Here is a 72,089-nt window from a genome sequence, read left to right on the forward strand (position 1 = left end):
CATTTGATTCAAGATCTTCCAAAAAAGTTTTGTTTTAAAAAAAAAAGAACAAATCAGTGCTTCTTCTTTTCGCAATCCGTCTCAGTTTGATTGTCTCTGTATTCATGTGTAAGCTAGAAACCCTAGCTTACACACATGAATAAATCCACAATGAGCTGACACACATGAATAAGTCCTAGATTTCTAAAAACCCTAAAAATGGTTGAAATTTCATAGCAAAAACCAGAATAAAAATTTTCAACCATTTTTATGAGCTTTAAATGGCTGAAAAAGGAAGAAAATGGCCTTGCAAACCACCAAAATCACCCCATTCAGGCTACGAATGCAAAAAAAAATAGCTCCATTGCAAAACCCCTAAAAATGGCTGAAAAATTCATAGCAAAAAACAAGAACAACCATTTTTATGAGCTTTAAATGGTTGAAAAAGGAAGAAAAATGGCCTTGAAAACCACTAAAATCACCCCATTCATCCTTGCAAACCAGTAAAATCACCCCATTCAGGCTACGAATGCAAAAAAATAGCTCCATTGCAAAAACCCCTAAAATGGCTGAAAAATTCATTGCAAAAACCACAACAAAATTTTTTAGCCATTTTTATGAGCTTTAAATGGCTGAAAAAGAAAGAAAAATGGCCTTCCAAACCCCTTAAATCACCCTATTCAGGCATTGAATGCAAAAAAAAAAAAGAGGTGAAGAGATGAAAAAAAACCATACCTTAGAAATCAGAGAAATCCGGCAGAGAGGGAAGAAGGAGTGCTCGGGATGGTCTTTTGAGAGGTCTGGTTCGATTCTCGCCGGTGTGTGTGTGTGTGTGTGTGTGTGTGTGTATGTGTGAGTGTGTGTGTGTGTATGTGTGTGTGTGTGTGTGAGAGAGAGAGAGAGAGAGAGAGAGAGAGCGCGATAGAGAGCGAGAGCGAGAGAGGGTGGAGAGCTTTCCATCGAATGAGGGTTTGGGTTTTTGAAAACCCTAGAAACTTTTTTCCGTCGAACGAGTGTGTCTTTTACGACAGTGGTTTTAAGTTTGTAGGGCTAAGATTAAAGTGTGTTTGATCGAACAGTGTTTTAACAGGGAGGAGTAGACAAGCTACTCTGATACCATGAGAAACAACCAGTTACTCCAAAAGCTTAAGTTGTTGGAGATGGCATTCTTTAATCTTTTATATTTTAACAATATAAGATATAAGAGAGTACCTTCTTAGAAAATTTTGTTCAAGGTACAACGTAAAGAGTAAAAAGAAAATAGAAAATAAAACAAGTGTCGAAATTCACATATCCTAATTGCATTTCATACTACTAGCATTTTGATAGTATTGGAGGGTGTGTATATACAATATCTTTCTAGCCAAAAGAGCATAAGGTCGTCAACTCATCTTTCTAACTAATCTCTCTCAAATAACAAGAAGTGTAAGACCGTTCATCTCTCTCTCTCTCTTCCCACTCTCTCTCTCTCAGCATTAGATGCTAAAAAAAGAAACAAAATTTAAGGGGTGGTGCAATTGCATGAAAAATCAGGTGATAGACTTATTTTCTAATACTTAATATGCTCTAATATTTTATATTAAAGGATGCCACCGGGCATATTAAATATAAGAGCCCCAACTGTAGTAATGCCATAAGAGTAGATTTAACATTAAAAGTGTGGATTTATAACTCAAAAAAAATGCATTTTACACTTCAAGTAATTCATATATGATTTTTTCTTCAATTTGGCACAAGCCGCCTCTTCTCACCGGAGCATCCAAGGGCCAATGTTAGATATGTCCAAACCATCTTAAGCGGTGATCTCTCATCTTCTCCTCAATTGGTGCCACCCCCACCTTTTTACGAATGTCTTCATTTTTAATTCTATCTAACCTTGTGTGGTCGCAGATCCATCTAAGCATTTGCATCTACGCTACACTCATCTTATGCGCATGCTACTTCTTGGTGGCCCTAAAATCCAACTAGATGACTAAAAACTCATCTAAATGACTAAAAAGTCAAACTTGTAAAACTATGTATCCCTAAAACTTGCAACAATACTCAAATCATAAAGTCTCCCTCAGTTGCTCAGAACAAAATCAAAAATGAAAAAAAAAAACCCAAAGATGCTTCTATGGATGGGAGGGATTTGAAATTCCAAGGGTGGGCCCAAACGGCAACCTAAAAGGAGATTAGGTTGATAAAATTAAAATTTACCTTTTGAAAGTTTAACCCAATTATTTAAACTCTCCAATGAAGGATTAAGAGATCAAAAAATAAAACAATTGAAGCAAGTGAGTTAAATCTAAAGTGCAAAGCAAGAAAAGAGCAAGAGACAAGAAAGTGCACCCGAGATTTAAAGTGGTTCGGTCCTCAAAACGCGAGGCCTACTCCGCTCCACCAACCAAACCCGTTGATTGCTTCACTATTTGATCTCCTTAACTTCGGCGAAGATCGGTGCCGATTACAATCGCTTTAACCTTGGTGGCAATCCTCACCACGAAGAGAGGGCTACGCTTCTCCGAACACTCGGCCAAATACAATCAAAGAAAATAGAAAATACAACTTCCCTCTTCAAGGGTAGATAGCTCTCAAGCTCATACAAATATCCACTCTTTGAAATGATGTACAAATTCAAGCCTAGGTCTAATCCCACTAAATATCCCAAATTGAGGCACAAGGGCGATTACCACACTCTAATGTGTTTAGAACATGTTTAAGATTGACAGAGATGTGTTCTAAGGCATAGAGACACACACACACACACATATATATATATAGGGAAAACCCAAATATGACCGTTACAGGGGAATAGTTATAATTCTGGCAAAATCCCAAACGGTCATAATTTTGTTCCCGACACAGTGGCCTCGGAGTTCCGAGAATTTCTCTCGGAGTTCCGGGAATACAAACAGAATTTGGAAGTTTGCTACTGGACCAAATCTCGGAGTTCCGAGAAGCCTAAATCAGCGGATTTTCAAGATATTTTATGCTGATAATTTTTTGGCTTCAAGGGTTTCCAAATTACACATAGATGGGATTGTTATTCAATTAAGGTCAGTTGTTTGGTGACTCCATTATGCCTCAAGGAGGGGTACCTAATAAGGGTTTGATGTACAATCTACCACAAGACTTAAGCCTTCAAATCTTCTACTTTTGAAGCACATCTTCAAGTCTTGAATTCTTGCAAGGATCACCTCCATTTATTTGGCTCTTCAAGATCTCTCCTTGAATGCTCTAAGCCTTCATCATCATTTAGCTTCAAATGGTGTTCAAGGATGTACAAGCCTCGATCCATGCCGTTTTCCTTGATCTAAGTGTTTGAAATGCTTGAATCTTCAATACATGCACTTTAAACATCGAACACGTTAGAAATACAACACAATTCAACTTGTGTTTGGAATCATCAAAACATAGAAGATTGCCAAGGTGAGAACCATTGGGCTTACAATCTCCCCCTTTTCGAGGATGACAACACACAAGGTGAATGCTACATTTAAGCACACTAAACATAAAACTTCTCCCCCTTTGTCATCACAAAAAGAAGGGATGAAAGTTTTAAACATAAGGAAAAAAATATGCAATATGTAGCTCCCCCTTTGTCAAGGAATAAATCAAATCAAAACTCCCCCTTAATAAAAGCAAAATTCAAAACAAGGAGGGATTTGAAAACTCATATGGGGTTTTGAAAGATAACTCATTTTCTAACTCCCCTAAATCAAATGTCCCCTTTTAAACAAAATACAATCATCAATAAATGGGGATCATCCAAATCAAATTCTCAAGATAAAGATATAACAATCTAAGTAAAAGTCTTGGGCATAAAGAACCAAAATTCATAAAGATATTCAAATTAAGCATATGCCCCTAATCTAATGCAAAAGCATAGAAAACTAGGTAGGGGCCTTTGGAACCCACATCCATTTGGTTCCAAATGGCTTAGATTTACCTAAAGTGTTCTTTTCAACCCAAATCATCTTAGTCTTAGGTAAAGATTTAAGCACACATTCATTTTTAAAATGTCCTAATCTACCACAAAAATGATATTTTGTGCAACAAATACATTGACATGTAACATTACAAGAAGATTTAAGATTTTCATCATTTTTCTTCTCTTCTTACAAATTTTGGTTTTCAAAACCAATATCTCATTTTCTTTTGCAAATGATTTACATCTTTGAATCAAGTCTTTGTTTACATTAATCAAATCATTGTTTATTTGATTCAAAGCATGATTCTTGAGCGAGAAATTATCAATTTCCAAGTGCAAGGAATCAATCTCTTTTTGTAGTTTGGAAATTGAGGACTTGAAATCCTTTTTAATATCAAAAGTGTTTAAACAAGGATTCACAACACAATCACGTAAATAAGAAACATTAGAATCTTCTAATGAAAGATGACAAGTATGATTTTTAAAGATTTCTTCAAGTTTAATCCAAATCTCATGTACATCTTTACATGATGAAATTTTTTCAAAAACATGCGGACACAACGAGCAACAAATTGCAATCAAAGCTCTACTATTTAATCTTTGCAATTTTGATCCTATTTTTTCTTTTTTAGAAATACCATTTTCTACAAGATTTAAGATCTCTAAATCCAAAGATCCTAAAAAGAACCTCATACGGGTTTTCCATTGCCCATAGTTGGTTCCATCAAAGGATGGAGGGATAGAGATGTCATGACCAATTTTAAAATCCATGGATTTTGCCAAATAATGATCTTTTAACTCTTACCGGTTATGGCTTTTGACAAGAGCCCTAGCTCTGATACCAAGTGAAATTCCAAGGGTGGGCCCAAACGGCAACCTAAAAGGAGATTTGGTTGATAAAAATAAAATTTACCTTTTGAAAGTTTAACCCAATTATTTAAACTCTCCAATGAAGGATTAAGAGATCAAAAAATAAAACAATTGAAGCAAGTGAGTTAAATCTAAAGTGAAATGCAAGAAAGGAGCAAGAGACAAGAGAGAGTGCACCCGAGATTTAAAGTGGTTCGGTCCTCAAAACGCGAGGCCTACTCCACTCCACCAACCAAACCCGTTGATGGCTTCAGTATTTGATCTCCTTAACTTCGGCGAAGATCGGTGCCGATTACAATCGCTTTAACCTTGGTGGCAATCCTCACCACGGAGAGAGGGCTACGCTTCTCCGAACACTCGCCCAAATACAATCAAAGAAAATAGAAAATACAACTTCCCTCTTCAAGGGTAGATAGCTCTCAAGCTCATACAAAAATCAACTCTTTGAAATGATGTACAAATTCAAGCTTAGGTCTAATCCCTCTAAATATCCCAAATTGAGGCACAAGGGTGATTACCACTCTCTAATGTGTTTAGAACATGTTTACGAATGAGAGAGATGTGTTCTAAGGCATAGAGAACACATATATATATATATATATATATAGGGAAAACCCAAATATGACCGTTACAGGGGCATAGTCATAATTCTGACAAAATCCCAAACGGTCATAATTTTGTTCCCGACACAGTGGTCTCAGAGTTCCGAGAGATTTTCTTGTAGTTCCGAGAATTTCTCGGAGTTTCGAGAATTTCTCTCGAAGTTCCGGGAATACAAACAGAATTTGGAAGTTTGCTACTGGACCAAATCTCGGAGCTCCGAGAACTTTCTCGGAGTTCCGAGAAGCCTAAATCAGCGGATTTTCAAGATATTTTATGTTGATAATTTTTGGGCTTCAAGGGTTTCCAAATTACACATAGATGGGATTGTTATTCAATTAAGGTCAGTTGTTTGGTGACTCCATTATGCCTCAAGGAGGGTTACCTAATAGGGGTTAGATGTACAATATACCACAAGACTTAAGCCTTCAAATCTTCTTCTTTTGAAGCACATCTTCAAGTCTTGAATTCTTGCAAGGATCACCTCCATTTATTTGGCTCGTCAAGATCTCTCCTTGAATGCTCTAAGCCTTCATCATCCTTTGGCTTCAAATGGTGTTCAAGGATGTACAAGCCTCGATCCATGCCGTTTTCCTTGATCTAAGTGTTTGAAATGCTTGAATATTCAATACATGCACTTTAAACATCAAACACGTTAGAAATACAACACAATTCAACTTGTGTTTCGAATCATCAAAACATAGAAGATTGCCAAGGTGAGAACCATTGGGCTTACAATCTCCCCCTTTTTGAGGATGACAACACACAAGGTGAATGCTACATTTAAGCACACTAAACATAAAACTTCTCCCCCTTTGTCATCACAAAAAGAAGGGATGAAAGTTTTAAACATAAGGAAAAAAATATGCAATATGTAGCTCCCCCTTTGTCAAGGAATAAATCAAATCAAAACTCCCCCTTAATAAAAGCAAAATTCAAAACAAGGAGGGATTTGAAAACTCATATGGGCTTTTGAAAGCTAACTCATTTTCTAGGTCCCCTAAATCAAATGTCCCCTTTTAAACAAAATACAATCATCAATAAATGGGGATCATCCAAATCAAATTCCCAAGATAAAGATATAACAATCTAAGTAAAAGTCTTGGGCGTAAAGAACCAAAATTCATGAAGATATTCAAATTAAGCATATGCCCCTAATCTAATGCAAAAGCATAGAAAACTAAGTAGGGGCCTTTGGAACCCACATCCATTTGGTTCCAAATGGCTTAGATTTACCTAAAGTGTTCTTTTCAACCCAAATCATCTTAGTCTTAGGTAAAGATTTAAGCACACATTCATTTTTAAAATGTCCTAATCTACCACAAAAATGACATTTTGTGCAACAAATAGATGGACATGTAACATTACAAGAAGATTTAAGATTTTCATCATTTTTCTTCTCTTCTTGCAAATTTTGGTTTTCAAAAACCAATATCTCATTTTCTTTTGCAAATGATTTGCATCTTTGAATCAAGTCTTTGTTTACATTAATCAAATCATTGTTTATTTGATTCAAAGCATCATTCTTGAGCGAGAAATTATCAATTTCCAAGTGCAAAGAATCAATCTCTTTTTGTAGTTTGGAAATTGAGGAGTTGAAATTCTTTTTAATTTCAAAAGTGTTTAAACAAGGATTCACAACACAATCATGTAAATGAGAAACATTAGAATCTTCTAATGAAAGATGACAAGTATGATTTTTAAAGATTTCTTCAAATTTAATCCAAATCTCATGTACATCTTTACATGATGAAATTTTCTCAAAAACATGGGGAGACAACGAGCAACAAATTGCAATCAAAGCTCTACTATTTAATGTTTGCAATTTGGATCCTATTTTTCCTTTTTTAGAAATACCATTTTCTACAAGATTTAAGATCTCTAAATCCAAAGATCCTAAAAAGAACCTCATACGGGTTTTCCATTCCCCATAGTTGGTTCCATCAAAGGATGGAGGGATAGAGATGTCATGACCAATTTTAAAATCCATGGATTTTGCCAAATAATGATCTTTTAACTCTTACCGGTTAAGGCTTTTGACAAGAGCCCTAGCTCTGATACCAAGTAAAATTCCAAGGGTGGGCCCAAACGGCAACCTAAAAGGAGATTAGGTTGATAAAAATAAAATTTACCTTTTGAAAGTTTAACTCAATTATTTAAACTCTCCAATGAAGGATTAAGAGATCAAAAAATAAAACAATTAAAGCAGGTGAGTTAAATCTAAAGTGCAATGCAAGAAAGGAGCAAGAGACAAGAGAGAGTGCACCCGAGATTTAAAGTGGTTCGGTCCTCAAAACGCGAGGCCTACTCTACTCCACCAACCAAACCCGTTGATGGCTTCAGTATTTGATCTCCTTAACTTCGGCGAAGATCGGTGCCGATTACAATCGCTTTAACCTTGGTGGCAATCCTCACCACGAAGAGAGGGCTACACTTCTCCGAACACTCGCCCAAATACAATCAAAGAAAATAGAAAATACAACTTCCCTCTTCAAGGGTAGATAGCTCTCAAGCTCATACAAAAATCCACTCTTTGAAATGATGTACAAATTCAAGCCTAGGTCTAATCCCTCTAAATATCCCAAATTGAGGCACAAGGGTGATTACCACTCTCTAATGTGTTTAGAACATGTTTAGGAATGAAAGAGATGTGTTCTAAGGCATAGAGAACACATATATATAGGGAAAACCCAAATATGACCGTTACAGGGGCATAGTCGTAATTCTGGCAAAATTCCAAACGGTCATAATTTTGTTCCCGACACAGTGGTCTCGGAGTTCCGAGAGATTTTCTCAGAGTTCCGAGAATTTCTCTCGGAGTTCCGGGAATACAAACAGAATTTGGAAGTTTGCTACTGGACCAAATCTCGCAGCTCCGAGAACTTTCTGGGAGTTCCGAGAAGCCTAAATCAGCGGATTTTCAAGATATTTTATGCTGATAATTTTTTGGCTTCAAGGGTTTCCAAATTACACATAGATGGGATTGTTATTCAATTAAGGTCAGTTGTTTGGTGACTCCATTATGCCTCAAGGAGGGGTACCTAATAAGGGTTTGATGTACAATCTACCACAAGACTTAAGCCTTCAAATCTTCTACTTTTGAAGCACATCTTCAAGTCTTGAATTCTTGCAAGGATCACCTCCATTTATTTGGCTCTTCAAGATCTCTCCTTGAATGCTCTAAGCCTTCATCATCATTTAGCTTCAAATGGTGTTCAAGGATGTACAAGCCTCGATCCATGCCGTTTTCCTTGATCTAAGTGTTTGAAATGCTTGAATCTTCAATACATGCACTTTAAACATCGAACACGTTAGAAATACAACACAATTCAACTTGTGTTTGGAATCATCAAAACATAGAAGATTGCCAAGGTGAGAACCATTGGGCTTACAATCTCCCCCTTTTCGAGGATGACAACACACAAGGTGAATGCTACATTTAAGCACACTAAACATAAAACTTCTCCCCCTTTGTCATCACAAAAAGAAGGGATGAAAGTTTTAAACATAAGGAAAAAAATATGCAATATGTAGCTCCCCCTTTGTCAAGGAATAAATCAAATCAAAACTCCCCCTTAATAAAAGCAAAATTCAAAACAAGGAGGGATTTGAAAACTCATATGGGGTTTTGAAAGATAACTCATTTTCTAACTCCCCTAAATCAAATGTCCCCTTTTAAACAAAATACAATCATCAATAAATGGGGATCATCCAAATCAAATTCTCAAGATAAAGATATAACAATCTAAGTAAAAGTCTTGGGCATAAAGAACCAAAATTCATAAAGATATTCAAATTAAGCATATGCCCCTAATCTAATGCAAAAGCATAGAAAACTAGGTAGGGGCCTTTGGAACCCACATCCATTTGGTTCCAAATGGCTTAGATTTACCTAAAGTGTTCTTTTCAACCCGAATCATCTTAGTCTTAGGTAAAGATTTAAGCACACATTCATTTTTAAAATGTCCTAATCTACCACAAAAATGACATTTTCTGCAACAAATAGATGGACATGTAACATTACAAGAAGATTTAAGATTTTCATCATTTTTCTTCTCTTCTTTCAAATTTTGGTTTTCAAAAACCAATATCTCATTTTCTTTTGCAAATGATTTACATCTTTGAATCAAGTCTTTGTTTACATTAATCAAATCATTGTTTATTTGATTCAAAGCATGATTCTTGAGCGAGAAATTATCAATTTCCAAGTGCAAGGAATCAATCTCTTTTTGTAGTTTGGAAATTGAGGAGTTGAAATCGTTTTTAATATCAAAAGTGTTTAAACAAGGATTCACAACACTATCATGTAAATGAGAAACATTAGAATCTTCTAATGAAATATGACAAGTATGATTTTTAAAGATTTCTTCAAGTTTAATCCAAATCTCATGTACATCTTTACATGATGAAATTTTCTCAAAAACATGGGGAGACAACGAGCAACAAATTGCAATCAAAGCTCTACTATTTAATGTTTGCAATTTGGATCCTATTTTTCTTTTTTTAGAAATACCATTTTCTACAAGATTTAAGATCTCTAAATCCAAAGATCCTAAAAAGAACCTCATACGGGTTTTCCATTCCCCATAGTTGGTTCCATCAAAGGATGGAGGGATAGAGATGTCATGACCAATTTTAAAATCCATAGATTTTGCCAAATAATGATCTTTTAACTCTTACCGGTTAAGGCTTTTGACAAGAGCCCTAGCTCTGATACCAAGTGAAATTCCAAGGGTGGGCCAAAACGGCAACCTAAAAGGAGATGAGGTTGATAAAAAAAAAATTTACGTTTTGAAAGTTTAACCCAATTATTTAAACTCTCCAATGAAGGATTAAGAGATCAAAAAATAAAACAATTGAAGCAAGTGAGTTAAATCTAAAGTGCAATGCAAGAAAGGAGAAGGAGACAAGAGAGAGTGCACCCGAGATTTAAAGTGGTTCGGTCTTCAAAACGCGAGGTCTACTCCACTCCACCAACCAAACCCGTTGATGGCTTCAGTATTTGATCTCCTTAACTTCGGCGAAGATCGGTGCCGATTACAATCGCTTTAACCTTGGTGGCAATCCTCACCACGGAGAGAGGGCTACGCTTCTCCGAACACTCGCCCAAATACAATCAAAGAAAATAGAAAATACAACTTCCCTCTTCAAGGGTAGATAGCTCTCAAGCTCATACAAAAATCCATTCTTTGAAATGATGTACAAATTCAAGCATAGGTCTAATCCCTCTAAATATCCTAAATTGAGGCACAAGGGTGATTACCACTCTCTAATGTGTTTAGAACATGTTTAGGAATGAGAGAGATGTGTTCTAAGGCATAGAGAACACATATATAGGAAAAACCCAAATATGACCGTTACCGGGGCATAGTCGTAATTCTGGTAAAATCCCAAACGGTCATAATTTTGTTCCCGACACAGTGGTCTCGGAGTTCCGAGAGATTTTCTCGGAGTTCCGAGAATTTCTCTCGGAGTTCCGAGAATTTCTCTCGGAGTTCCGGGAATACAAATAGAATTTGGAAGTTTGCTACTGGACCAAATCTCGGAGCTCCGAGAACTTTCTCGTAGTTCCGAGCTCGGAGCTCCGAGAATATTCTCGGAGTTCTGAGAAGCCTAAATTAGCGGATTTTTAAGATATTTTATGCTGATAATTTTTGGGCTTCAAGGGTTTCCAAATTACACATAGATGGGATTGTTATTCAATTAAGGTCAGTTGTTTGGTGACTCCATTATGCGTCAAGGAGGGGTACCTAATAGGGGTTAGATGTACAATCTACCACAAGACTTAAGCCTTCAAATCTTCTTCTTTTGAAGCACATCTTCAAGTCTTGAATTCTTGCAAGGATCACCTCCATTTATTTGGCTCTTCAAGATCTCTCCTTGAATGCTCTAAGCCTTTATCATCCTTTGGCTTCAAATGGTGTTCAAGGATGTACAAGCCTCGATCCATGCCGTTTTCCTTTATCTAAGTGTTTGAAATGCTTGAATCTTCAATACATGCACTTTAAACATCAAACACGTTAGAAATACAACACAATTCAACTTGTGTTTGGAATCATCAAAACATAAAAGATTGCCAAGGTGAGAACCATTGGGCTTACAGGATTGAATCATCCTACGGAGATGATTTATGGGTTCTCACCGGAGCATCCAAAGGCCAATGTTGGATATGTTCAAATCATCTTAAGCGGTGATCTCTCATCTTCTCCTCAATTGGTGCCACCCCCACCTTTTTACGAATGTCTTCATCTTTAATTCTATTTAACCTTGTGTGGCCGCAGACCCATCTAAGTATTCGCATCTCCGCTACACTCATCTTATGCGCATGCTGCTTCTTGGTGGCCCTAAATCCAACTAGATGACTAAAAACTCATCTAAATGACTAAAAAGTCAAAATTATAAAATTATGTTTCCTAAAACTTGCAACAGTACTCAAATCATAAAATCTCCTTCACTTGCTCAGAACAAAAACAAAAACGGAGAAAAAAAAAACCCAAAGAAGCTTCTATGGATGGGAGGGATTGGATCATCGTACGGAGATGATTTATGGGTTACAACCTATTTACGTTAAATGAACGGTTTGTATCATCCTATGAGGCGTGCCTCAATATACTTTTTTGAAAAATATTGGACTTCACACATGCACAAAATATTAAATGTCTGAAAAAATAAATTTAAAATCAGGCGTTTTTTATATCATCTGGGGATAGCAAGGGACTTCACTTGATCAATAGGAAGAAACTCTAAAATACAAAGGAATGAGGAGGGATGCGCTTTAGAAGAGAGCATGATATGAACTTTATATTCACTGCCAAACTTGGATGGCGAGTATTAAGGATTAACAAACCAACCATACTTCCCTTTTGGTGAGCCTCGCAAGAAGCAAATGCCTCAAGGTTGTAGCCTTCTTGAAATTCAACAAAATCAACATGAATCTTGTGCCTGAAAGACAATCCCAAAATTAAACAGATCCTAGACAAAGGTGATCTGATGGCAGATTAGGCAACAAGATGGGACCCAGCCTAGTATGGGCTGGGAGAGGTTTAAAGGCCTAGCCTAATGTGTTCCATCAACTCTAGGGCTCTTGGTGTATTGTCAAGTAGGTGTCAAAGCAGCCAAACACATCGTATGTGACTAACATAATGGCCTAATGGGTGACTTGTGGATATATATGACTACTTGGTAAAAAGCCAAAGGGAAAGTCATAGGAGTGAAGTCGCATAGAGCGGGCTGCCATAGAAGGGATGACCTATGAAAAGTTCTACCTTGAAAAAAGCCAGAGCGAAAGTACCACAGATGCAGAAGCATGGTGGAATATTATGGTCCTGAGTGAGGGCCGGTCTAGGTATGTGACTAGGTGGGACCCAACCTGTTTTGGAACAGGTTTAAAGGGCCTAGCCTAACGCATCCCATGGCTTGGTTTTGCCTTATTGGTTAGATACCTAATAGACCTGGCAAACGGGTAACCCACGCGGGTACGGGTACGACCCGTGCGGGTACGGACCTAGCGGGTATGGGTAAAAAATACCCGCAATTTTGCGGGTGGCCATTTCATGTACCCAAACCCCACTGGGCGGGTACTGGTAAACCCGCGGGTAACCCGACAAATTTATCGGAGCTGTAGAAAAGCTACCATTGCAGCCAGTAGAGAAGATGATGACTCGAAATACTTTTCCACTAGTTCAACCCATTTGATCTCTTCGTCTTCTCCAACTGAATCGAGAGAACTGGATTGTGTTAAAGAGAGATGGGGATATGAGACAACGGTTATAACCAGAAAAATGGAGATTGGATGGGTTTGGTGGTAGTTATTATTAGCTGGATTTAAAGGAACTGGGAAAGATTTGATAGAAATTAGAAATTAAGGAAAATGGAGGTAGAAGATGATGGTGGGTTTGATAGAAATGGAAATGGAATTAAAGGGGGTTGAGGATCAAGAGGAGAATCGGATATGTTGGGTAAAAGATGAGTGGAAATGATGTTGAGCTGCTGATAGTGGGGAGGGTGGCTGTTAGCTAATTGTGGTTGTGAAGAGAGATGAAGTGGGTTTGGGTATATGGGTTGAAGATGGGCTTTAGGTTGAAGAACACAAGGTTTGGTGGTGATGGGGAGATGAGGTGATAGAGATGGGTAGAGGAGAAGATGGGATTGGGATCGTATCCAAGCGGTGGTGATTGCCGGTAGGACAAATGGTCGGGGAAGATGAAGATGGGAGTCAGGCCTTTAGGTTTAGGGTCCTGTTCTCAAACCCATGGCACGTGAGTTTTGTCTTTGCTTGAAAAACCCCTTTACGGGAAAAGCCCTTCAGCTCAAAACTTAAAAGTCCGATTTTTTGTTTTTTTGCTTTCTAGATTTTACGGGCACCCGCGAGCACCAACGCTCGACCCAAGCCCACCCGCGGGTCACGGGTACGGGTTGGGTGCGGTTTTTTTTTTTTTTCCGGGTGATGAAATTGGTACCCGTACCCCTGCGGGCCGGGTGTACCCGCGGGTACGGGTCCCATTTTGCCAGGTCTAATACCTAACACAAATTTCTACAACAATATGGTCCAATACAAAATGACAAAACAAACGGGTTTATCTATCAAAAAGAAAGGGGATGGTAAAACCAACCAACCTTATTTCCTCGTTGGTGGGCGCAATTTATTAAGGAGTCGAAAATGGGGTTCTGTTCGTCGTTTTATTCTTCTCCATTTGTCTCTCATTTCCCAAAACCACTCAATTCCAATCGATCTCACCTCCTTTCTGTCAAACCACGTTTCAGAGCATCCGCAGATATCCCCGATTTTCTCTCCGCAGATTGGTATCTCTTTTTTCTTCTTTTTTTCGGGTTCTCAAATTCGCTTGGAAATTTTGGGGATATATTGGTTCTTGTTTTGACCTATTTAGGAGGATTAGGATTGTTTTTTGCAGTGTTTGATTGAATTTATATATATCTGGATTAGGGTTTCTTTCCAGTCTTCTTGGTTTTCTATTTGAAGCTTAGAAGCCGAAGAAAATGGAATTGGGTTTTATTTTCTAAAAAATATTCTGTTCTTTGCGTGTTCTGTTTGTACATAATTTTGGATAGAATTTGAATTTTTTTGGATATTTTAGTTGTTTAGTGCAGTGAATTTGAATTTTAACACACAATTATCTGATGCTTTCATTAAGTTAATTCTCCTTTCACCAAAGTTGCACCAATTATATGTGTGAAACTATAATACGTTGATTTTTTGTCCCCTTATCTGCTGTGACTTTTGCACCAATATTCCTTCTGTGGAATCTGCATATAGTTTTTAATGGGCCTGATTTATACCCTTCTACCCAAAATGTGTGGTCGACTATAAAAATATCATCTAGCCCCATAGTGATGAAATGCAAAGATCAAAAGAGATACCAGAGCACAATAAAATATTTAAAAAGTAGTCACTCAGCAAGAAAAAGGGGTCTAAGTTGATCGCGCTGATGGCATCCTAATGTCATATTTGGGGCCTACAGGTCCCAGATTGAAAAATAAACAAGTCCCCAAGTGAAATCCCATTATTGATAAATTTGTTGACGAATATTCAAAAGTCTAACTATGCTTTAGTTCTGAAACTTCTCTAGGAAATAAGAGATGGAATTGTGAATTTCGAATTTCTTTAGTGAGCAGCAGAATTTTGAGTGGTTTTGATTCCATTCCTTTTCTCTTTGATCCTGCTTGTTCAATTATTTTTGGCTAGATTTTTCTTGTTTCTATTGTTTTGATCTATTTTCTGCAGTAAGTTTCTTATCATAGAAAGTTTCGTTATCTGAAATTTATGTTTCATCAACCATCTCTGGTAGAAACATGAATAAAATCCTGCCGATACAGAGTCAACCACACTGGAATGACCTATTTCTTGATATTGTCCAGCAAGTGAGTAGACTTGCTTGCAATAATTACCCGTCTGGCATAGGGTACCAGCTTGTAATAGTGCTACACCAGTTCAAATCCACTGAAGTGAGCACATAAGTGGCTAATAAGTTGTAATGGGAATAAAAACATAGCAGCTCTAGAAACTAAATAGAAGCAACATATTATAGGGACTCATGATGAAGATGCGGAACAAGAGAAACAACCTAATATAGAGACCCCAGAATCTCACAATCAATCATCTTCATCGTATACATAGGATCATAGTCAGTCACTGCACTTTATGTCTTGAAGATGTGGAATTAATGTATCATCTTCTCATCCATTGTATCTTTTTGTGTTGGTTTTTTATTCTTGGTCTGTTTGGGGTTAATTGGGTCTTTTGTGGTCGTGTAGAAGATGTATTTGAGTCTTGGGCCTTTGCACCTTGGCCGAAGAGAGGTCCTATTCTCTGGATCATCTTTTTTGCTGGTTCTTTTTGGATAGTGTGAAAGAAACGGAATAAGAGAGTTTTCAATAAACTTTCTAGCAGTGTGTCTCGCATTCAGAGACTTATCTTTGTAGTGGTGATTTAGTATGCATCCAGCTTCCCCAGCGTCAAAGAAATTTTGGTGACTTGTTTCTACTGCTCTTGGGAAGCTATTTGATTGAGCGGATCTAGGGTGGAGCATCCCTTTCCCAGACAAGGTTTTAAATTTCGGTTTCGGTAGGAATTTTTGGTGGAAATTCTGTAAAATAAAGGAAACATATGAAAACATATGCAAATGATAGAATTTAAAGATGAAACTTTAAGAAAGGATAGAATAAGCACAAATACACACTAGAAATCATCATATAAGCAAGACAACCATCCATAATGGTTTGAAGACATCAAACACCTGATGAGATGCACTCTCGCATATGTCAAACTATTTAGTACCTGCCAAATTTCACATGTAATTCATATAAATATTTATAAATAATGTATGCACCACGTTTTGCATTCACTTCGGATAAATATAATTATATGATACATACTAATATAGTATACAACTATTACACTTAAGATTTGAGTTTATGCATTTCGGTCATTTCGGTTTTGGTTTCGATGGGGATAGAAACAGAAACATTTCGGTCATTTCGTGTCGGTTTCGGTGGAAATTCAAAACCATGTTCCCAGATGGAACCACCCCTTCTGGTATTTGAAGTTGAACTTCAATGGTTCAAGTCCGACTGGAATAGGGGTTGACAGGGATAAGATGATGCTTTTTTATTTTCTGCCTCCTTGAAGCTGGTAGCATGGTGGTTTTTTGTTGGGGAAAGGGCGGTGTGTATATTCCTTCCCTCATTGTGCTGCTCTTTTCTCTTTCTTTGCTGTTTGTATTTCTTTTTTCGTTTTCTTTGTTTCTATTCTAGTCCAGACCATGTTGGTCTTGGGCTTGTTTCTTTGTTTGGTTTTAATGCCTTTACGATTCAAAAAAAACAAAAAATTGAGTAGTGTGTGTCAACAGTATTACAAACTGGTATTCATGAAGTATCTGGTATGAGCATTAGTATTTTATCATGTTGGACACTGTATCTTGGGCTTCTACATGTATTCGGGTAGACCATTAATAATAATTTATTATATTTCACTAATTTTAATTTTTCTCCCACTTCTTTTTTGTTTTTTTTTTCTTTAAATAATATTAATAACATGATAGCTGCATTATTTGGATCTAGATCGATGCATCCATCGTGTTGATTAGTAGATCATTACTCACTAGAAGATCATCAAACCATGCTAAATAGCATGTTTTGTGTTATTCTCATATTTGCTACTTTTTCTATTTTTTGGTAAATTTATTCATTTTTAAAATTTTCTGTATTTGCTTGGAGAATGACCCATGAATGATTTTTGCCCAAAGTAGAGTTTTATCTGAAGCAGAACATTTATCTTTAAACAACCCCTCTCAGGGACTCATTAGTGATACCATATGATCAATACCTGTGCTTCTGCTTGTTTATTACTTGCAAGCATGATGGACTAAAGGCCCATGCTTTTCCATTGCAGGCTTGAATCCCGCAGGAAAAAACCTTTTGGCCCAAGACTAGATGTAACTTTCTAACAAAGGAAACAGTTATTGACTATTTTTATTATTTAATACACTATATATATCTACTGTAATCTTGTACTCTAGTTTACTGCAGAAGAAGCAGTCCAGTGTCAGCTTGATGCGTTAAAATACAATGACCAGCCTCGTCAAGATTATGGGGTGGAGGTCATGTACAGAGTAATTTCTGAATCCATAATCCATTACACTTTGAATGGGGTTTTTTTAAGCTGTCTGATACAAAATTAAGAATGGCCATCTAATAACTGATATTTAAATCTGACAGTTTGCTGGTTTTGATCCTTTCGAGAGGTCTACATATTTTGGGCCCTTCTTTGATTTGGGACAGGTTGGTAAGCCTCCAAAAGATTTCGTCTGATGATGATTGGATTAAGCTTAGAATTGCTAATACTTCTTTTTTGGGGACGCCCCACATATGCAGTTTGAGAGGTTCAGGCGAATATTCCACCATTCAACTTACAGAGTTCTGCTCTGTCACAAGGACAAGAAGATCCTAAGCAGTTTGTGGGTGAAGGAGGTATGCTGATACTGGAATTTATGTCAGTCACCTATTATTTGAGTTTTTAATCTCAGTACTTTAAAATGAACCCTAGCTAAACATTGACTGTGTGGTTTATAATTCACAAACACATTGCTGGTCTTCAAATTAATTTGTAGTCATCTTTAACATCTGTTGCTATCTGTGAGGTTGGGAACAGAACCGATTCAAGCAGAGGATTTGGATAAGAGGATCCCGTCCTGAGGAAGAAGAAATATTCCAATTTACAATGGTTCAGGTTGGTTAACTGTTAACGTACTTTCACTCATGATAGTCTGTCATTTTTTAACTCATGGCAGTATGTTTACAGAGGATGGGGGGTTCTTGGGATGGCTACTGGCTAACGGAGAGCTTACTACACGACGGTGATGGATTTTCTGGAGGTGTTGCTTATTGACAGGCCGATGCTGCTGCCTCATGCCAAATATCAGAAAAGTGCACTGTGAATTACCAATGAGGATTGATACAAGGTGTGATGTTCCTCAACTTGTTGATGTACATATAATTTCAAATGCTGCAGTTTATAGGATAAAAATGTTGCCCAAATGCTCTGTAAATGGAAACTTGTATATGCAATGATAGAAGTCCTCAGCCTACAAATGATTTGGTTGCCACCACCTGTCTAGAAGGATGTGATGGATGTTTGTAGTTGTTGTCCTTTCCTTTCCCATGTTGGTGTTGAGGGTTCTTTGGCTTTGCCCAAGGTGAGGTTCGTTCCAACCTCTATTGTGGCCACCATTCAGTTGAAATGTTTTGGTGGGGAAATTCTGGCATGGAACCCATAACCTGTGGTTGTCAAACACAGTCCCATGAGACGTGGTTGCGGAGGCCAACCTGAGAGCTTTAGCTGTGTAAAATCTCTGATATTGGTGTTGAGTTAATGTTTTAGCTTCTGCGCTGACTTTCTGCTGTTCTCTGTTCATTGTATATGCTTTAATGGAAATTTGTAAATTTCATACCCCCCTCTATTTGAGTTTTCCATACAAGTTCGTAGGTGCTTCTGGCCTTGATAACATACCACTTTACTGTGCAAATTTTGGTTGCTGCTCTTTCATGAATCCTTCTGACATGAAGTACATCAGCCCTCTTCAGTCATTGATACACTAGTCATTGATACACTGCTGCTGGGTGTCCCAAGTAATCAAAAGGGACAGATATATTACTTCCCTATCTTTTTGGTGGGATATTGGTTTTAGGGGTGTTAATGGACCCAGATGGTCCATTGGATCCAAACACCTGAATCTAAACTGTGTCTATTGGATCCATATTTAAGGTCCGAGATTATATCTAATTGTGACCCATATGTTTTCTGAAATTATTTCTAATGGTTTTAGGGGTGTTAATGTATCCAGCCTATTTCCATTGTGGCCCAAAATGAACGGTTTGGATCATCCTGTGAATTGGGCTCCACTTTACTTTTTGAAAAATCTTGTGACTTGACGCCCAGTCGCCCACAATTAGAGCTGGCAAGAAACCCGGACCAGTGGACCCGGCCCGCCCGTATTTTCCGGAGTACGGGTCACTCCTTTGTGACCCGTTTGAGAATGACCCGTGGGTCCACCCAACCCATGAAAACTAGGCCGGGCCGAGTGGACCTGCCGGTGCCCATAGAGGGGGTTTTATTTTGGTCTTTTCGTAATTGTCATACTTTTTTGCACTTTGTTCGTAGTTAGTTTTCTCCGTAATTATCATATTTTGGTACATTCTTTTGAAAAAAAAATATCGTAGTTTTTCTACTTTGTTGCCATTTTTCCGTAAATCTCTCAAAAAGTTAACATAAATGGCTAACATGATCACATACAATTGCAAAGATGGGCGAGAAGTAGCCTTGGTGAAGGTGGCCAGCAAATCCCTATAAAAACAAAAAAATCATAAAAAACAGGAAAAAAAACGGGTGACCCGCAGGTCCACTACTGTAGTTGTTAGTAGTTTTGTTGTCCATAAGAACAGTAAAAAAAACATAAGTGGATGTGAACCATACATGTTCAACGACGAAGTTACAACAATGAGGTTATGCCCTATTTTAAGGAATGTACTTATATGTTCCTTCGTCAAAGACACTTTTGGGGCCCCACCTCTGCTTTAATACAAGATCAATGGGCTTGATTTCACATACATTCCTGCATGTGGGACCCAAAATTTTTCCTTTTACCATTATTTGTAAAAATTGCTGAGTCGTGGTGATTCGCTTTAAGCCCAAAAACTCAATATCCATAGAGTTTTCTACTAGAAACTAGGGCTGCAACTCGAGCCGGGTTTTGCCCGACCCGAAAATAGCCTGGATTGGGTTCAGGTTTCATGGGTTTCGGGTCGAGCCGGGTTGAGCATTCAAAAGCCCGCATGAATCTCGGGTCGAGCCGGGTTTGAAGGGGCCCGACCCGAGTTGCATAAGTTATAGTATGTACATTTTTTTCTATTGTTAGTTAAAAGTTAAAAGTGAAAACCCACGCACCCACTGTTATTGTATGTGAGTGTAATTTCTGCTTCTATGAGTTGAGTTGATTCAATTGTTTGGTTCAGCATTGTTTGATTGTAATTACAACATTGTTTGATTAGAGCATTGTTTGATTCAAGTGTAATGTGAGTGTAATTACATCATTGTTTGATTCAAGTGTAATGTGACTGTAATTTCTACTTCTATGAGTTGAGTTGCCTTGCCAAACAAGAATTTTCCTTAAAAAATTGCGTCAACGTGAAAAAATCCGACCCGACCCGACCCAACCCGAGATTTATCATAGGTAGGGCCGGGTTTGGGAATCGTGGGTTTTCCGAAAAAAAACCCGACCCAAGATATTTCTCGGGTAGGGTTGGGTTCTCCAAAACTCGACCTGCCCGACCCGAGTTGCAGCCCTACTAGAAACAATATATAGCAAAAACTTAATGAAAAATATAGCTTAGACATAAATGGAGTGGAAAACATTTTTTCCTTTTTGGTGGGCAGGAGAAAACTATTCTAAAGACTACAATAAAATCTTGGGTGAATAACAGTTCAATTTAAAACCTTCTGTTGTTTTGTAGGCAGGAGAAAACTATTTTAAAGACTACAATTAAGTATTGCCCAATCTGTAGACAGCAGAAAACTTCAAGGGCGAGGTTGAAAAGTCATAGCTCTCCGATCAAGAGGACCAATCAATAAATGAACAAAATAGATTGGCCTTCTAACACCAATCTATTTTTTCTAAAATGGATATAACATGGAGTTTACATTTACTAAGCCCCTGTTCGCTTTGGAGATTAAGAATCGATTTTGATTCCAATACTTATTATTGGGCTCACAATTAAACACAGTGTTTAGTCCAATAATAAGTTTTGGACTCAAAATCAATTCTTAAAAGGGCATCAAAAAGCGTTAAAGTTGCCCACTTTTCACGTCAAATCAGGTTATAAGGGGGGCACATGCATAATGCAGGGGGAGTGAAAATATCATTTCCCTTCTTAAAATCCTAAACGAACAGGGACTAACACTATGGCATTCATCAGACATCTTAGGCAGCTAATAGGGTAGGCATGGATACCACTGTACAAAAATCTCAATAGATGAGTAGTCCCATGCCGTAGAGATTTCATTAACGAGAACAATCAAGAGGGTCTTCTGGGACCACCACCACATACACATGTGCCCAGTGGGATCAAGACCGTTGTTCTCGTTAATCAAGATGATTTACTAATAGACAATCTCAAAAAAAGAGAACAACTTGGCAAAGTTACATTGACATCTTAGAAATCTTGTTGTACAGTAGCTTAACACTTTGGGGAAAGAGTCTAAATTCCTAGTAACGAAATTACCCCTACCATAAAACTTTTTCGAAGGAAGTTAGTCTACCTCTGACAATCAATGAAATCAACTTCTACCTGAACAGCCCTACAATGTCCAACTCCTAACCCCCCATCTCCAGCACCTTGAATGATAATATAGAACTACTACTCCTTGGAAGACTTGTTGATGAGGGACTTGTGAATGTGGGGGATGACACCTCCTCCAGCTATGGTTCCTTTGATGAGGGTGTCGAGCTCTTCGTCTCCACGAATCGCGAGCTGCAAATGTCTGGGACTGATACGCTTCACCTTGAGATCCTTGCTTGCATTTCCAGCCAGCTCCAGCACCTCAGCAGTCAGATACTCTAAAATGGCAGCCGTGTACACAGCAGCCGTCGCTCCAACTCTTCCATTCGCTGAGATTCGTGACTTGAGTAGGCGATGGATACGGCCCACTGGAAACTGCAGAGGTATATGAATAAAAGAAGTCTGTTATGAAAGAATAATACGTCACCCACGTAATAAAAATGTAATGGTCCATAGTTTGGCACAAGAAGAACAAGATTTTTCGGTTTAATTTGTGTCAACAAGGGAAATGATCAATGCGCCCCTTTTCATCACTTGGGACACCCGCCTGCATTGTACGTGGCAATCAGGTCACTTCATTCCTTCAAATGTGAAGTACATCAGCCCCTTTGCAGTCATAGATACACTATAGCTGGGTGTCCCAAGTAATGAAAAGGGGCACATTTATCAGTTCCCCAACATAAGCAGACTAGGGCCCTGTTTGTTTTGGATTTTGAGAACTGATTGAGTCCAAAAGTGATCATTGGACAGAAATTTACAGTTAATTTTAAGTCCAATAATCAGTTTTGGGCTCACAGTCAGTTCTCAAAACCCAAAACAAACAGGGCCTAGGTTGCAAACTGTGCAGCATAAATAATACATGACACTAACAGCTTGTTAACTAGTAAGTGCCCGTACACTAATCAATTGACTGTCTTCTGATTGAGATTACACAAGCAGAACTAAAAGCAGCATAGAAATGATGGGCGGTACAGAAGCTATTTATATGATTTTGATGTCACTGGTCTTAAGATATAAATGGTATCATTGCCAACATAAAATGTACAGTAAATAAATTGACCCCATGAAATAAAATGCAACGCAGTGCATATTAGTCAAGAATGATCAAAGAAAAAGTTGAGAGAAACAAAATGGATCGAAGAAAAAGTTGAGACACTACTCAACCGAGCATTTTTGTACTGGGAGAGCGGGGTCATGGGCCATTGCAATTCTGAATTCTCAGTCAATGACCACTTTTGGTTGTATCGTGTAATGTACTGATCACAGCCAATGATCAAAATCATCTTTGAGAGAAACAAAATGGAAAACATGCTAAGTTGATAGTCAGGTCAGACATAAGGAAGCATTATAGATTCGTATGATCCAAAATGGGGGTGTGTGTGTCCAATGTCCTTGGTTAGTTCAGAGAAACCACCAATAACAGACCATTGGATTGCAAAATCGGTAGCTCTTGTTCAACGCATTCAGTTCTATCAACTAACTTTTGGTAGTGACTTCATTACCACATTAGCACTTCATGGGATGTGTTTTAACTAAAGCACAGCTCTATATTATTTCCAATAATGAATTTGCTAACCCCAAATAACCTGGCATTGACTTGAATGCAAAGCTATCACATTGGCTGAAATGTCCAATGATCCATAATAGACACTGCAACTCACCCTTGAAGATGCAAATACCATGAAGTAAAGCACTCGCTTCAGCCTCATTGGAATCTTTGATGCCTATAGGACCAGTAAAAACCTCAGCAACTTCAGATTTAACATTTCTAATTACTCCGCTTGCCCTGCCGAACTCTGGCTTTCCTCAAGAACTACCATCAAAGTTTAGCTTCATACCGCCGCTAAGGTGGAGTCCATCTTGCCACAATCACACCCAGTGGTGAGTGACAGATTGAAATATCTTGACGATTTTTAAGTAAATCACCCATAGCTAGACAGGCTAAGGTACAGATGGTACATATTATAGGGCCATATTCGTATTTAGACATGTGGCACATGTTTAGACATGAGCAAACACACAAATATATGGTCCCCCAAAATGGATTGATCAGGATTTAATCATTTTACCGCGGTGAGATCCTAAACTCCGATCAATAGTTGATAGTGACAACTGTCGGCTGTTTATACTCACTGTCCTTGAACGAACACGTGGCATCCCGATAGTTGGTGAAATTTTGGGGCCATGGACCATCCATAGTGGGCCCCAACTACTTGAGTAGCTACCACATGCCAACACTTAAGCCATGTGCTACAATAAAGACTTGTCCGATTACACGTTACCAATTGGATATGGTTAAACTGATCAAACTTCAAATATTTTTTTTTCCATTTCCCTAAACTAACTTAAGGGACGCCAAGGGGACCTAGAATCTTTCTTTAGCCATCCTACAGTATTAAGCGAGTCTCTTCTGCTCCAAATATGGTACAAGGGAAGTTCACCAACTGATTAATTACTTAATTTCAGCCTGAATTGTGTTATTCTCACCATAGAGACTATGTGAAAGCCTGGACAAACCCTACCGTTAGAGTCAGATATAGTCCACTTAATTCCAGTTAAATGGGTATCAGCATAATCACCACCATATGGTAAGAAGCATCGGAGGACATGGATAACCTTGTCGCTACCAACAAAGTTGGGTGTATAAATTCTCATTACCTGGAAAGGAGAAATGTTGCAAAAAAGTAAATTTGGAAAAAGCAAATGGCTTAATTTACTGGGACATTTTGGTGTCTATGGAGAGAAGAATTTAGATGTTAGGTAGCGTAGGTTAATCAAATAATGCATTTTGATGACTTGGTCTCCTATTCTCAGCAAGTGAATGCTTAAAAGATTTTTTTCAAAAGCTCTAAAGGCACAAGGAAAGGAGACCCCTGAGATCCTTTTCAGAAATGTGGCTGAAATTCTGATTAAGGTGGTAGACAGAGTTAGTAAGGACAAACCTTACATAGAGGAGTTTAAGGTTGATCACTCGGACCTCGTCATTACACACCTACAATTCGTTGATGACACATTATTTTAGGAAACAAATGTTACTAATATGGAGGTAAGGAACCTCGCCATTACACACCTACAATTTGTTGATGACACCTTTTTTCTAAGGCTACAATTTTATTAATATGGGGGTAACCAGATTGCATCAATGGGAACAAGGAATCCCACAAATGCAAACAGAAACTACATCCTTCCCTCCCCAACATAGAAACCGCCACACTCGATGTTTTCCAGTAACATGCCTCGTCTCATCTATACAGAACCAATTGGCCACATGTCATGTATTCCACAGCAACGCTAATCCATCAAATAATTAATAATGCCACTGATCAACGGTAATTTCCTCGAAGCAACATACTCTTGTCTCACAGATCGGTGTATATGTGTGAGCGATAATTCTATAAATAGAACCTGCGTCATTTTTTGCACCCATAGAATAAACCAACTAATGCAATACCTAGAAAAGATACATCCACTAAAGACTGGATCTCTATAGATCTGCTCATTCTTGAACTGCAGACAAAAAGCTTTGCTAGCCTTGGCAGGGCCTAAGACAATTGGACAGCAGGCTATGATACAGTCCACCCAATTACTCTTCCCTCTCAAGAATCTCCATACCCTCCTTTTCCACCATTTTAGCCAATTTACCGGCTTGTTCGTTTGCAGATTTTCTCTTAAGATGGAGTTGAGGCCCAATTTTGCTGACGAAATCCCTGATTTCTGAAATGATGTTGGCTATCTTCCAAGGTCCATCTCCTTTGTTACTTGCACATGCTAATAAATTTACTGAATCTCCTATGATTAAGGAACCAAGTCCCACATTTGCACCATCTTAATCCCCATCAGAGTGTTTTTGCTCCCGCCTCATTGGAATCACAAACTCTCATTGAACCTGAATGTAACATCATTGATCTACCATTCAAGTTACGAAGCATGTCACCAATTCCGGCCCGAGCAGGATTGCCTTTGGAAATCACAGTCAAAGTTTAGTTTCAGCTATCCTGTTCGTGGATGTAACCATTTAAGTACGTCTTTGATCTTCATTTTCTCTTCTCTCACTACCGTTTGCCACATTCTAAGCATTTCTCCCACATTGTAGCTAGGTGTGCACTTGTCATTTCTTCCACAGAGGACAGTCAATTATTTGATGCCTACCAAAAAAAAAGGGATATGATTTTTTGGCCCCCGCCCACCCGCGCGCGCGCGAGAGAGAATGCGCCCCCTTGTAACGTGAATTGTGGGCAGCTTTAACGCTTTTTGACGTCAAATCACGCTAAAAGGGGGCGCATAATCCTACAGAAGAGGTGGGGCGGGGGGAGGACATCGCCCAAAACAAATCCCCAACTCTTTTTTTTCTTTGAAAATCTGATTATTTCATTTCCTTCCAAATAAGCCAAACTAGTACAAAAGGAATGAGTCTCCAAATTGCCTGTCTCGTTTCTCCAAACAGTCGACCACTCTAACTTAGCAAGATATTCTTTATAGTTCTCCGTAGCACCCACCCAAGGCCAAAGCTTTTGATAGTTGCCTGTAATAGTCGATATGTGGATGGGCAATGCACCATCAAGTGATCCAACAAATCTTCCTTCTTACAGGAAATGCAGTAACTTGCAAGTTGGAACTTTCCTATTTTGAGGCGATTACATGTGTTGATTTTCTTACCGCTCAATGCCCATGCTTCTAGATACTGGCACGTCTTGACGTTTTCCTATTCATCAAGCTCAACATGTAAAAGAAAGATAGAACAGAAAAGGCTCCACGTGGGTAAGGGATCCAAACCCTACAATCCACTGAGTTAGGAGAACAATAATAGGAATACTGAATACAGGAGCCCAAGCAACAAGGGCAAGCTAGCTATCTCATTATTGGTGAAGGATACTAATAGGGGAGCATGATCTGAATATGTTCTGGATAGGAGGGAGACCTTTACTTGTATATTGAGCTCATTCCATACACCATTTGATAAGATTCTATCCAGTCTAGCCTTTGCCTTCCCACGCTCGTCCTGATTATTGAATCTAGTGAATTTGCTACCTTCACCAGCATTAATAAGCCAGCCCCGTCAACAGCATCCTTAAAGTCATGAATCAATCTAAGAGAAGGATCCCTTCCTCTAACCTTTTTCATTGGGATTGAGGAAAGACTTAAAATCCCCAGCCACAATCCATTTTTCTGTAATATTTCCACCAGTTTCAACCAAAGACTCCTAAAGGTGCCCTTTAATATATAGAACAACTTGCATAAAAAAAGTAAAGAAAACATTCATCATATCTTCTTCCCTATAATAGGCTTTCACTGAAATATCTTGATTCATGGAGCTAATAAAGGCCAGATCTATATTATTCTTCCACATCAGCCATATTTGCGGGCATGCTTTGATCCATGCCAATTTTTTAGTAACCTCATTGATGTTTGACTTGTCTGTCATAGGCTCTGATATAGCAACAAGATACATATTATGGAGATTTGTCAGATATTTTTATTGGCGCATCGAGGGCTTGTTTTTTTTATCCCACTGATATTCCAGATCAGAACTTTTGTCATTGATCTACCAGTGCGGGTACTAATTAACTCCACTAACATCTTTCCCGCTACTATTCTCTAATCCCTTCATTTTCTACTCCTTAATAGCTTGAACATTTATCATCATTCCCTTCCATTCATAGCTTTCATTTTCTTTACTAACCTTTAGCATTACATCATCCGCAGCTTTCTTGTACTGATATTCATCATCTAGTTGATTTCTGCCATCTTCATCCCCTTCATTAGCAAAATTTGCATCACCTTCTAATTGTAGGATTTGATCACATCCTTCTGATGCTTTGTCAATACTCCTTCGTGAGCTTCCTAACTCCACATTGATTGCACCACCATTGTCTTCAACAATATTAACAAGATCTACATTATGAGCATTCCTGTTAGAGAATTCATGTTCCAACCCACCATATTCCTAGATCAGATAACAACTAGAAATTGCATCATGGTCTGCCGACTTGGTATTCAAGTTATTCTGTGCTTGCCCCTCATAGTTGCTTGGGGATTTACAGTCTTCAATGACTAAGCAATGATCAACAAGCTGAAGATTTAGATCCACTACTTCAGGTTCTATGAACTTTCCACTTCCAATAACTAGATTTTCATTTTGTTTGAAATCACTCAACTCCCGAAGAGCATCCTGCATACTTAACCCATTATGTGAGACATCCATGTTTTCCTTCATATTTGGAGCATCTATTTTCTTTCCTGGGACCTCCAATTTATCTTTTATTTGGGTTCATTTGGGTCACGACTGCTCCCTCATTCTGAGTTTCGGAATTCTTACCATTTACCACCGATTGGACTTCTCTGTTTTTCACAACCCATTCAGCTCTTCCTGAATTATTATCTTGTTGATTCACGATAATAGCCTTTCCTTTTTCTGCTCCAGAGACTTAAAGAGTATAGATCTCCATCCATCTCTGTTGTGCCCAATTTTGAAGCAATGACTGCAATACGATGGTAGTTTTTTGTAAACTATTTGTTGCCAGATGCCAATTTCCTTTGAGATGCTTAGGTAGATCCTTTTAGGTAACTCCTTCAGTAGATCTATCTCTATACACATTCGCGCTGCAGTTCCAATAAGAATGGGTGAAGCAATTTTTACCACATTCCCTATGAAGGCTCACCCAAATAGGAACAATCAGGTTTTCCTGTCTGAATTTGATCAGAGGGTTCGAGGGTTCCAACGCATGAATCTAAACAAAAAGTCTAATATATAGATGGTCTTTCAACCATACTGTTTGAAAATCTCTCTCATTGCTAAATCTAAACAGCAAATGTCTATGGTCAACCACACTGACCATAAAGTCTTTATGTAGATGACAAACCTTAGTAATTTTCTTCTTGACGTCAAAGATCGAAGGCTGCCCATAAGAACACTTCGCATCAATGATAACTTGAACGGAGCCGAAGCCTTTCACACATCTTCCTCATTTAAGTATATAGTTGGTTCTCTGGAAGATGTTTTTTTAGTGGACTTTTAGACCTTTTTTCACCTTTTACCAGAAAAAAATCCTTCGAGACAGCTTGGGCATAAGAAGAGGATTCTATCCCCATAGTAGACGCATATGTTTTCAACACCGTAGGGGCTGGAGGCGGAGGGTCTTTACCTCTAGGAGGTGACTCTTCCATAGCCTCCAAGGCTGTAGGATGAAAGATCCCTTCTCCTTCTCACTACCAACAGACGAAGTTCGGACTTTGTCGATTTAAAGAAAAACTCAGCAAAAGATCCAATGAAAGTGAACGAACTTATAGCGGAACTGTTACCTCATCAGATCCAATAGATCTAAAAAAAACCACCAAGCACTAATCAAATGCAAAGCAAGAGGGTGATGAACCCGTGCAGAGACGCTGAAGGATAAATCTAGGGTTGCAGAAATTGCGCCTTTCTCCTCCTTCGTTTCCCCTGTAGATTCCCTAAATCCAGAGGATCTTATTTTAGAGAGGAAAGAACGAAGTTTGATCAGCCTCTGCACACCTGAAGGTTCCAAGAAGGGGGCGTGCAACTCGGGTCATGTTCAACCCGAAAAAAAAAAAAAAAAAAAAGTCGGGCCGGGTCGGGTTCGGGTTGAGTTTTCCCAACCCGGGTTGATTGGGGTTGAGGGTTTGGGCAACCCGACCCGAGTGAAACCCGACATTTTTTATGAATTTTTTTTATTTTATAAGCTTAAAAACTCGGGTTTGGTTGGGTTGAACCGGGGTCAGGTCGGGTTGAACCTCGTTGGGTTGGAAATCGGGTCGGGTTCGGAAAATGGGTTCCTCAGGTCGGCTCAGGTTGGCCTCAACCCGACCCGAGTTGCAACCCTAGCTCCAAGGCATCACCATTCTAGGGCAAAGGCTCCACGCTAGGGGAGTTGAGAACACCTTGATTGAGTGAACCTTAGACACTTGGTCAATCAAGAGTGTCCGCCTAAACTCTGGCTTGCTGGACAAAAACCCTAGCTTGTTGTCCTCGTTGCCCTCAACCATTAGATTGAACTCCGTTAGGCGCAGAGAGGAAAAATAATTTTATCTATATCGAAATAACAGATCTGACGCTTTCCTCCATTGCTCCGGTTCTCCTCTTCTCAATACCCTAATGAAAGTCACTTTTACGCTATTCCAATGGGTGTTTTCGGCACATTAAAAAGAGTGGCCTCGATATATATTGCACTCACTCATACCCACTAATCTAATCCATTTTAAGCAACTAACCCATTGGAAGTACATCAGCCCCTTTGCAGTCATAGATACACTATAGCTGGGTGTCTTAAGTGATGAAAAGGGGCACATTTATCATTTCCCCAAAATAAGCAGACTAGGACCCTGTTTGTTTTGGATATTGAGAACTGATTGAGTCCAAAAGTGATTAATGGACAGAAATTTACATTTAATTTTGAGTCCAATAATCAGTTTTGGGCTCACAGTCAGTTCTCAAAATCCAAAACAAACTTGGCCTAGGTTGCAAACTGTGCAGCATAGATAATACATGACACTAACAGCTTGTTAACTAGCAAGTGCCCGTACACTAATCAATTGACTGTCTTCTGATCGAGATTACACAAGCAGAACAACTAAAAGCAGCATAGAAATGATGGGCGGTACAGAAGCTATTTATATGATTTTGACGTCATTGGTCTTAAGATATAAATGGTATCATTACCAACATAAAATGTACTGTAAATAAATTGACCCATGAAATAATATGCTACGCAATGCATATTTGGTCAAGCATGATCGAAGAAAAAGTTAGACACTACTCAACCGAGCATTTTTTTTTGTTTTTTTGAAAGTAACAGTTTTATTCCATGCGAAGGTAGTACAGGGAGAATAGACAAGGGACAAGATGTCCCTGTGGTATACAATATCAACCTATCTGTACTGAAATTAAAGATTCGCCTCGACAGAGTCGTTAATAACGACCTCCGTATCAGATCGATTTACTCCCTCCTTAGCTAGATGATCTGACATAGAATTTGCCGAACGTCGCCTGTGCACCGATGGACGGATGACACGAATGAGACCCATATCTCAACCGAGCATTTTGGGGGGTCATGGGCCATTGCAATTCTGAATTCTCAGTCAATGACCACTTTTGGTTGTATCGTGTAATGTAGTGTAAATAACCAACTTTGCCTTCCCTTTTAAAATCCGTCCCCCCTTGTGAACCAAGGGTATTTTTGTCATCAAGAGTTAAATTATAATTAGGGCTTCTTTCGAAAAGCTTATAAATAGCCTCTTAAGGAGAATTGTACAGCCATTAAGAAACCCTAAACCGTTCTTGTTCAGTCCTAAGAGGAGATTTGCATAGAGAAGGCGAGGAAGACCGCGAATTGAAAGGAGAAAGCGCAAATCAAGGTAAGATCTATGTTCTACATAAGATTTGGCATGTTAAGAACCCTAAAACTAGGATCTAATGAGACTTGTTATTTTGATTTAGATGGTCAGGTTTTGTGTAAAGAATTGTATAAGAATTTAGGGATGAATTTACGGATCCCTAAGAAACTAAAAATTTAGTTTTGAAACTCTAAGAATCTAGGTTTGGGTTATACCCTAAAAGCTTAGATTAAATATGGTAATTATATCTTAGGATTTCAGAGAATGAAATTGGATTTTATGGATTCCTCTCGTCGATACGAGTCCAACGGATCCAACCACGCTCGAATCGGAGGTCAAACGAGAAAGTTATGGCCTTTTGAAGTTTTTGGGACGAATCTGGAATTCTGCTGAAAAACCCAGTCCGCAACCTTAGGACTTCCAAAGCATAGTTTAGGACTTCCGAAGGGGTACCAGTAGAATTGCTTCTCCGGCTTGTATCTTCACAAGACTCTTCGGAAGGCTTTCGGACGTCCTAAGGTACACCGGTCGACGTCCGAACGCTGAAATTTTGTGAAACTTCGAAAAATCATAACTTCTTCGTTTCTCGTTCGTTTTTTATGCTCTTGTACTCTACGGACATGCCGGAAACGTGTTCTTTCTGTTAAAAATAGTTTTAAAAAGTTTTGGATACTCTATAATGATGATAATTCCATAATACTAAAAAAACCCTAAGACGGGTTACCGTGTCTTTTCTGATTGGGCACCAAAAGGTGTCTTATGACAATGGAAGGATATATATGCCTAATAAGACTGATATTAATGATGAAACTCATAGGGAATACGCATATTATTGATTGTAGATAACCAAAGTGTACTGTGAAAAGGATTTCAAACTTCAACCGACGTACGTAATTTCGTACTACTTTAGTGTTACGATTTACCATTCGATATCATATCTTTTGATCATAGTTTCCTAACATCTTTTGAACATGTGAACCTTTGAATATAATTTCATATCTTTATTTGGGTCTTGCATGCTTAACCATTTTCATTGATTAAACTTTGCGGAACCTTGATATTTGATATACTCAGTGGATGTATCTCTCCTAACTTGGAACTTTTGTGAAAACCCTCACAATCTCTTCAGAACTATGAACCTTTGGACTATTAGACACTCTTTAGTATATGAAACCATTGTGGAACTCATGTGAAACAATCACTACGAACTTTGAACACCTTCTTTTGGACTATGTGAACTTTGGACACCTTTTGAGAGGCTTAGGTATTTATGTGAACTTTTGGGCCCGCACCAATGGGAATAGTACGTTGGCTTTTGGGTCCCGTCAGTGGGTGCTATACGTTGACCCTGTCAACAGGTATGTGAACCTAGGAACTAGTTCTGACACCATGGGCGGTCGGTGTAAGCAATAACACGCTTTTTGGACCCGTGGGCAGTCGGGGTGAAAATAACTTGCTTTTTGGACTAAGCCGATGATCTCGGGGTGGTATCGTACCCATATTGACGCCCATCAGTGACCTTCAGAACTTGTGACATTTTGAGCCATCACTTTATGGATTTTATTTTTCAGTTATTGTACTTGTGAATACCTATGCCTTGTGTAGCTTGTACCTACTTTATTCATTATTGGCCTTTGATCCTTTGAGCATTGTGACTCTTTTGTTGTGATACTTTGACCTATGCCTTTATGAACCTTACTCCTCAACATTGAACTTGTGTTAACTATCTCACTTGTGGCTTATATCCTTCTATTATGTTACGAACCTCTCTTTTGTAGCATGCGTGAACCCACTTTTGTAGTGCCTTATTATATACTGAGCTTTTCAGCTGACTGTGGTTATACTAACATTTTCAGAGTTTGACCGTCGTGAGGTGAATGAGGAAGAAGAAGCTTAGTTTTGGAACCGTAGGAGCTTGGAGATTTTATTTAGCTTATTTGATTTTGTTTTAGACAGTGAGTATTGGTAAACAAATGTGTAAGACTACGTCTATGCTTATTTATGTTGATTCATGGGAGAGTTGATATTTGATTTGGCTATGTTAGGTCCACAATGTTTGAGAATTTGATATTTTAGTTATGGAATGCCAGGTTTATTTCTATTATTGCTTTGTAGCCTTGTATGCTTGTGGGATTTATCTTGCAGGTGTATGGCACTGCCACGTCCTACGCCCAGGGTGGGGTTTGGAGCATGACATGTAGTGATCACAGCCAATGATCAAAATCATCTTTGAGAGAAACAAAATGGAAAACATGCTAAGCTGATAGTCAGGTCAGACATAAGGATGCATTATAGATTCGTATGATCCAAAAGGGGTGTGTGTGTGTCTCCAATGTCCTTGGCTAGTTCAGAGAAACACCCAATAACAGAGCATTGGATTGCAAAATAGGTAGTTCTTGTTCAATACATTCAGTTCTATCAACTAACTTTTGGTAGTGACTTCATTACCACATTAGCACTTCATGGGATGTGTTTTAACAAAAGCACACCTCTATATTATTTCAAATAATGAATTCGCTAACCCCAAATAACCTGGCATTGACTTTAATGCAAATTTATCACATTGGAAGAATGTCCAATGATCCATAATAGACACTGCAACTCACCCTTGAAGATGCAAATACCATGAAGTAAAGCACTCGCTTCAGCCTCATTGGAATCTTTGATGCCTATAGGACCAGAAAAAACCTCAGCAACTTCAGATTTAACATTTCTCATTACTCCTCCTGCCCTGCCGAACTCTTGGCTTTCCTCAAGAACTACCATCAAAGTTTAGCTTCATACCGCCGCTAAGATGGAGTCTATCTTCCCACAATCACACCCAGTGGTGAGCGGCAGATTGAAATATCTTGACAATTTTTAAGTAAATCACCCATAGCTAGACAGGCTAAGGTACAGATGGTACATGTTATAGGGCCATATTTGTATTTAGACATGTGGCACATGTTTAGGCATGTGCAAACACACAAATAGATGGTCCCCCAAAATGGATTGATCAGGGTTTAATCATTTTACCGGTCGGTGAGATCCTAAACTCTGATCAATAGTTGATAGTGACAACAGTCGGCTGTTTATATTCACTGTCCTTGAACGAACACGTGGCATCCCGATGGTTGGTGAAATTTTGGGGCCATGGACCATCCATAGTGGGCCCCAACTACTTGAGTAGGTTGCCAACACTTGCGCCACGTGCTACGATAAAGACTTGTCCGATTACACCTTACCAATTGGATATGGTTACACTGATCAAACTTCAAATATATTTTTTACCATTTCCCTAAACTATCTCAAGGGACGCCAAGGGGACCTAGAATCTTTCTTTAGCCATCCTACAGTATTAAGCGAGTCTCTTCTGCTCCAAATATGGTACAAGCGAAGTTCATCAACTGATTAATTACTTAATCTCAGCCTGAATTGTGTTATTCTCACCATAGAGACTTTGTGAAAGCCAAGACAAACCCTACCGTTAGAGTCAGATATAGTCCCCTTAATTCCAGTTAAATGGGCATCAGCATAATCACCACCATATGGTAAGAAGCATAGCAGGACATGGATAACCTAGTCGCTACCAACAAAGTTGGGTGTATAAATTCTCATTACCTGGGGAGGAGAAATATTGCAAAAAAGTAAATTTGGAAAAAGCAAATGGCGTAATTTACTAGGACATTTTGGTGTCTATGGAGAGAAGAGTTTTGATATTAGGTAGCGTAGGTGGATGAACTAATGCATTTTGATAATTGGTCTCCTATTCTCAGCAAGTGAATGCTTAAAAGAGTTTTTCAAAAGCTCTAAAGGCACAAGGAAAGGAAACCCCTGAGATCCTTTTCAGAAATGTGGCTGAAATTCTGATTAAGGTGGTAGACAAGGTTATTAAGGACAAACCCTACGTAGAGAAGTTTAAGGTTGATCACTCAGACCTTGCCATTACACACCTACAATTCGTTGATGACACATTGTTTTAGGAAACAAATGTTACTAATATGGAGGTCACGAACCTCGCCATTACACACCTACAATTTGTTGATGACACCTTTTTTCTAAGGTTACAAATTTTATTAATATGGAGGTAACCAGATTGCATCAATGGGAACAAGGCATCCCACAAATGCAAACAGAATCTACATCCTTCCACAGCTTGTACAGGAACTACAAACTCTCCCCAACATAGAAACCGCCACACTCAATGTTCATGCCTCGTCTCATCTGTACAGAACCAATTGGCCACATGTCATGTCTTCCACAGCAACGCTAATCCATCAAATAATTAATAACGCCACTGATCAACGGTAATTTCCTCGAAGCAACATACTCTTGTCTCACAGATCGGTGTATATGTGTGAGCGATAATTCTATAAATAGAACCTGCGTCATTTTTTGCACCCATAGAATAAACCAACTAATGCAATACCTAGAAAAGATACATCCACTCAAGACTGGATCTCTATAGATCTGCTCCGCTAGGGATTCTTGAACTGCAGACAAAAAGCTTTGCTAGCCTTGGCAGGGCCTAATACGATTGGACAGTAGGCTATGATACAGTCCCCCCAATTACTCTTCCCTCTCCACTTGCTCTTCATCTTGGATTGAGCTAATAATCTCCATACCCTCCTTTTCCACCATCTTTAGCCAATTTATCGGCTTGTTCGTTTGCATATCTTCTCTTAAGATAGAGTTGTGGCCCGATTTTGGCGACGAAATCCCTGATTTCTGAAATGAGGTTGGCTATCTTCCAAGGTCCATTTCCTTTGTTGCTCGTCCATGCTAATAAATTTACTGAATCTCCTATGATTAAGGAACCAAGTCCCACATTTGCATACCATCTTAATCCCCATCAGAGTGTTTTTGCTCCCGCCTCATTGGAATCACAAACTCCCATTGAACCTGAATGTAACATCATTGATCTACTATTCAAGTTACGAAGCATGTCACCAATTCCGGCCCGACCAAGATTGCATTTGGAGCTCACTGTCAAAGTTTAGTTTCAGCCATCCTGCTGGTGGATGCAACCATTTAAGTACGTCTTTGATCTTCATTGTAGCTAGTTGTGCACTTGTCATTTCTTCCCCACAGGACAGTCAATGCGCCCCCTTGTAATGTGAATTCTGGGCAGCTTTAACGCTTTTTGACGTAAAATCACGCTAAAAGCGGGGCACATAAACCTACAGAGAAGGGGCTCAGGAGAAGGGGGGGAATCATTGCCCAAAAAAAATCCCCAACTTTTCTTTTTTTATCTTTGAAAATCTGATTATTTCATTTCCTTCCAAATAAGCCAAACTAGTGCAAAAGGAATGAGTCTCCAAATTGCATGTCTCATTTCTCCAAACAGTCGACCACTCTAACTTAGCAAGATATTTTTTATAGTTCTTCGTAACACCCACCAAAGCCCAAAGCTTTTGAAAGTTGCCTGTAATAGTAGGTATGTGGATGGGCAATGCACCATCAAGTGATTCAACGAATCTTCCTTCTTACACAAAATGCAGAAACTTGCAAGTTGGAACTTTCCTATTTTGAGGCGATCACATGTGTTGATTTTCTTACCGCTCAATGCCCATGCTTCCAGATACTGGCACGTCTTGATGTTTTCCTATTCATCAAGCTCAACATGTAAAAGAAATATAGAACAGCAAAGGCTCCATGTGGATCAGGGATCCAAACTCTGCAATCCGGTGAGTTAGGAGAACAATAATAGGAATACTGAATACAGGAGCCCAAGCAACAAGGGCAAGCTAACTATCTCATTATTGGAGAAGGATACTAATAGAGGAGCATGATCTGAGCAAGTTCTAGATAGGAGGGAGACCTTTACTTGTATATTGAGCTCATTCCATACACCATTTGATAAGATTCTATCCAGTCTAGCCTTTGCCTTCCCAGTTCCCACCCTTGTCCTGATTATTGAATCTAGTGAATTTGCTACCTTCACCAGCATTAATAAGCCAGCCCCGTCAACAGCATCCTGAAAGTCATGAATCAATCTAAGAGAAGGATCCCTTCCTCTAACCTTTTTCATTGGGATTGAGGATAGAGTTAAAATCCCCAGCCACAATCCATTTTTCTGTAGTATTTCCACCAGTTTCAACCAAATACTCCTAAAGGTGCCCTTTCATATATAGAACAACTTGCATAAAAAAAAGTAAAGGAAACATTCATCATATATTCTTCCCTATAATAGGCTTACACTGAAATAGCTTGATTCATGGAGCTAATAAAGGCCAGATCTATATTATTCTTCCACATCAGCCATATTTGCGGCCACGGTTCATTCACCATGCATTGATCCATGCCAATTTTTTAGTAACCTCATTGATGTTCGACTTGTCTGTCATAGGCTCTGATATAGCAACAAGATACATATTATGGAGATTTGTCAGATATTTTTATTGGCGCATCAAGGGCTTGTTTTTTTATCCCACTGATATTCCAGATCAGAACTTTTGTCATTGATCTACCAGTGCGGGTATTAATTAACTCCACTAACATCTTTCCCGCTACTATTCTCTAATCCCTTCATTTTCTACTCCTTAATAGCTTGAACAGTTATCATCATTCCCTTCCATTCATAGCTTTCATTTTCTTTACTAACGTTTAGCATTACATCATCCACAGCTTTCTTGTACTGATATTCATCATCTAGTTGATTTCTGCCATCTTCATCCCCTTCATTAGCAAAATTTGCATCACCTTCTAATTGTAGGATTCCTGATCACATCCTTCTGATGCTTTGTCAATACTCCTTCGTGAGCTTCCTAACTCCACATTGATTGCACCATCATTGTCTTCAACAATATTAACAAGATCTACATTATGAGCATTCCTGTTAGAGAATTCATGTTCCAAACCACCATATTCCTAGATCAGATAACAACTAGAAATTGCATCATGGTCTGTCGACTTGGTATTCAAGTTATTCTGTGCTTGCCCCTCATAGTTGCTTGGGGATTTACAGTCTTCAATGACTAAGCAATGATCAACAAGATGAAGATTCAGATACACTACTTCAGGTTCTATCAACTTTCCACTTCCAATAACTAGATTTTCAATTTGTTTGTAATCACTCAACTCCCGAATAGCATCCTGCCTACTTAACCCATTATGTGACTAACATCCATGTTTTCCTTTGTATTTCGAGCATCTATTTTCTTTCCTGGGACCTCCAATTTATCTTTTATTTGCGTTCATTTGGGTCACGACTGCTCCCTCATTCTGAATTTAGGAATTCTTACCATTTACCACCGATTGGACTTCTCTGTTTTTCACAACCCATTCAGCTCTTCCTGAATTATTATCTTGTTGATTCACGATAATAGCCTTTCCTTTATCTGCTCGAGAGACTTTTTTTAGTATAGATCTGCATCCATCTCTGTTGTGCCCAATTTTGAAGCAATGACTGCAATACGATGGTAGTTTTACGTAAACTATATGTTTCCATATGCCAATTTCCTTTGAGATGCTTAAGTAGATCCTTTTAGGTAACTCCGTCAGTAGATCTATCTCTATACAAATTCGCGCTGCAGTTCCAGTAAGAGTGGGTGAAGCAATTTTTACCACATTCCCTATGAAGACTCACCCAAATAGGAACAATCGGGTTTTCCTGCCTGAATTTGATCAGAGGGTTCCAACGCATGAATCTATACAAAAAGTCTTTAATATATAGATGGTCTTTCAACCATACTGTTTGAAAATCTCTCTCATTGCTAAATCTAAACAGCAAATGTCTATGGTCAACCACACTGATCATAAAGTCTTTATGTAGATGACAAACCTCAGTAACTTTCTTCTTGAGGTCAAAGATCGAAGGCTGCCCATAAGAACACTTCGCGATAAATTATAACTTGAACGGAGCCGAAGCCTTTCGCACATCTTCCTCATTTAAGTATATAGTTGGTTCTCTGGAAGATGTTTTTTGAGTGGAGTTTTAGACCTTTTCACCTTTTACCAGGAAAAGATCCTTTGAGAGAGCTTGGGCATAAGAAGAGGATTCTTTCCCTATAGTAGACGCATATGTTTTCAACACCGTAGGGGCTGGAGGCGGAGGATGAAAGATCCTTTCTCCTTCTCACTAAACAACAGACCAAGTTCGGAGTTTGTCAATTTAAAGAACAACTAAGCAAAAGATCCAATGAAAGTGAACGAACTGATAGCGGAACCGTTACATTATCAGATCCAATAGATCTAAAAAACCACCAAGCACTAATCAAATGCAAAGCAAGAGGGTGGCTTTTGGTGCTAGAATCGCCCCGGGTCGTCGACCTACTGAATCGAATAGATAAATGGTGGCAAATGCTAGTGACTGGATGTGCTCACAATGCAGCTACCGAAATTTTGGAACCCGATCTAATTGCAGGAAATGCTTAATAAAGAGAAGTGGAGAGGGTGATCCTAAAAACAACAATAAGCCTAATTTGATATGGAGGCCTAAGAAAATCACAGTTGAGGCTACAACCAGCGAAGGCTTAGGAATTGAAATCCCAGGTAGATTAATAGAGGAATGGAAAGGATATTTGAAGCGGTCCCTTATTGGTAGCCTTAAATCGGGGTCCTGGATGATTGAAGATGTGTGGGAATGGGCGAAAAAACAATGGAATCTTCAAAATCTACCAAAGCCTTTCTCTATTAATGCTGTGGATGTGCTTTTTATTTTTGATTCAGAGCGCCAGGCTACCTTTATTCTTAGGAGAGGTGCAGATGCTGTGGGAGAATATCTCTCTTCTCTGAAACCTTGGCACCCGGCATATAATACTAGCGTCAGAACTATCAGGGTCAGATTTTACGATATTCCCCTTCACGCCTGGGCCACTACAACAGTGGAGATTCTTGGAAATCAATTGGGTCAGGTTATTCAAACTGAACTTTATGGCAACCATGACCATTGTTTGACTTATGCTTCTGCTTTAATCTTGACAGCCATCTGGAAGACCATCCCTCCTTCCCTGAATTTAAAAATTGATTCCTTTGTTTATTCGGTGGGAGTTAAGGTGGTCTCTATTGGAGGAATAAATAGCTTGGCGTTGTCGGTAGTGGGAGAATGCAGTAGTAAAGACAACTCAAGTCTTTCTGTCTGTTTTGAATCTCATTCCGCTGAAAAGGGCTTACCGGCGCTAGGGGCAGAGCCGGGAAAGGTTGTCGTGAGTAGTGTTGAGAACTCTGACGATGTCAGGGAGCCGTTGGCGGGCCCCATTTCAAATTTCAAATTAGAAATTGCCTATCCCGAGAATGTAGAACATGAGTCGGCTAATCTGCCAGGAAGTAGGATAGCTATCTTGAGGGGCTAGGATATCAAAATTGGAGGGAGGCGGGCCCACAAAGCCCCAAAAGCAATGATTTGTGGAGAGAAAAAGAAAGTGGGTAGGAAGATTGTTGCGGACAGCTGTAATCTTACTTCGACCCATGAAAGGAATTCCCTAAAAATTAAATCTCGACATCTTAGCGAGACTAAAAGTTTGTTTGAGAAGCGTACACAAAAAAAAAGGTAGGGGAATTTCTGTTGGGAAATCTAAAAAAGACGCACGTGTCCTAGCAACTCGAGGGGGATTGTCTGCATTGAATAGAAAGCTTAAAGGTCCACTTCTAAAAAAGAGGTTTAGGAAATCGATCTCTAGATTTCCTTTGCTGGCTCATTCCCCTCCGATGGTTTGATCGAATCTTTCACCGAGTTCTGAAACCCCCTTCTCTTTCAAGGAGGGTGACCTTGACCTCTTGAAAGAAATCTCCTTTAACGAAAAACTAGCTCGAAAGGTATCGCCTACTCCATCGGAATTCATCTTAAGCCCTCTTAAGAAGCAATGGGTGCAGCAGAGGAAAGAGGAGAGCTGCTCTTCTCCGCTTGCCTCCTCTCAATCTAATAGTGAAAAGGATCTTCATGTGCCCCTTCTGAAACTTCCAATGTTCAGCAAGATCCTAGACAAAGAGAGGCGTACCCGAAGGAGACTTTGGGAAGAGGAAAAACAGGTGGCCAATTCAGATTTGGAGGTAAGGAAAGTTTTTTTTTATAAGGATAATCTGGACTGCCCTGGAACCCTAGCCCTAGATATTGTCCCCACCGTTAAGGAAGTGCGTGGTCCGGATTGGGACATCCAAGGAAAAACCGACGCCTCAGTGACATTTTAAGGTCCCCTGAACCTCAAGATCCAGAACAATTTAGTTATTTTTTAAGAATAGGGGATGTTCTCGGAATGTCTTACGATGAAAATATGGACAAAACTAGAGAAATGTATTGTGCCATACAAGAAAGGGATGGCAAGGAAAGGGAGAAAAGAATAGAGGAGATTGGTCGAGATCAAGGAAACCAGGATTAAGGGGTCCTAAGTTAAAAATGAACTCCCTGTCGAAATAATTTTATGGTTTAGGCAAAATACGAATCATCTACAATTTCAATCATCAGACAAGAAGGGAAGAAGTGCCCCTGCTTAAGGACAGAAGAACCTCTTGATAGGGGAGGCCAATGTTAATTTGGAAAGGAAAAATGGAAAGGAAAGTCAAGGATAGTAAAACTTGTGACACATTACTCTTAGTAGTATGTTTCGAAGCTAATTACTCAGTAATTTCTGACTGGATGGAGAAAATGTAAAGATGGCAAGGAAGTGTAACGAGATTGTTGAGGTAATAGTTGGAGGGATGGGGTAAAAGAAGTGAATGATGGGAAGACCTAGTTGGTGGTTGAACACTGTATAGACATCAGGATGTTGTTTTGTTTATGTCTTTTGGACTGGTAGCGGCATGTCCAGTCCACCTTAATATTTTGTATTGCAGGAGGGGACTACTGGTCCCAACTGCTATCTTAATATGAATGAAATGTGTTAATTTTTAAAAAAAAGACGGTGATGAACCCGTGCAAAGGCGCTGAAGGATAAATCTAGGGTTGCAGAAATTGCGCCTTTCTCTTCCTTCGTTTCCCCAATAGATTCACTAAATCCAGAGGATCTTATTTTAGAGAGGAAAGAATGAAGTTTGATGAGCCCCTTCACAACTAAAGGCTCCAAGTAGGGGTGCAACTCGGGTCGGGTTCAACCTGAAAAAAAAAAGTCGGGCCAGGTCGGGGTCAAGTTCGGGTTGAGTTTTCCCAACCCAGGTTGAGTTCGGGTCAGATTCGGGTTGAGGGTTTGGACAACCCGACCCGAGTGGAACCTGACATTTTTTATGAATTTTTTTATTTTATAAGCTTCAAAGCTCGGGTTGGGTTGGGTTGAACCCGGGTCGGGTCGGTTTCGGGTTGACCTCGTCGGGTTGGAAATGGGGTCGGGTCGGGTTGGGAAAATGGGCTCCTCAGGTCGGGTCGGCCTCAACCCGACCCGACACGAGTTGCAACCCTAGCTCCAAGGCATCACCACGCTAGGGCAAAGGCTCCATGCTAGGGCAGTTGAGATTTGAGAACACCTTGATCAAGTGAATCTTAGACCAAGGAAGCAGGATTCTTCCCTGGGAGCCTTCGATTCCCGCTCTGGCAACCTTGCCTTAGACACTTGGTCAATCAAGAGTGTCCGCCTAAACCCTAGCTTGCTGGACAAAAACCCTAGCTTGTTGTCCTCGTCGCCCTCAACCATTAGATCGAACTCCGTTAGGCGCAAAGAGGAAAAATAACTTTATCTATATCGAAATAACAGATCTGACGCTTTCCACCATTGCTCCGATTCTCCTCTTCTCAATACTAAGGGTGTCAATTTTGGCTCAGGCTCGAAAGCTCGCTCGAGCTCGGCTCGAATCCTTAACGAGCCGAGCCGAGCTAGGCCAGGCTCGGCTTAGCTCGGCTCGTTAAGAATTTAATATATTTAAATATATATATTATATATTAATATATACACTAAAAGGGTTGTCCATGGAGTGAAAGGGGGAGGCAAAATACGTCACTTCTTTTTTGGAACCCCATTTGTTACTTGGACCACCCCCCCGTAGTGTAAAAAGAGTAGTCAAATTACCCTAGATACGGCTGTCCAGGGAAGATGAGGGGTGTGAATTTAATATAACCCGAGCTCGATAAGGCTCGCGAGCCTGGCCGAGCCGAGCTTTTGAGCTTAACGAGCCGAGCCGAGCCTGGCCAAGCTCGGCTCGGCTCGGCTCGTTTACACCCCTACTCAATACCCTAAAGAAAGTCACTTTTACGCTATTCCAATGGGTGTTTTCGGCACATTAAAAAGAGTGACCTCAACATGTGTTGCACTCACTCATACCCACTAATCTAATCCATTTTAAGCTACTAACCCTCATTAATGACATAAATCATTATAACTTATGTAGCCATCCATCCAAAGAACACCCTTCCCCTTATGCCATCTCCTAGCTGTAGTCACCAAACTTCTACAAAAATCCATCTCTATTCTCCAGCATTCAAACGGACTAAACGTAGAGGTCCTAGACGAACTTTCGGATAACTACAAATTCGATTTCAATCTAGAAAAAGATAGTATCTTACCAAATTTGCTTTACCATAGTTTTTTTCTACAAGATATTCTCATATCTATGGCTTCATGCCTCAAACATTGTCCAATTGGACATGCCTCAACAACTTGGACAACTCATCAAAGTCCAAGATGAGACAATGCGACATTGCCGCCTTTCTTTCTCCTCACTCCCAAATCTCTAGCATTTCTAAACCCTTTTGTTGTGATTTGGCTTCTATGACACTGGGCAATCTTTCAGGACAATACCATCACCAACTTCTCTACAACAAATATAAGGAAGGGCATTGCAAGAACCCAAATCTTGATACCAGATAATGCTTACACCATAAAACCCATATTTTAAAACAATTCCAACCACCTCGAACTCTAGAGAATCCAAGATATGGTAAAGGTAATTTCTTAAGAATTGAACAACTCCAAGCTTGAAGGAGAACCTTCAAGTGAACTACCTCAACCACATACCCCCTCAACCTTACAATTCTCAGGCACTAAAAATCTACGAATAATTGGTTTCCTTTAGGTTAAACCCTCTAGCCGCCGGGGTTGTGAAAGAATTATTGAAACCTCCTTCAATAAAGCGGAAAGGGACAGAAATTCTCGCAAAAAGAAAACCACATTCTCAATATGGTACAACCATATGTACCTATATACAGCAAAACATGATGGGGACAGAGCCAAGAATAACTATAATCTCAAGCAAAGCACAAGCATCCAAAATTTCAAGCAGTGAATAAGCATCAAATTAACTAAAAATGTAGCAGAATAACATCAACTAGACAACAATACGAACAAAACAACAAGTAACGCAAGCCGTTCTAATTGATAAAGCCCTTAGAAAAAAAGTCAAACCCCTAAAGCCCCCTTATAATAGTCTTGGTTTCAAATTTCGGTTTCGGAATGCGTTTCAGTCCTCACCGAAACCGAAATTTCAGCTGAAATCCGGCGAAATAGTAAAAATAATATTTTATTTAATACAAAATTTTGGCCGAACTTTCGGTCGAAATTTTGGGAAAATATTATTTAATTATTAAAATTGAGATTTTTTGGTTGAAATTTCAAAATTTTGGCCGAAATAAAGTACTGTTTCGGGTATATATATGCATGTAAATGTCCATAGTGAATGGTTAGATAGATTTCTCAACACTATGAATATAGTGAATCTCTTGGTCAAATTATCGAGCATTTCATATAAAGCAAACTCCTAGTTTACAAGTACGCCACCAATTGCATCGATAGCAAGAAGGACCCTGCTTGATTTAGCCGCTATCTCCTTTATCACTACCCGATTTGTGCGCTCTATTTTTGTCTCTTGGATGCAAAGTACCTCTGACTTATCCTTATGTTTTAACCATTATTTTATCGTTTTATATATCCATTTTTTTATCGTTTTATAGCTGTTTGAAGGGTATTTTCTGTCTTTTTTCCTCCCCGAATAAGAAAAAATCTTATATAAACTCATCTAAGCTCCCACCCACCCAAAAAAAAAGCACTATTGCAATAAATTTAGGGAAGTGATATATCCGCCCCTTTTGATTACTTGGGACACCCAGCAGCAGTGTACATGGCAATCAGCTCCATTGAATACTTCTGATGTGAAGTACATCAGCCCCTCAGCAGTCATTGATACATTGCTGCTGGGTGTCCCAAGTAATCAAAAGGGGCGGATATATCACTTCCCTAAATGTGATGTTTAAAGCAAGAAAACGTGTTTCTTATTTATTCTAAAAAAAATGGGAGAGGATATTTTCACTTCCCCTGCATTACACATGCACTCCCCTTATTACGTGATCTGACGTGAAAAGTAGGCAACTTTAACTCTTTTTGACGTCAAATCACGATATGAGGGGGGCGCATGCGTAATGCAGGGGGGGTGTTGAAAATATCATCGCCCAAAAAAATGTGTTTCTTATTAAATATGATTCATATAATGGTTTTTTTATGTTTTTCTACCAATTTTCTATTTTTTGAAATTTTTAACTACTAACAAAGAAAAATTCTCAAGTAGGGAACTTCTTTTCCCAAACCAGATTTTAAAATGGCCAAAACACTGAAATATTTCGTTCCATTATACTGACCAAAACGAAACAGCCAACGAAATGGAATAGACAACTTCGATGGTTAGATGTGAACTGAATCAAAAGCCGACAGCCCGGGTAAATTTTTAATGAAAGAACACCAATGAACAAGCAACCGAAAAATGTGTGCAAATCCTAGTTAAAATACTCTCAGAAATTTATTTTCGACATTCCATCTTCTTTTTCTAAAATCCATAAAGTTCTGCTTCGCTCCGCTCCTCTAATCTTCCTAATCTCTAACTGGATTTATTTCAAAAGGAATACCCTACAAGCTGATATCTTCCAGATCCTATCCAAATAATCCCTCATTCGAAAGCATTAGAAAACACCCACCAGCAAAACAACAATCCCACAAACCTAAAATATATCCGAAACCCCAAAATTTAAGAATCCATTTCGAATCCGAATCCCCGAGCAAAACTCATTAACAAAAGGCCTCCCAGGCGTAATCGAAACGCAGAAAAACCATATCTACAGCATGGAAATGAAAACACATGCCAGAAAACAAAAGACAAAAAGGACAAAGGAGAAGCCCAAACGCAGAAGAAGGAGGGACAAAAAAAAAAAAAAAAGAAGAAGAAGAGAGTAAAATGACCTGAAGACCAGCTCGAGAAGAACGAGAAACGGGCTTCTTCTTATCTTTGTTCTTATTAGCGCTGTTTCCACCCTTTCCCGTTATCAATCCTTTTGCTCCTTTTCCCGACATTTTTCCCGCCAAACGAACCCAAATTTCTCCGATTATCGACGGTGCCTCAGAGAGATGTGGAAACCCCAGCGAGAGCGAGCACGAATCCGCGAGCCCAAATCGGTCGTTGAAAGGTCACACTACAGTAACTATACTATATATACAGGGATTACCTAGCGTACGAAATTACGAAACTATCCCGCACTTTTCCATAAATTTGAAATCTGGTTTGAGGACATCCACGGCTGTTGAGGATATCTTAAAGGGGTTTTTGCAAAAGAAGACTTCTACTTTGTTTTATTTGCAAAAAGAGTCTTCTTGTTCGACAATTTGCAAATAGAGGCATAACGTTTGAATGAATTTTGCAAATCAGGTCATGCCATTTGTTTGTCACCAAAATGATCCATGATAGATTTCTTCGCTCATAAAAGACCAAAATGTCCTTCTATTTAAAAAGACAAATTAGTTTATAAAAAAACCAAAATTCCTTCTGGTATATACTAGCATTCTTATACATGAAAAGAAAAAAATTACGGGCCCTACTCTATACATGGGCTCGGGTGGAGATCGTGGGACGTACCCAATCATAGCATTCTTGGCCTATGCATAAAAACTGAGCCCAACCTATCACAACATAAGCTTTAAAATTATGAACCCTACCCTATACATGGGCTCCACTCTATAAAAACATAAGGCAAATTGGTGGGCCCAACCAAATGCATGGGTTTGAGTTGACTCGGTGTGACCTGCCTTATCAAAGCATATCTGTGAGCATCGTGGGTATTTTGGTCTTTTTAAAAGATAAATTTCAACTTTTTAGATGCAACGACATTTTGGGCTTCTTAAGAGTAAAAAAAATCTACAATTGGGTATTTTGGTCATGAATTGATGGTGTAACGTTTTGCAAATAGAGGCGTAACGTTTGAATGAATTTTGCAAATCAGGTCAGGAACCGAGCCGAGCCGAGCCGAGCTTGGCCAGGCTCGGCTCGGCTCGTTAAGCTCACAAGTGAGGCTTGGCTCGGCCAGGCTCGCGAGCCTTACCGAGCTTGGGTTATATTATGTTCACACCCCTCATCTTCCCTGGACAGCCCTACTAGTGTAATTTGACTACTTTTTTTACACTATGGGGGGGGGGGTCCTAGTAACAAATGGGGTTCCAAAAATGAAGTGACATATTTTGCCCCGCCCTTTTACTCCATGGACAACCCTTTTAATGTATATATTAATATATAATATATATATTTAAATATATTAAATTCTTAACGAGCCTTAACGAGCCGAGCCTGGCCTAACTCGGGCTCGGCTCGTTAAGCTTAACGAGCCGGCTCGGCTCGGCTCGTTAAGGATTCGAGCCGAGCTCGAGCGAGGTTCCGAGCCCGAGCCAAAATTGACACCCTTAAGGTCATGCCATTTGTTTGTCACCAAAATGCCCATGATAGATTTCTTCACTCATAAAAGACCAAAATGTCCTTGTATTTAAAAAGACAAATTACCTTATAAAAAGACCAAAATTCCTTCTGTATATATTAGCATTCTTATACATGAAAAGAAAAAAATTACGGGCCCTACTCTATACATGGGCTCGGGTGGAGATCGTGGGACGTACCCAATCATAGCATTCTTGGCGTATGCATAAAAAATGAGCCCAACCTATCACAACATAAGCTGTAAAATTATGAACCCTAACCTATACATGCGCTCCACCCTATAAAAACATAAGGCAAATTGGTGGGCCCAACCAAATGCATGGGTTTGAGTTGACTCGGTGTGACCTGCCTTATCAAAGCATATCCGTGAGCATCGTGGGTATTTTGATCTTTTTAAAAGATAAATTTCATCTTTTCAAATGCAACGACATTTTGGGCTTCTTAAGAGTAAAATAAAATCTACAATTGGGTATTTTGGTAATGAATTGATGGTGCAACGACATTTTGGGCTTCTTAAGATTAAAAAAAAATCTACAATTGGGTATTTTGGTCATGAATGATGGTATGACCTGATTTGCAAAATCAACCCAAAAGTGATGACTCTATTTGCAAATTGTGGAACTAAAAGACTCTTTTTGCAAATAAAGCAAAGTAGAAGACTTCATTTGCAAAAACCCCTATCTTAAATGGAAAAGTAAGGAATTCGTGTAATAATTACGAGGAATTACGGATTATGGTTACCTTTTAAAACAATCATCAAACAAGGGTGATTTTCAAAAAACGGATGGGGAAAAAGACCCCAATACCCGTTTGACATCAAATTCTCCTTCAGCTTCTTTTTTCATCACAGAAAATCCCCCTGTATTTAATGCCCATTAAATTGGTGCGCTTCACAAGGCTTCTTTTGATTCGTCTGAATGTGTATTTGAACCTACAAAACCTTGGGTTCGTTTCTATCTTAGCCCTCGAAAATAACAAGAGACAGATGGATGCTTTACACGTGTTAAAAAACTTTTTAGAATGCTAGCGCCTCTTTACACAACTGGTTTGGTTGGGATTTGAAATTTTCCTTTGAATCTAAGTCCCTTGGGTTCGTTTAAATCTTGGTCGTCGCCAATATGCATAGACGGTCGGATCCACGACAAGTGCACATCAATATGGAACAGTGGTGTCTTCTAATAATACCGCCTCTCTGTATGAGATTCCGGTGGCGTACACTCTATTTCTGCTTACACCCTATTTCCGTCAGCGTACCCCTCGATGTTCCGTCGGCGTACTCTAGAATCCGGCGACATATTCGATATTCCGGCTGCATACTCGATACATCTGGAACACATGTTTGAACCCAGAAAATCCGGCAGCGTACTCGATATTCCGGCGGCGTACTCGATACGATTGGAACACATGTTTGAACCCAGAAAACAAGCGGCGTACTTGATATCTTTGAACAATGGGTGTTTCTTGAATCCAATGGCGTACTTGATATTCTGGCGGCATTATCAGCCAAAGGAGATGTCGTCATTCTAAGCTAAAAGAGACGTGAGAAATAGTAAAATATTCAATAATGTCGCCGTTCTCAACCAGTAGTGATGTGTAAATAATAAAATATTCAATAATGTAGACGTTCTCATCCAAAAGAGATGTGAGAAATAATAAAATATTCAATAACGCCGTTCTAAGCCAAAAGAGACTTGAGAAATAATAAAATATTCAATAACGTCGCCGTTCTCAACCAAAAGAGATGTGTAAATAATAAAATATTCAATAACGTAGCCGTTTTCATCCAAAAGAGAAGTGAGAAATAATAAAATATTACTTTTAAGATAATGATTGACGTTGGGTTGTGAGTTTGTCAGGAAGGGCAACATATGAGGACTCTGATCATGTCAGAAGGGCACTGGGGTCTTTTTTCTACCCCTTTTTGAAGATTCCCCTGTGTTTGATGATTGTTATAAAAAGCACCCTAAATCCGTAATTTTTGGAAACTATAACCCATTCCGTACTTTTATCATATCGTATTGATGTAGCACATAAATGAGTCTTTTCTTAAGGGAAATGATATCAGCACTCCAATGTTCTGATATCCAAGCTCCCGTTGCCTGTCTTTTAGTATTTAATGGGCTTGTGAGAGCTTTTTGGGAACTCTAATGACCTGTTGACAGCCTTTTAAATACTAAAAGACAATCTAGTTGAGCGTGATATCAAAACATTGGAGTGTCGAAATCATTTCCCTATCTAAAACATGAAAGTTACATAATTACATGGGATTTGCTAGCATCCATAGCAAAAGGCATTTCACGGCGGTTTTGCTAGCGTCCACTGCAAAAGGCATTTCACGGCGGGTCTGTCGCATGCCAGACCACCCACCTCGTGAATGAAGACAAAAGCTTTTGTCTCCATTGCAAAATTGCGATGGATGCTAGCAATTTCCTAATTGCATTAAGGGAAATGATATATTTGCCACCTTTTCTTACTTGGGCCACCCTCTTGCAGTTAGAGACTTAGAGGAGTCATAAATACACTAGAGGGGGCTGGCCCAGGGAAGAAAAGGGGGCGAATATGTCACTTCCTCACATAAATGTTCATTTAATAATTGATATTTGCCAGCGTCCATGGCATTTCGCAGATGAGCTGTTACATGTGAAAGCAACCACCCTCTTGTAGTTAGAGACTTAGAGGAGTCATAAATACAATAGAGAAAATGGGGCGAATATGTCATTTCCTCACATAAATGTTCGTTTAATAATTGATATTTGCTAGCATCCATGGCATTTCGCGGATGGGATGTTACATGTGAGAGCAACCACCCCATAAGTACAAACAATTCAAACAACTCTGGCCCTTGTTGATTCCGAGGTTTTAAATTTCGACCGAATTCCAAAATTTCGAACCGAAATTTCGGATTTCGGTCAACATCGAAACTGAAATTCCCGAAACGTACCAAATTTTGGTCGAAATTTAATATTATTATTTTATTCCTTTAAGGAATTTCGGCCGAAATTTCAGGAGAAAAATCCGTAGTTTCGATAACTTCTACCCAATTTCAACTTCGGGATTTCGGTTGAAATTTCGGTTTCGGTGAACCCTGAAATTATAGCCGAAACTGAAATTTAAAACCTTGGTTGATTCCACGGTTCTGCCAAAATCGCAAACTCAGTGACAACAATCAATTGGGAGATTTTAGATGGGCCCCACATTGACCCCTACAGGAAACACAATTCTAGCTTACTGACGCTGGTCTCACCACTTGGAGATCTTAGCGCTTGATCTATGCGGCCCCATTTAGGATTAATCCAAGATAAGCTAAACAATAGATTGTTACAGGCATCATGGAGATAATTTCTTTGAAGGCTATTCCTTTCAGCAATCTGAGGGGAGGACATTACAAATGGAAAAGGAGAGATTTTATTTTCTTCTCCAACCCATTCGAAGATCCAATTCCAATTTTCCTGGTCTTTTAGCTACTTCTCATCCCCCTGCTCAATTGTGCCCTCTCAAGTCTCTCCTTCTCCCACCCGCCCTACCCTCTTGATGCAATGCTTGTTGGAAAAGTGTTTCAAATTATATTTTACAAACGTAATTTTGGAAAATTAATTTTGTTAGAAATGTGTTTCAAATTGTATTCTTTGATAATTAAATTTGTGACTTTTCATATTCATTGGGACTCTAAAATCATAGCTTGGATAAATGATGAGTTAGACTAATGAATCTATTTAATGGTTCACATTAATAGATTCATGATAGCTATGACTCTATGTGAGCAACTTTTCATATTCCATGAACCTTTGGATTACACATTAATGGTGACTCTTAGTTTTGAGTGCTCTCATTAGTGGTGACTCTAGATTTTAGAAGTTTCAATAAAGATGGAGATAATTAATCCATGATTGGATTAAATTTCTTCAATGAACTTATATCTTTTTAAGAGATCAAATGGTTTTGAGAATGGTATGAAAAAAAAAATACAATCATTTTCATAGAGTTTATTTTCAAAGAGAAAAATCATTTGAACAAACACTTGCTTCACTTATTTGATCGATCGGAGGTGGATACACGATCCATTGTAGAGAAGTGCAACTCTCTTGGATGTACAGGGAATCTGGGCTTGGTTGAATCCCGGAGATAGTGTTGCCATAGTTGTCTTCCGTTTGCACGTGGGAGAGGCTTCAACTATCGTCAAGAAGCGTTTACGCTCAACTATCGTCAAGAAGCGTTTACGCTCCTCTAAGTCTTGGTTCTTTCTTGCTTTGTTTCGGGTAATATCTTATTTTATTTTGTGCATTTGTTCCAACAGATTGAAGATAGTTTTAACTCTCATGGCTTCTAATGGAGTTAATAAGATTGTTCACCCGAATTTTGAGACTTTTGATGGAAAGAACTTTAAGAGATGGCATACTAAGATGGAGTTCTTCATTCATCAACTTCAATTGGCTTACGTGTTAACTCAACCATGTCCCGCAAGTCCAACCGCAGAATCATCATCTGATCAAGCAAAAGAAATCACTGATCAGATTGCTAATTGGAATGATGATGACTATTTTTGGAAGAATCACATTCTTAGTGGGATGTCTAATTCCTTCTTTGATCAATACTCCAAAAAGTGCACGACTGCCAAAGATTTATGGGACACTCTGAGATCAGTTTACCAAGCAGAGGAAGCTAGTTGAAAGAAATTTCTGGTTTCAAATTATATGGAGTTCAAAATGATTAATGATAAGGATGTCTCTATTCAAGTTCGTGAGTTTCAGTAAATTGCTAATGATATTATTGCTGCTGGCATGACGCTTGATGAGAATTTTCATGTGGGGGCTATTGTTGCTAAACTTCCACCATCTTGGAAGGAATATCGCAACAAATTGAAGCACAAGAAAGAAGATCTCACTCTTGATCAACTTATGCAACATTTACACATCGAGGAGGAAACTAGAAAACGTGACAAGGAGACCGTGAAGGAACCGATAATTAAAGCACATGTTGTTTTTGACAAGGAGAAGAAGAAAGATTCTGGAAAGAACAATTCAGGAAAATTTCTGAAACCAAAGAATGCGAGGAACTTGAAGCCTTCTAGCTCTAATCCTGCCAAGGACAAGGAGTGTTACAATTGTCACAAGATTGGTCACTTTGCAAAGGATTGTCGCAAGCCTAAGTATGGAAAGAATAAGAAAAAAAGAGAAGACTCAAATGATCTCGTCGTAATAGTGACTGAAAACTTTATGATGGGAAATGAAGTTGAATGGTGGATTGACACTGGTGCATCTCGTCATATTGCAGGAGACAAGATTCTCTTCAAACATTATGAAGTAGTGGGGGATGGCATGTTATACATGGGCAACTCTTCATCGGCCAAGGTTATTGGCAAGGGCACTATTGAACTAAAATTCACTTCTAGAAAAGTTGTCACATTGAAGGATGTGTTGCATGTTCCCGACATTCGTAGGAATCTTGTCTCTGGAGCACTTCTGTCTAAGCATGGATTCAAGATGGTCTTTGAAGCTGATAAAGTCATTTTATCAAAGAATGGTATGTTTGTAGGGAAGGGCTATTCTGTAAATGGCATGTTTATGCTTAGCAATGAAAATGAAGTTATTACTGCTTATATTGTTGAGTCCTTTGTTTTATGGCATCAAAGATTAGGTCACGTGAATAATAACTCAATTGCTCGCATAGTTAGTGAAAGAGTTATAAGCAATTGTAATAGAATTTATGATAATCAATGTGTGATATGTAGCAAGTCCAAGATCACTAAGAAACCCTTCAAATCTGTTGAAAGAATCACCACTCTCCTTGAGTTAGTTCACACTGACATTTGTGAAATAGACTTTATTTCGCGAGATGGCAAACGCTATTTCATAACCTTCATTGATGACCATTCTAAATATGCCTATGTATATCCTTTAAAATCAAAAGATGAAGCTTTTGAAAAGTTTAAAGCATATAAAGCAGAAGTTGAGAACAAGCTAAATTTGAAAATTAAGACCATTCGTTCAGACAGACGAGGTGAGTACGTGAAAGGTGAATTTCATGAGCTTTGTGAAAGAGATGGAATTGTAAGACAATTGACTGCATCTTATACTCCTCAACAAAATGGTGTAGTTGAAAGAAAGAATAGAACTCTGATTGAAATGATTAATTGTATGTTAACTGGTTCTGGACTAAGTGAAAATTTGTGGGTAGAAGCTTTGTTTTCTGCTTGTCATGTTTTGAACAAGATCTCTCAAAAGAAGATCAATCAGACGTCATATGAGCTGTGGAATGGCAGAAAACCAAATATCTCTTATTTCAGAGTTTGGGGATGTTTAGCTCATGTGCGATTGCCAGATAAGGATACTCCAAAGCTCGGCTACAGAGGAGTTGGTTGTATTTTTATTGGTTATTCTACAACCAGTAAAGCTTATAGATTTCTGAATCTGGAAACTCTGTCTCTTCACATTATTGTTGAATCACTACATGCAAATTTCTTTGAGAATGTGTTTCCAAAGAAAGACAGAAAAGTTGAAGCTGGTTCTTCAACTGAACTGAAGAGAAAAGCTGTTGAATCACCAGAAAGGGTTACACCTTGACGAAGTTCAAGGGTCGTTATTCCTAAAAAATTTGGACATGATTTATGCACTCTCATGGTGGACAAGGATCCATATACATATGCTGAAACTATGTCCTCTAATAATGCTCTTTTCTGGCGTGAAGCTATTGATGATGAAATGCATTCAATCATGTCTAACAACACTTGGATTTGGTAGATCCTCCAACAGGTTGTAAGCTTATTGGTTGCAAGTGGATTCTCAAAAGAAAATTCAAAGCAGATGGCTCGTTGGACAAGTTTAAGGCCAGATTGGTTGCTAAAGGGTACAAGCAAAAGAAAGAGTTTGACTATTTTGATACTTTTGCTCATGTAGCAAGGATCACTACTATAAGACTTCTTATTGCTTTGGCTGCTATTCATAATCTGGTTATTCATCAGATGGATGTTAAAACAGCATTCCTCAATAGTGATATGGAGGAAGAAGTCTACATGGAGCAGCCTGAAGGATTTATCACTCCTGGACAAGAGCACAAGGTTTGCAAGCTATTGAAATCTCTCTATGGCTTGAAACAGGCTCCTAAGCAATGGCATACAAAGTTTAGAAGTGTGATGTTGTCCAATGGATATATGATCAATGGAGGAGACATCTGCATCTTTAGCAAGTTCAGAGATAATTCAGGTGTTCTTATATGCCTGTATGTGGATGATATGCTCATCTTTGGTACTGACATTGAAAAGGTTATTGAAGCTAAGAGGTTTCTTGCTTCGAATTTTAGCATGAAGGACCTTGGTGAAGCAGATATAATTTTGGGAATCAAGATTGCCAGATCTCTGAATAGTATTGTTATTACGCAATCAAGTTATATTGAGAAGATTCTCAAGAGATTCAATCATTTTGATGCTGCACCTGCTCCTACTCCTTTTGACCCAAGTGTCAAGTTGCTACGCAACAATGGTCAAGCTATTGAACAGCTTGACTTTTCCAAGATTATTGGCAGTCTTATGTATGCTATGTGTTGTACAAGGCCAGACATTGCTTATGCTATTGGCACACTGAGTAAGTATACAAGTAATCTAGGGAGGGATCACTGGAATGCTCTTATACGATTATTGAGGTACTTGAAGGGTACTTTGAGTTATGGACTGCATTATGGTAGCTTCCCAGCAGTTATTCAAGGTTATAGTGATGCTACATGGAATTCTAATAAAGAAGATTCTATATCTGTGACTGCATGGATATTCTCTTTAGGTTGAGCTGCGATTTCTTGGAAATCAAAGAGGCAGACTTGTATTACTCACTCCACCATGGAATTGGAATTCATTGCATTGTCCTCTGCTGGAGAGGAAGCTGATTGGCTCAGAAGCATCTTGGTTGATATACCAATATGGAGTAAGCCAATGCCACCTTTGAGAGTGTATTGTGATAATAAGGCTTCTTTGTTTGGGGGCAAGTTGCGAGTGATATAATGGCAAATCTAGACAAGTTCGTCTAAAGCACAATCATGTAAGAAGGATCCTGACTGATGGAATTACAGCCATTCAGTATGTTAAATCAAGATTAAATTTGGCGGATCCTTTGTCAAAGGGTTTGGGTAGAGACCTTGTGTCTGATACATCGAAGGGGATGGGTTTAAAGCTTATTGATATGTAAGTTGTACATTATGGATACCCAACCCACTTGATATTCTCCTAGATTTTCAATGGGAAGAACGAAATAATGTTACAACTATTGGTGCACATTAATAAGATTTCTTATTTCCCTCCCTATGATGTGTATGTGCATGATCATGTATGAGATAGAGGTTGAGAATTCAATTCTCTTAATGAATCTATAGACCAATGGTTTGGTTAGAGTTGACAGGACAACTCTTGATAGATTCACCAAGTGAAACTTGCATGTAAAAGCTTGAGAATATAGTTCTCTTAATGAAATATCCATAGCTGTATGGCGGGGTTTGTAAATTAACCCTTGATGGATTCACCGATCTGGGTGTGGAAGTTTGGCCGCTTCCTATAGGATTTATAGGCTTTAATCCTTAGAGCCCTCAAAATGTTGGATTTTAGACACATGGCCGTAACATGTTGGGCTTTAGTACTTCATCTCCGAAACAGAAGTGTATGTGATATATTTCTGATTTGTTAACGTGGTTCTTAGTTCAAGGCTTTGTCCACTAAGATCCTAGATGAATTAAGAAACATATTCACTAGGCAGTGGTTCAAGTCCAAAAGACACCATTGTTGATGTACATGACTGTGCCGATCAAAACTAAATTTGAAACAAGTGGGGGTTTGTTGGAAAAGTGTTTCAAATTATATTTTACAAATGTAATTTTGGAAAATTAATTTTGTTAGAAATGTGTTTCAAATTGTATTCTTTGAAAATTAAATTTGTGACTTTTCATGTTCACTGGGACTCTAAAATCATAGCTTGGATAAATGATGAGTTAGACTAATGAATCTATTTAATGGTTCACATTAATAGATTCATGATAGCTATGACTCTATGTGAGCAACTCTTTATATTCCATGAACCTTTGGATTACACATTAATGATGACTCTTAGTTTTGAATGCTCTCATTAGTGGTGACTCTAGATTTTAGAAGTTGCAATAAAGATGGAGATTAATCCATGATTCTTGGATTAAGTTTCTTCAATGAACCTATATCTTTTTAAGAGATCAAATGGTTTTGAGAATGGTATGAAAAAAAAATACAATCATTTTCATAGAGTTTATTTTCAAAGAGAAAAATCATTTGAACAAACACTTGTTTCACTTGTTTGATCGATCGGAGGTGGATACACGATCCATTGTAGAGAAGTGCAACTCTCTTGGATGTATATGGAATCTGGGCTTGGTTGAATCCCGGATAGTGCTGCCATAGTTGTCTTCTGTTTGCACGTGGGAGAGGCTTCAACTATCTTCAAGAAGAGTTTACACGCCTCCAAGTCTTGGTTCTTTCTTGCTTTGTTTCGGGTAATATTTTATTTTATTTTGTGCATTTGTTCCACAGTGCTAACATGGAATCCACGTCATGCTTTGGTGGCTTTGGTGGAGTTCCAAGGTGCATTCTCGCATTAAAGCTTCTTACCGATTTTCAACCAAGTTTTTGGGCTATTAAATGGCAGAATCATGGAAAATGGTAAACTACAAAGTTGTAGGTCTCTTTGAGATCTTTCCAACAAGTATTTCTGCTCAAAACTTGGCCCAGTGGTTAGAAAGTTATGGCAGTTTTAGTGGACTGTGTCTGTGAGTTCCCAAAACAATCAAAGTTAGTGAGTTCCAATGCAATTAACGTTATGTAAGTCCTTAAGTTAGCTAGTGGGAAAGGTTAAACGAATTTTCTTTGGTTTTCTTTCATTTAAAGGGTTAGAAACCATCTTTTGAGGGATTTTGGATGTTGATAAACTTATGTAATTAATGGAATATCAATTGGGTTGAACATTGCTCCCATTTTGGTTCTTCTTCTCTAGGTTGTGTTCCTGAGTTCTATTTTTTCTTCTTCTTCCCTCTTAAAAACCCGCATTATCTAGTATCAAAGCCAACATTACTCTCTTGGGCTAGCTTCGATTTGATTTTCATGACAGCACGAAGAGGTAGAGTAAGGCGTGGTAACCAAATGATGGAAGATTTGAGAGATGAAAGAGATTATGAACTTCAAGCACTTCGAAGACAAGTTGAGCAACTTACCATGCGACTTGAACGCCAAGAGGCTCGTAGTGAGCGTGGTGGATCAAGCCGTGGAGGTTCTAGGGATGAATCTGATGTGAATCCCTTCACCAATACTCGTGAAGAGGCTAGATTGTGAAGGTTCTATCGTGATTTCGACACCGTCAAGATTGACTTGCCGGAGTTTCATAGTCGTCTATAACCCGAAGAGTTTCTTGAATGGCTTAGTGCCATTAAGAAGTTCTTTGATTACAATGAGACACCCGCCAACGTGTGAAGCTTGTGGCTACAAGGCTTCGTGGCTACGTTTCAACATGATGGGATAAAGTTCAAGAAATGAGAATCCGCAAAGGAAAGCATAAGATTTCTTCTTGGGACAAAATGAAGTCAAGGCTTAAGGAGAAATTTCTTCCGTTGGATTTTTCCCAAATTATCTTTTCTCAATTCAACAACCTACGCCAAGAATCCAAGAGTGTGTTGGACTACACCGAAGAGTTCTACAAACTCATGACTCGTAATGATATTTAAGAGGGTGAAGATCAACTTATGGCGAGGTATGTTGATGGTTTGAAGTTTTCTATTCGTGATGAAGTGGAAATGCACCGATCATTGAGCGTCAATGATGCTTATCAACTAGCCTTGAAGGTGGAGGCTAAGCTTGCTCGTCGTGGTGCTAAGAAGTTTGTCGATGTTCGTAGTCTCTATTCTTCTTACAAAGGTAAATCTTCGCATGGTGGATGTGCAAAGTCAAGGTCCGAATATTTCAACAAAAATTCTATAAAATCAGCCCGTACACATTAAGTTGGAAATCAGCCCAATCGTCCCAACAATCCAAATACTTGTTTCAAGTGTGGTCAAGTTGGCCATCATTTGAAAGATTGCCCAAAGAGGCAAGTAGTGGCCTTCGGTGATAAAAAAAATGATGAGGATCTTGTTGACGATTCAAATCAGCCCATATATGATGATGAAGTTGATATACAACATGTAAAAATCGAACCCGAAGAAGGAGAAAGTTTGTTAATCTAAAGAGTACTTGCTACAGTAATGGTTGAATCCGATGATGATTGGATTCATTCCAATATTTTCAAGACTCGATGCAAATCTTATGACAAGGTTTGCACCATTGCAATCGATGGTGGAAGTTATGAGAACATCGTATCTCATGAAATGGTGAACAAGCTCAAGCTCAAAACCGAACCACATTCAAAGCCTTATCAGATCACATGGTTCAAGAAAGGGAAGGTGAGTGACTTTTCTCTTTCTAATAATGAATTTGATCAAGAGACCAAGGATAATGGTATATCAGATACTCTACTTGTTGTTGAATCTAATGAGGGGCACGAGGAACTTCAACGGCAATTCAATGAATTCTTCACCAAAGAAATTGGATCCAATTGCATATTAGCTGAACCGATGGATATTGAAGTGATGGGTGAATGAAAAAATATTACATCGATTTTTTCATCTAATTATATCAATCCATTTTTATTCGATCCTACATTAAAGCTCACAGTGGATATTTACGTATCCAAACATGTTCAAAATCTAGACAAATTATTACTTCTTCATGGAGATTATGAAGCGGAGTTTGATCTTTGGAAGTTTCAATTGATGATCATTCTTCGATACTTCAAGGTTCGAGGGCGAGTTTTCTTGAACCAAGGAAGTTTGGCAAATTTCAAGATCGTGTGCATGCCCTTTTTCGAGTGCTTAAGAAAATTGGGGATAATGCATTCAAGGTTGAGTTCCCTCCAAATATCAATACTCACCCAACTTCAATGTTAAAGACTTGACAACTTATCATGGAGAGCTTGATGAGAACTCGTGGACGAGTTCTTTCTCACCCGGAGATAATGATGCAGTGCCAACATGGAAGCCACATCATGCTTTGGTGGCTTTGGGGGAGTTCCAAGGTGCATTCACGCATTAAAGTTTTCCAACCAAGTTTTTGGGCCATTAAATGGTAGAATTATGAAAAATGGTAAACTACAAAGTTGTAGGTCTCTTTGAGATCTTTCCAACAAGTACTTGTGCTAAAACTTGGCCCAGAGGTTAGAAAGTTATGGCAGTTTTAGTGGACTGTGTCTCTGGGTTCCCAAAAAAGTCAAAGTGAGTTGCAATGCAATTAATATTAAGTCCCTGAGTTAGCTAGTGGAGAAGGTTGAACGCATTTTCTTTGATTTTCTTTTATTTAAAGGGTTACAAACCATCTTTTGAGGAATTTTGGATTTACATAAACTTATGTAATTGATTGAATATCAATTGGGTTGAGCATTCCTCTCATTTTCTTCTTCTTCTCTTGGATGTGATCTTGTATTCTTTCTTCTTCTTCCCTCTTGAGCACCCGCATTACCTCTCAAGACTCTCAAGTCTCACCACTAGGAGAAACTAATTCATCATGGAAAAAAAATTCCCGGTTGCCAGACATGGCCTAATTCTCTGCACGTAAAAAAATTGGCCAAATCCATTGTGACAATGGTTGCTGAACACTGACCTAAGGTGTTGCTGGAATCTGATTCATATAGGGTATCATAGAGTACAAGCATGAACGACTGGAAAGAATTTGAAAAGTAAAGCATTCTATAATGCAATGAAACAGAACTTGTACAAAAATTTTAAGCTGGTTTATTTCCAAAGAGTACAAAAAAAAAAAACACCCATACACTTACAAAACAGATTTAACTGGATGCAATATAACGATGTCAGGCATCAACGCTGTCGTTTTTCTCATCAGTCTGCCCGTCGTTGGAAATATGAAAAACCTCAACCTTGCTTGCCACATCGTCCACCGTCACCTTCACTTTGCCAGATGGTCCATTTGCTGAAAATGTTTCGGTATCATCAAGGGTCACTGAAGCCGTCTGCCATATTCTGATGGTTCCATCCTCAGACCCAGAGGCATAAGATTCACCTCCAGGCGAAAAACGTACACAATGAACAGGGCCATGATGACCTTTGTTACATGCTGCATTCAAATTAAACATAAATTTGAGTCCAATCAGTTCTCAAAATCCAAAGCAAACAGGGCATAAGATTAAGACAAATCATAAGTCATCTTTTTTTCTAATTTGTTCGTAATACACATCCAGTTTATCCAGATTCAAACGTTGAATAAAAAGTTCGCACTACTATCATTCAAAAGACGAGAAAAAATATGTAATGCATTACTCTAGTTCATAACATTTTTAGTAACATAATAATGTTAAAAATTGTAAGGGAATTGCTAGCGTCCATTGCAAAAGCATTTTGCGGCTGGTCTGTCGCATGTCAGACCAACCACTTCGTGAATGGAGACAAAAGCTGTGGTCTCCATTCACAAGGTGGCCGGTCTGACATGTGACAGACCAGCTGCAAAATGCCTTTTGCGATGAACCCTAGCAAATCCCAAATTGTAATATATCTCTTTTGCAATTCACTTGAATTTGTGCTTTTAAACCGCTCAAAGTCTCAGATATGAAACTCACCAAGCTCTTCACCAGTATGGAAATCAAAAAGGCGAATCCACATGTCTTCTCCTCCAGCAACAAATTTGTTGCCAAGCTTTGGCTCCAGAGAAGCTGATTCCACCGTGCATGGCATATTGTAGCTCTTCACCATCCCAAAACTGAAAAGCAACAAGCAAGAAAATATTAGCTATGCATAACTCCCTCAGATGACTAATCAGTCAAAGAGCAATTCGCACTTACTGGTTTGCATCCCAGAACTTAACAGTAGATCCATCTGCAGTTGTGATATAACGCCCATCCTGACTCACCTCGGCACTGGTGACAGGTGACTTTGTCTCAAGAGTTTGGATGATCTTACCACTTCTTACATCCCATAACCTGGTACAGCAACCAGTAAGACCAAAGGCAAAATAAATAAAATAAGCCTCACACGAAACCTACACTTTCACTTCCATTAGGCTTTGATACATGCAAACCATTGAAGCTCTGAAAAGAGAGGCCACTTTACAATGAATCCAAATTAATAAATAGTGCTTAGCTTGCACCCTTGAACAAAGTAGATAATGGATATACATTTTTATGCATGCAGGCAGAGGCAACATCTTCCTTTCTTTAACTATTAAATTCTTTGACTACCAATTTATATGTTACATTTCTCACATAATAGAGATTACAACCTCATTCGAGATCTGTCATGAACCTACTCTCCATTGAACCAACTAGGCCAGTGGAAGATGTTACATGTCTGGTTGATTCTCCATTTATATGTTACATTTCTCACAATAATGTGAAACGAAACATGAGCTATGATGCAAGAGACAAAAGTTGGAAGATGTGGCTTGAACTAGCATGTGACACAAGTGAGATGGATTTGTGAAATTCAGAGATGAAATAATGTTGGAGGTAATTTTAGTGATCATAGGAAAACAAAGTAGTAAATAATCATGGGGAAGCATTTGCACAACTACTAAAATATCGGATCACATATGATCAGTGTGTAAACACACTCTCCATTGATTCTCCATTTGCTAATGACCCAGTTGGATTCGTATACAACATATCCTATCACATGCATCATGTGATCCATACAACAACTAACATGGATGTCAGAGAGAGTCAATGGCCATACTTATGAAAGTTGAACCAACTTGGAGCCAGTCTTTGAAAATACAAGGAAATAAAAGAATGTCAACTGAAAAATATTGCTTATTGGGTTTCATGCTTATCAAAATTTTGAATACACAAAAGCATCTCGTAAACACAAGCCATTCACTGGATTGAAAACCAAAAAAATAAGTTAAGGAGGATAAAATTTTGGTTGTGAAACTCACGTACCTCACACACCCCATATCAGTGCAAGAACTTAAAATCGTCTGGTCACTATGTAGCCATGCTACAGTTCTAACGGACCCAGGTGACTTGTCAACTTCTCTTGGAGGTGCATCTGGATGATTTAAATCAAAAATCCGAAGGATCTTTTCAATCCCACCAGTAAGCAGAAGGTGTGTATCCTGCAACATAATTGGAATAATATTGAGAATTAAGCACAATGCCAACAAAAGCAAAGAGGTGATAATAATGCATATATAATTCTCCACAGCAATATAGCAAAAATTAGTACCTCCATTCTTCCAAAGAAATAAAAATAAAAATAAAAAGAAGCCCAGAGGAACTGATAAAGCAGAGGAACTGATAAAAGTGTACAATAAACTTTTAAAATTGTTCACAAAGATTAAATCCATATCAAATGCAAATGTCATGATTTACCTCTGAAAAGGCACATGCCCGAACAATGTGCTTGTGTTCGAAGGAGTGCAATTCATCCCCAGTTAAAGCATCCCATATTTTCCTGAAAACGGATCAAGGGCAGAAAACGTTATAACTGGTTTATAAAATGATTTGTGGTTAATCAGTACATCAATTTTCAACATCTACTGCAACAAATAAAGAGAGCAGTAGGAGCAGTGCTTTGGAGATTACCAATTAATCAATTGTCCAAGGTAGGCTGGTAGCATGTTTGTGTTTAAGTACAGACAATCATTCAAACAGTGAATTGCAAGTGGTTTATAAAATGATTTTAGTGATTAATCAGTACATCAATTTTCAACATCGACAGCAACAAATAAAGAGAACAGTCGGAGCATTGATTTGGAGATTACCAATTAATCAATTGTCCAAGGTAGCATGTTTGTGTTTAAGTAAAGACAATCATTCAAACAGTGAAATTCCTGACTGAAAACACAACTAACAACAAATACATAACCTTTTCCGTTTTCAACAACTGAAACCTAATGAATGCTTCCCTACTGGCTCATTCAGTAAAACTCGCGCATCAAGTATTTGGTCATGACTAAAAGGATCTAGAAGCGAGATAAGGATAGAATTCTAAGTAACAAAAGATGATGCACGGGGCCTAGGTGGCTCCATGCCAAAGATAAACAGTCACGACTCTTGCATATATATAATCATACTGTGAAAAAATAAACATCAACTACAAGCCATCCAACAGCAACAATAATAATAACTCTTTTTCTAATTAAACAAGGTAAGTGTTACTGTAAGCGAAATATGCTTTTATCTTTTTGCTTATTTTTTTAAAGCATTTTCTTGATGATTCTTACTAATTCGTACCGGAACCAAATATGCTTTACGTGATCTCCTTCGAATCCTAAAAAGTTGATAGGTGCACTTTAGGCTATGTAATTACAAAAGCTAGAAAAGTGCAAAATAAGAGTAAGAGAATACCCTCATAATAAGGGCAAAATTGCATAGATCCTTCTTAAAGGAATTACAGATGCTAACATGTGTCAGATTCAGATACATGGATTTAAGTATGATACTCAAGAATTTCTTTATTCTCTTTTTTTTATTGCTAATATTGGCTTTAAGCCTAAAACTTGAGGTTCTAAGTTCAATCCTAGCTTGCCTACCAAAAAAGGAAAAATAATAAAAATATTTTATACAAAACACATTATAATCATATATTATTGGATAAAGTTTTTTTTTTTTTTTGAATGGTAAAGGATAAATTCATTGAAAAAAACGAAGACCGAGAAGGTCCCGAAAGGATACAAAGAAAAGGCATATAGAGCCGAGAAAAAACATAAAAATAAAGATACAAACGCTATCAGCTATGGAGGGAGAAAATCGAAAAGCTCCACTCTCTCCCTATGAATCCCTTCTCTAGCAAGCTTGTCGGCCTCCCCATTTGTTGTATGCCTTATATGATTGAAAGATATCGAAGAGGTTCCAATCCTGTCCAAAATCTCATCAAATAGTGGTGCAAATCTCCGGTTACCTTATGTGAGTGTCTTAGCCACTTTATGACAATGAGTGAGTCCCTTCTACCACCACCTTATTCATGTCTACACTTTGCAGAAAATAAATACCTTGGTAGATAGTTCGAACTTCCGCCTCATTTGAATCTGCCACCCCTATTGGCCCACTGAATGCCCAAATGACATCCCCCTTCTCATTTCTTAAGAGCCCGCCAATGCTCGTAGGTCCCGGAGCCATCAAAATTCAGTTTGAGGGAACCTTGAGGTAGAGGGTACCATGCTTGTATCACTTTAGGATTGTTGGACAAGGCAGAACAGATCTCTCTCCACCCATGCCACAAATCGTATGCCAATACGAATCTGAAAGGTTCTAACGTTTTGACCCATGAGATAGATAATGCTATCACCTTATTGAAAAGGTATTGGGCTCCCTTAGCATAACCCTTGAATATCCTTGCATTGCGTTCCTTCCACAGGACCCAAATAGTGGTTAAAAAGGAGACATGCCAAAGAGTCTTTCCTTTACGCTTCCATGGTGACATATTCCAACATTCAAATAGCTCCATAAACGAGGCCGGGAACTCCCAAGTAATCCTAAATCTCCTTAATACTCTACCCCATACCTCTGTTGCAAGTTTGCAATGAATTAGGAGATGATCCACAGTTTCCCCTACCTCTATACATAGGGCGCAATAATCGATGAACCACATATTCCTTTGTCTAAGGAAGTCGATCGTTTGAATTCTCTAAAGAATCGCCATCCATCCGAATAGACATACCCTTGGCGGTGATTGAATGTCCCACACTTTAGCTACTTTAGAGGTACCAAGCCAAGGTAGAAGATACTGATAAAAGGATTTTACCGAGAATTCCCCATCTGAGTTCCGGACCCAAATTCTTTTATCTTCCCCATCTAACTTAATATAACACCTTTCCAAAGTCTGAAGAAATCTCCCTACTGCTTCCAATTCCCTATATTTATCCTATCATTATTGGATAAAGATATTAACATTTTTAAAAAACATCAACATATATTACCAATAAAGAAAATCTATTTTTTAATACTTGGCACCTGCAACCTTTGTATCAATGTTAGATTTCAGCAAGTATACATCTACCTACAAGATATTGGGTATGACAAGACCCAAAGACCGACACAATAACAAAATCTTCATACTTAGGTACACGATCATTATCAAATAAGCTTTTCTTCTTTGATTTACAATTGGTAATGGGGTAAGGTCCCAAAAGATTTTAGTGCTTAGTGTGTTTATATAATCATGATCTGCTCTAAATGGATATCCAGCTAATCCAAAATGGTCCTTAGCGGAATGAGGCAATACCAAATCTACCTCCATGCTGCAACTTATGCATACAAATTCATAATAAAAGATGTAAAATGTGTCACTAGAAATTAAATACCCGAACAACCATCCATGATGGTTGCCATTTTTAGAAAGATTGATTACAAGTGCATGCAATATCTACAACTTGAACCATTTATCCAAATTTACTGAAACATGAACAATATATTTTTCCTGATAGTTCAAAAAAATCTCATTTATGGTATAAAAGATGGAAGAAAAGAATTTACAAAACTCAAAAGATAAACAACTATTCAAGTTTATCAAACAACACGACTGATTCATTAGCAACGATATGGAATTACACAGTAGTATTTTCAATGTGAAAGAACCTTAGACATTGACTTAAGCACATTATTTGCAATATATACATCAAGTACCATTGGGTTTCACAAATAAGATGTCGTTTAAGTAACTAAAAAGGAAACTCAGACAATGTGAACAAATTCTTTGAACATAAAAAATAATGCTTCTAATGGAGGGACAAGGCTGCAAAAATATGTTAAGCAAGGAATTCAGACAACAACTACTAGAAAAAAAATCCCAGATCCCACACTTAGATTCCATGATCTGGGCTGATTGATCCAAATCATAGATCATTTGCAAACCAAGCTTTAAATTAGCATTCCTCACGAATTTTAAGAACTCACAGAACAGCAAAATCTCTGAAAAACCCTATGTCAAAATTTTAAATAGTATTTCTAATTTTTAATTTTTAAAAAATTAAAAATTAAAGGATTCATTCGCCGACCCCAACTAGTTTGGGACAAAGGCTTAGTTGAGTTGAGTGAGTTGAGTAATTCTAATTCTTAATTTTTGAAATTACAAATAGAAATTAACTTACTACATCATCAGTATGTACATACATAACATGTGAAACATGCAATAATATACACTTGGTAGTAGATAAAACGGACTGACCCAAATAAGCCTAACTGCTTCGTACTAAATATAGAGGTAAGTAGTATACTGGGCAGTGGGCATACCTAACCCCTTCGTACTACATATCAAGGTAAGTAGCATACTGCATGTCCATTCTCCACCTCATACACTACAGCAACCCATGCTCCTACCAGACTTGGTAGGACCCATGATTGCTAAACACAAAACTAGTAATAGAACTTCAATACACACACACACACACACACACACACACACACATATATATATATATATATAGACATCTTTCCTTTACACATATACCTCAAAAAATGTTTGATATTCATGTCCAAAAATTTAATACTAAGTGTAAAGGCCAAAATCCATGCCATGCCAAGAGACATATGACAATGTATATTGTATCATATTAACAAAAGGGGAAAAGAAATATGATGACATACGCAGTAAAATCAGCTGAGCCCGACGCAGCACGTAAAGCATTGGTATCAAGGCAGCAACTCCAGACCGCACCCTTATGCCCTTCAAAGGTTCCAATCCAATCGCCAGTCTCTCCATTTCTCAACATGGGACTAGAATCTAAGCAACTCACAAGACAAAATTACTTTTATAATGGAACGGGTATAATCTCAAGAAAAAAAGCCGTGTTCTTAGAGCAACATATGACATTTATAACTTTACAAACCCTTCATAAACTATAGCAATAGGGTAAATGCGTGTGCAATTTACAAGAGAAAACATGAAATTAACTTAGCAAGAACAATAGGTCCTTCAAGACCAAATGAATAAATGGATCACATAGTAATTCATCGACATTTGAGATAATGAGGTCCATAGGGAGGACATTGGCCCAACTATTAACTCACCTCACATGATGAGGAGTCTTTGGTCATAAATGCAGAACTACTTTTCTTTTATGCTCTGTATGGTTGCCGGGTTTTTTTTGTTCCTGGGAGTTACGTGGGAGAAAAAAATACCCTGGGCGATAGGTGGGAAAAAAAAAGTCCTAGAAGTATCCTGGTAAAATAAAAATCCCATGTTTGGTTATGTGGGAGAAAAAAATACCCTGGGAGATATGGTGGGAAAAAAAAAACCTTTGTTTGGTTGCTTAAACTGTTGGGTAGAAAAAAATTCTTCTCAAGCTTATTTTTGGTTCCTGAGTTTATTTTTGTTCCTAGGGTTATCTTGGGATGGGATGAAAAGGCAATCATTACAAAAGTGGGATTAAAAAATTCACCCCACAAGTAATCATTACAAGAGTGGGATTAAAAAAAACCTAGTGCTAAAAGGCAACCAAACATGGGATGGGACCAAAATTTAACTTACTCTCTCACATAACTCCCAGGAACAAAAAAAACCCTTCAACCAAACAGAGCATTATTAATTGAAAGAAACAAAGGGTTGCCATGTGCATGCCCAGGGTAACTTCAAATATTATAAATATAAATATGTATGCATAACTACACAGAAAATCTTCAATCGTATTAAATTTTTCACATAACTATACATAAAGAAAATATTTCTTATACCCCTCTAATTAAGAGCAATATCAGTGATACCCTTAAAGTAAGTCGCACCCCTAGAATACAACAGGATGCCCCTCTCTTCGGAATTATGTTCTTCATTTGACAAAAACACCCTGTCAGATAAATTAACACTTCTTTGGGAAATGATAAATCTAACCCCTTTTTTCATCACCCAAACTCCTCTCTTTCCTCAGTTTGTTGCATCATCCCTATTGGAATGCCATGAAAATAGTCAGATTTGTTAATCCAATAGTGGGTTTGAATTGATTTTGAAAGAGATGCATAGAAATGGAGAAAAAAGTATAGGATCTTGGCGAGTTTTCACATGGCTTCACAAAGACGGATTTCTTTGCTATTGGGTTTTATGAATCTGGAAGAGAAATGGTCGGAAGTCACTGATGAACTGGTGGATATTTATTTAAGCATATTTCCAGCCATTCTAGCCGAAAAGTAAGAATATCCACTACCTAAGCAAAAAAAATAATTCATGCATGCATCATATTGTATACAAGTTTGTCTTGCAAAACTCAATTTAAGAGCGTCAGTAAAAGGTTGGAAGATGATCCTTTTGGGGTTATTAACTGGTTTGTGAATGGTAGAGTTGGAACAGGGTTCTTGTTTAGACTTGGTTCTCACTCACCCCAAAAAATGGCGATAAATGTACTTAAGTGTTTTTTAAATTGGAAAATGGGGTTGGGCATCTCCACCATTCTTGTTTGAAATACACAACCAAACCAATAGAAGATAAAGGATGTCCGCCTGCTTCGTATTCCCTTCGGTGTTGAGGCTTCTAATCAAATCCTCACAACAGCTCGAGACGCTTCCCTTCTCCATGATCTTGCAGAATATCACATAAGCATTAAGTGTTTTCCTGGCAGAACAAAGAACAGCCAGCATGCATGTATAGCTCGAGATGCTGTTTGTTGCAATCGCTCTCCAAATTGTAATCTAAGTGTTCTAATAACTTGAGAGCGGCAATTGTCTTATCCTCGTACCAGAGTATAGTCAAGAGAATCAAAATAGGAATGCAGCCAATATTAGAGGGCTTCCTGGAATTGACGATTCAAATTGTCTCCTAACTATAGGAAAAGGATGGCAGCAGAGGTGATGCCAATGAGCCTCGTGCCATAGCCAAGCTCCAGGATGCAGAATTGCGGATGGGGCGATGGGGGATGAGGGAGAATACTAGTTATTGTAACATTTCAGAATGAGAGAGAGAGGGGAGGAGGAACATCTCCTGAGGGAGGGCCAACCGTGAATGGTGATATTAACCCATAATCAAGTGGGCATAGTAGATATTTTCTTTTACACATGTTATAAATAAAATCCTAAAAAAAGTAAAAACAATAAAGGAAAATGCAACTAGCAGAAGGTCAATTCTCTTTTTAGCAATAAACTATGGGTCTATGTGTACCACAACATACTATTTTAAAAATGAGTCTAGCATTCAGGAGCAAAAAAAATTCTATAAATCCTTTGGATGCTTAAGAAATGTTCTTCTTTTTCTTCTTTCTGATTAGTCCTGAAATTCTATACATGTTGTTTCAGTTATTTTCTCTTTATTTTTTTCCTTCACTGCTTTCACATCTCAGGTTGGTTAATTCAGATTTGCCCTAAATATGCATAACAGCTGAACTTCACTATGGAAGAAATTATACGATCCTAATCACCTAATTAGATAAGGGATTATTGGGTTGTACCATCAAATGTCGACCGATGCAATTTGAAGCATATGATTGAATTGGCTAAGATTATAGGGTCCGCCTTATTCGAATGTTCGAATCATTACAAGATAGCCACAAGATCAACATTACAGAAAGATAGCACTTATATTTACAGAATCCTATGAACAAAAAAAACCCGCATAAATGACTCAATAATAGTATCCATGTAGACTGGCTAAATCACACATCAAAGTCTAACAACAAGAGAATCAAGTACAGATGACTCACATTAACTGAAAGCACATACTCTGGCTAACTTTTTTTTATGTTAATGAGGCATCATAAATACTTAGATAAAAAAATTTGCTAAAATCAAGATACTGTCTCTTTGATTATCAAAGAATTATTTTAAGATCCCTAACCGGAAGAAAAGAAAAAAAAAAGTAAATAAAATATTGAAATGAAAATTAAAGAAAACTTACCCTTACTGGCACTGATAAGAAAAAACCCATCCGGGGTAATGGGGCTGTAGAACAAATCAACGACAGGCCTCGAATGCCCATGGCAAACGAGGGGAACAGCTACCTTTTTCTTATCCATCCCACCCAAATTCAAAAACTTAAAACCAAAACCCTAGAAAAATCTCTCAATTCGCCCCAAAAAAAAGACCTAGCTATGAAACCCTTCAAATTATCAGTAGCAAATCAAAACAAAACCAGTACCGGATTAAGAAATTCCAAACAAAATGAAACCTCTTCACAAAAGAAATCTTTGATTCAGAACGTTGGTAGCCTAAAACCCTAGCCAAACTTCAAAAATCAAAATATATGAGAAAAATCTAGCTTCAAACTTTTTTACAACGAGGATTCAAAGGAAAATTAGGTTTAGAAAGTGAAATCTTACAAAAATAAAAACTGGCGGCATTAAGGTGATTTGACAGGTTTTTTGCGTGGTGGAATCCTCACCCCCCTAACCCACTAAGAAGCCCTAACAAATAAAACTACTAATATGTATAGAAAATTAGGGGAAAAAAATACAGAACTCTCAACGGGCCAGGCGCAAGGGAGATGTATGAGGGCCTGCTCTTTATAGATTTCAATGATGACGAATTAGTGGACGTAGCTCTCGGGGCTTCTTAATCAGTAGTCCGCCCATCCGAAATGTTTTCATAATCGTACTAATTCATCTTGTCCTTTCTTATTTAAACTAGTTGCAGACACCTGCGATGCACGGGGTGGCAAAAAAAATAATGCTTTATAACTTATTTTCAGAAAAAAGAAAAAAGAAAAAAAGGAAGATGAAACATTAGTGAGGAAGAAATATTTGTTAAAATAGAAATAAAAAACCAGTATTACACACAGTTGAGTAGAAGATAATGCCGAAGTTAACATTTAAAATTAAATATAAAGTAGAAAGAAATTAAAAACATAAAAATAAAGACCAAGTTGGTAAGAAATTAACAATAAAAATAAAGCCAAAATGAAATGAATAAAAATACAGCCAAATCTTAAAGCCCCAAATAAAAAGAAATTTAAAAATTAAAAATAAAGCCAAATTAGGGAGAAATTAACAATATAAATATAAATCCAAAATAAAATACAACACTAAATTCACAAAAAGAAAATAGCCTGATTTATTCACCTTATTCCCAAACAAATTACACACCAATATCCTTTCTGTTCATACATGTTTTTTTTTAAAGAAAATATCATTACACAAATTTCCATAACCTTGTTTGTGTTTTTTCTCAATTATTAATTAAAATGTTTTTTGGTGGCTTCTGTTAATAACATTGTTAATCCATAAAGCATTGATTTTGATAACCACAAAAAAAATTGATATCTATAAAAAAATGAAGGGCACCAAGTGGTTATAAAATCCAGTACCTACATTCTATAATAGTAGATATAAACTAGTTGCAGACCCGTGCAATGCACGGGGCAGCGAATAGATTAGATTGGTTCATGTAATAGATTAGATTAGTTTCGTTTAGAAAAGGAAGTTGCCCAAATAAATCTTCTCTCTATTGAAAACAGAAGTTACTCCTAAATTATATACTCACCTAATTTTTCTCCCGGGTAG

General features: G+C 38.3%; 3 protein-coding genes across 3 annotated transcripts; 1 reads left to right on the forward strand and 2 right to left on the reverse strand.

The window, feature by feature from the left end:
• The first annotated feature begins 13,974 nt into the window (after positions 1–13,974).
• Positions 13,975–18,837, forward strand: LOC143845362 (DNA-directed RNA polymerase subunit beta). Its single transcript, XM_077353671.1, has 7 exons — positions 13,975–14,164; positions 17,271–17,313; positions 17,398–17,490; positions 17,597–17,659; positions 17,753–17,848; positions 18,030–18,107; positions 18,180–18,837. Exons 1-7 carry the CDS (start codon positions 14,022–14,024, stop codon positions 18,264–18,266), a joined length of 603 nt encoding a protein of 200 aa, XP_077209786.1. The 5' UTR covers positions 13,975–14,021; the 3' UTR covers positions 18,267–18,837.
• Positions 18,838–21,552: 2,715 nt separating this feature from the next.
• Positions 21,553–46,354, reverse strand: LOC143845363 (putative histone H2A variant 3). The gene is made up of 2 exons (XM_077353672.1): positions 46,126–46,354; positions 21,553–22,087 (listed from the first exon to the last, which is right to left on the reverse strand). The coding sequence occupies exons 1-2, from the start codon at positions 46,234–46,236 to the stop codon at positions 21,791–21,793; spliced, it is 408 nt and encodes a 135-aa protein (XP_077209787.1). The 5' UTR covers positions 46,237–46,354; the 3' UTR covers positions 21,553–21,790.
• A 13,968-nt stretch (positions 46,355–60,322) lies between these two features.
• LOC143893125 (uncharacterized) lies at positions 60,323–71,078 on the reverse strand. The gene is made up of 7 exons (XM_077398105.1): positions 70,490–71,078; positions 67,261–67,396; positions 63,046–63,127; positions 62,614–62,789; positions 61,519–61,656; positions 61,297–61,436; positions 60,323–60,797 (listed from the first exon to the last, which is right to left on the reverse strand). Exons 1-7 carry the CDS (start codon positions 70,605–70,607, stop codon positions 60,535–60,537), a joined length of 1,053 nt encoding a protein of 350 aa, XP_077254220.1. The 5' UTR covers positions 70,608–71,078; the 3' UTR covers positions 60,323–60,534.
• Positions 71,079–72,089: the final 1,011 nt, after the last annotated feature.

Source organism: Tasmannia lanceolata, unplaced genomic scaffold (assembly GCF_043159265.1).
Source record: "Tasmannia lanceolata isolate RefF3 unplaced genomic scaffold, GAP_Taslan_0.1 ptg000015l, whole genome shotgun sequence".
NCBI lineage: Eukaryota > Viridiplantae > Streptophyta > Magnoliopsida > Canellales > Winteraceae > Tasmannia > Tasmannia lanceolata.

Coding starts and splice junctions, on each gene's coding strand:
- LOC143893125 (XM_077398105.1), bottom strand. CDS start 70,607: ATGGATAAGAAAAAGGTAGCTGTTCCCCTCGTTTGCCATGGGCATTCG. Junction 61,657..62,613: donor ACTGATATGGGGTGTGTGAG/GTACGTGAGTTT, acceptor TTGCTGTACCAG/GTTATGGGATGTAAGAAGTG. Junction 61,437..61,518: donor AAGTTCTGGGATGCAAACCA/GTAAGTGCGAAT, acceptor GTTGCTTTTCAG/TTTTGGGATGGTGAAGAGCT.
- LOC143845362 (XM_077353671.1), top strand. CDS start 14,022: ATGGGGTTCTGTTCGTCGTTTTATTCTTCTCCATTTGTCTCTCATTTC. Junction 14,165..17,270: donor GATTTTCTCTCCGCAGATTG/GTATCTCTTTTT, acceptor TTTCCATTGCAG/GCTTGAATCCCGCAGGAAAA. Junction 18,108..18,179: donor TCCAATTTACAATGGTTCAG/GTTGGTTAACTG, acceptor GTATGTTTACAG/AGGATGGGGGGTTCTTGGGA.
- LOC143845363 (XM_077353672.1), bottom strand. CDS start 46,236: ATGTCGGGAAAAGGAGCAAAAGGATTGATAACGGGAAAGGGTGGAAAC. Junction 22,088..46,125: donor CTTCTCGAGCTGGTCTTCAG/GTCATTTTACTC, acceptor ATACCTCTGCAG/TTTCCAGTGGGCCGTATCCA.